Here is a 57,702-nt window from a genome sequence, read left to right as displayed (position 1 = left end):
GCAAACCACAAAATGGCACCCTCTGCCAGGGAAGAAGTGGTGCGTGAATAGCTTCATCAGGACAAAAGGGGAATAAAGATCTACATTGGAAGAGATGAGCAAGACCTCCTATTCACCAAGAGGCAGAATGTGGATCTGTGTGCTGCCAAGGAGATAGCAGACCCAGCCTTCGAGAAGTGTGCCACAGTTCTCACTGCCACCAGAGGCGCCAACTTAGGAAGCAGGTGGGGGGGCGTGATGTCACACACATCACAATGTCAGAAGCAGCTGGGGCCTGTTTCCACGGCAGCCACAGGAGGCAGTGGCCGTGGAAACCTCTCCACGCTCAGCCTCCTCCATCCCGATGGCTTGGAACATTGGGGAGGCCTTCCCCCCAAAAAAAATTATTTGGGGGGGGCAACATAGTCAGGGGCGTCACAAGATGGCACCCCTGACTGCCATCATGGCAGCAGCAGGTTGTGGATTCTTGGAGGATTTATCTGTTGCCCATGTGGATTTGGCCACCTGAAGCGGTCACTTCCTCTTGCCTCATGCGTGGGCCGGCTCTGGTTTTGCTCCTCCACCAAGATCAGAAAATATACTGGGCTCCCTGCAAGCTAGGAGCCTTTGGCATGGGCAGGAGTCCCCTGGCTCCGTTGGGGACTTTTCCCATAAGGTTCCTAGTGAAGCAGGTGGGAGTGACCTCCGTTCTGATCTTGGTGGGGGAGTGAAAAGATGCAAGTCTCCCTCCCCTTCGTGGCCTTCAGAGCCAGAATTGGGCTCTGCCACTCCTGCAACTCGTTAAGGAAAAGCAAGATTCCAACTGAACAGTAGGAAGAGCTTTCTGATCCTTAACCTATTAAAAAGGACTGAACTTACAATGTGGTTGTGCAGAACAATTGAAAAAGACAAGGGGAGGGGGGAACCCACCTGTGTGGGTGAATTTACAGGCAATACAATACTGATTTAAGGTGTCTTCCTTATTGCAATCCTGTCTTTTTGAGGCCCATGGGGCATGATGCCCTTTATTCCCCCCCCAAAAAAAAACACATTGATTGTTGACTGCTGTCAATATATCACCTTTTAATATCATTTGCTGCTTGACAAACATAGCAACCCCGCAGTACTGTAAACAGCCTGAAGTTTGAGGCAGTATACAAGTTAAATAAATAAAAAATTAACAGGGGCCAAGCTAGACAATACTCTGCAAGATGCAAACTCAGTTTCTCAATGCTGCTTTTTCGTACTGACATGCTGCTATGGAGGGCTGTGATTCTGATTATAACAGCCTTTTGCTGTTGCAATTTGATTTCTCCAAACTGAACGTAACATCGCACCATAAAATGCAGGAAGGAAAAGCTTTTGGGCGTCGACCAGGGGAGTGACTGAGAGGGTGCTGAAAGACTGGCCGGCATTTATCTTGGCCTGAAATGTTAGTGTGCTCTGGTTGCTGCCCTTGCCTGGTAAATAAGAGAGACAGCCTAAGGGGGCATCAGTCTCTCCCAAGCACATGGTGTGACACTGCAATATGCAGCATTTCAGCAGTTCTTATATTAATTGCCCATGGAACCCATGGAGAAATTAAGGGAGTCTTTTCTACCCACCCCAAAGCTACCCTTGAAGAAAACCACTGCAGCTATGATCTGCTCTTCTGAAATCTGGTAGGGTCCATGGCTCAGAAGGCACAGGTTTCATCAAATTGTCTCCAAAATTAAATGATAAATGTTTCTTTTTTCTTAAATGAAAAAAAGAGTTGAAGGTGTTCAGTCCCCAAACCCCTGGACATGTTTGCTCATTACTTGTCACGCTTAATCCACTCTGGAGGGACTGCTATGCCTGCCTATTTCAAAACGGGGCGAGGGATTGACAGCTGCATTTTTTATTTCCCATTATAGTGAATGAGGTGAAACAACTTCATTTTTTTACAAAACCGCTTTGGACCAAAACATGAGTCAGATTGGACAGACTTCAAACAGTCTGTCCAAACGGAGGAAGGGGGTGCGGTGGGGGGTCCGCCCTGGGTGTCACCTCTGAGAGGGGTGACAAAATGCCGGGTGGCACTCACCGCAGGGCCTGCAGTGCACCAGAGCCACACGGATCTCCTGAGAGTGACGCGGTGGCTTGGGCGCCTGCAGGCTCCGCGCTGCCCCAAACGGTCCGTCCGTTGCCTCCCCGGCTGAGTGGGAGGAGGCAGGCAGACCCCTCGGAGGCCTTGCGGTGCATCCCATCCCCATAGGCCCCTGGCCCCGCCCCTGGGCACAGGGCATGCACACCACTCCAGGAGCCCCATCGGTTTGCTCCGCCTCTGAGAACAAGCTGGCCTCTCCTCCCTCTGGGTGCTGTTCTAGGGGGGTTTCCTTCTGACACCCCCCAAGCCAACTGCAGGGACGCAGGAGGAGGTGTGGGGAAGCCCTGTTGCAGTAGCAGAAGCCCTTGTGCAGGCTTCTGCTAGCAGGTCCCATTAGCTCAATCCTGCCCCAATAATTTGCACAAGTGCAGCACTTGTGCACTCCTCTAATCTCTCTCGCACAATTGTTCATGGAACAGCAATCACAGCTACTTTGCTTTTGCTGTTTGTTGAGCCCAGCACAACACTAACTTTCCAGAAGGAAAACAAGCTCCATCTACTGAATCAAAGGAAATGCCAACGCCACAAACATTAAAATTTCCAATTCCGGTTTATTTCAAATTAACTGTACAAATATGCAAAGTGTAAAAGGGTTTCAATTTTAAAAACAGCTATCAAGAACCAGTTTCATTACAAACACTTGTTCATGTTTGACACACAGTACATTCAGTGTTACAGGCAATTAGGAATTCCACTTAATTTACTTCAATCCACAATTAGAAAACAAAAAAAAGGAAGAAGATCACACCTTATATATATTTGACATTAAAGTTACGTGTGCAGAGAAGCTGTCTTTAAAAAAATACCAGGGACAAATAGACTGTCATACTTAATACAATTTGTACAGAAAAAGGTTGTCAGGCTGAACAGTGCACAGTGATCAAGGGAGGGAGTGTTCAGCAGAAAATACCTACTCCCAATACACAATAATGCTGGATTAAATTAGGTAACAACAGGCACTGAGGAGAATTACAATACTTCACAGTTAGGTCTGTGTAAGCAGCAGACCAGAGCAGCCAAGTGAGTCAAGTGTGGTTTCCACATGTTTGTTGTCGTTGGGGAAAAGCTGGTGGCCTCACGGCAAAACATCTTGAGAAGCTTACATTGTCTGTCTCCACCAAGGACTGGTCAGCATCAGCAAAGCGAGTTTTGGTTACCACAGCAGCCAGTGTGTTTGAGCATACTTTAAGAACCCCAGTATCTGACCCACATCTGATAATAGCTATTTTATGAACAATATGGATAGGCTTATGGCATGACATTGTTCACACAGTAGTTGCTGCTTGGTAATTTGGTGTAATTTGTGAAATTGGTGACCGTGTGTTAACGGCTGCCATTTAAGCAGTCCCCAACATCCCCAATACCAAATACCCCCCCCCCAACATCCCCAATACCAAATCAGATACATGGTCAGAGAGGTCACCACAGCAGGTATAAGGACAGCCACAGAAGGAAAACACTATCAGGGGTACAGCCCTAAGTTTTAACATATGAAAAGCAGCACAAGCAAATCACTGACAATGGACAGTGGTGTTTCCCACACAGAAAAACAACCCATCACATTTGCTTTGTCAGCACGTATCAATAAAACAGGGATCCAGCCTTTGGGCAGTCTGCGCTATGCAGCAGAAAGCAAGTTGTCGGCTGCAAACTGACCAGCTGGTCTTAGGTAAGAAGGCACCCAAATCACAGTGGAAGCGAACAAGGGCCAATGTAGAATTACAGTTGCAGCCTGGGAACTGCTTACGAGTGGTCAAGTCTTACGCAGCACTTGTGAACGACGCCATCCACACCCAAGTCAAAGAAGTGAGTGGCAGGGCCACTTCCCATGGCAAGGTTGCCATCTCCCAGGGAACGTAGCATGCCACCCACCAGCCCACCAGGTTCCTGGATATAGATTTTACTGGTTTAAGGAGGAACGTGACCACACCAAAGCTCACAGTGGCAACATTACATCAGCCCAGAGTCAAAAAGCCCCAAAAGCTTTACACAACATTGAAAAACATACCAGCTACACTTATGACCAAGAATTATTTTTAAAGAAAAGGATTTTTAAGTGAAACTGGAAGAGGAGTTTTCTATTCGCTCTAGCCCTCTGGGATTCAACTGCATGAAGTTCATATTCGTAAAAACTGCATGGTTTAAATGGACATCACAAAGCAGCAATATGATAAGTCTCCCAGAAAAGCTCTGTAATTTTACTGCTACTGTATTACTGTCGGTATGGCATATTTGATGTCTAAAACACACCTTTTTTTTTACAAGGATCGATCACAACTTTGTTGAAACAATGTCCTTTTGGTGTTACAAACAAGGGATGGAGGCACCAAGAAAATGAGAGAGTGAAGTGGTTTGTCTAGTGAAACACACACTCAGCTCCGGCAGACGAAAAAAAGACAACAGGAGAGCCCCCAGCCACCCACATTCTTTCAAACTTTGCAGATCTCAAAAGAATGCAAAAGTAAATATACCCAGCAAATAAGGAGAGGTTTGTCCTGTCATCCAGGTTTAAGCAGCTAAGGTGTTAGAACAGGCAATAACTTTCAACTGAGCACATACTGGAGAGTTCCTTTCAACAACAAAAAAAGTTATAGCATTCTAAATCAGAGGGTGCAGATTAGAGCTAAAGAAAAACCCAATTCCAAAGCAATTAATGTTGCTTCTATTTGGTTCTTTCATACATTTTTTACATTTCACAATCATTTGTCACCTAAGAGTACAAAAGAAGGTTAAGAATGTCAACATTTCCTGAGCAAATAACCTCCAAACTTTAGGGAACTGGAGAAGGGGGAAAATATAAGGTAACTAGTGCTTGAAATAAACTCCTCTGCAGCAAGCAAGCTACAGACCTCTTTGGCTCTGAATTCACACTCACATGTCAATGTGACATTCCCTTCCAGTTAAGATGGTATCAGGCAACCCCCCCCCCAACCCTAAACAGTTTAATGGAATTCGTTTTTAGGAAGTGGTCACCCAGCTTCAGCAGTTTCCATAAAATGGGTTTGTAGCAATGAAGATACCAGACAGGGCTGTCATTTCCTTCATTAAAAACCATTAGGTATGTTCCAATTTAAAGAGACAGAAAGCACTACCGCTCCTTAAATAAAAAACACACAAGCTAAACTGATTAGCATGACACTCAGCTGAAGAAGTAGAAGCATGAAATCAATCTTATTAAGAAGAAATCTCATTGGTGTACCCCCCTGCTGTTCCCACCCCCTTTGAATGACTTGGCTACCTCATTTAAAGCCCCTGCAGAAATTGAAGAGGTTATCAAACACACATCCACAGCAGAAAGCTCTTTTTCACCTTTGAGAAGGACAAGTGTCACAATGCATAGATGTCATTCATGGCTTGAAGCCCCAAACACGGAGTTCAAACCAAACTATTTAGCTATGGCTCCAAATTCAACTAAGGCCTTGAAGGTGTGATTAGGGCCTTGTTGGCTTGGGATATGAGTCTGTTCTTTCTGCTCACACTCTATTATTCTGCCTCGGCATGGGAAGTTTGGATCCTTTGCTATGTTTCAGCCAGCCAGGAAGTCCTCAGCTTGGAATACCACCTTCCGGCTCTGCTCAATTTAATGTGCCATCTAAGATGTTCAGATTTAGACCAAGAATTTACAGACCGATTCAAAAAGGCTTCTAAAAATTATATGCAATGTGTCACCGGCAATGTTTTTGACACAACTGTGCATGTTGGTAATACAAATCTGCCAGATTAAGAAAAGTGTGTGCTATTTGTACAGAGCATTAACAGAGACCAAAAACCCCCAGAAATGGCAGTGTGGAGCAGTATAGATCAGTAAAACCGTACTGGAAACATGTTTTAATAATTAAAGAAATGCTAAGAAATTAGTAGTTATCTAACAGGTACTGTGAGGAAGAATCAAAGATTAATTGGCCGATTTGTTATTGCTAGATATAGTATTTTTACCAAAGTTTTAGAAAAAAACAGTCTGCTTCCTGATTTGAATGAAAAGTTGAGGAAAGTGTGGCAGGGAGCCTCAAATAATTAATTAACATGTTGTAGGCATTGGTGGAATGGGAAAATACACTGAACTTGAGAGTGTGTATGCGTTTTTGAATAAGCAAGCAAGCATTGGCCTCATTTTCTTAATTATTGGAACACCTGAAGAAGACACATGCCAAGCAGTGTTAGCTCACCATTATGAAGGATCTATCTGGAGTGAACAATTTGTGGTAGTATTATGTTTACAGGACTACTCCTTCTGTTAAGTGTTAGGTTTTATCTGATTATCTATTTGCATATCCTTAGAAAATAAACTAAGATCAGAAGAAACCCTCATCAAACAAGAGCAGATGCCAGCAAACCCCGGAAACTAGGATGGAGTAGTACCGACAGTACCACAATGACCAAGGAAACATGCAGGGATCCCCCAAAATGGAGCTGTGAAATGCCCAGAATGACAACCAAGTTGCCCCCACTCCCCTTCCCCGGGTTTCCCACACACTGGAGAGCCAGGGCTTGCCCTCTCCTACATGCAGAGTGACAGGGCTGGGGCAAAAACCAGTCACCTCCCACCCATTCTCCATGGCTGAGAACAGCAACTCCACTGCAGGGGAAAAGACAGCAGAGTAGCAAATGCATGAAGTCCTTCTGCCTTGCCGAGTGGGTGAGGGCTTGTGGGGTTTTCCACTTGCTTCAGGCAAAGGAGATACTCAGAAACAGTAGGAAAATGGCTGCTTTCGAAAATGAAGTGAGAGGTTGGGGTATGACTGAGGACTTACCAGGATAAAAGCATCAGTGGCCAGCGCAGCCGACTCCCACGGTCAGCTGAGTGATGGGGACTCCTGGAAACGTTCCATGCAGCTTGGTTTCAAATGCCAAGTAACTGTCTGCATCTCGGAAAGTATTCCCTGCTCTGAATCTAAGATTCCCCTCCCCTGTAGGCATGTGCTGGTAAAGAGACTTGAAATTCTTATTCTTCTCCGGGGGAATAGAAAACCCTTTTAAATAGGAAATACGCCCCCCCACACACACACACAATCAAATTGGTCAGACTCCAGTAAACTCCACACTCTTCTCAAACATTCTGCAACTGCATAAATATATATAAGGGAGAGGGAGTAATGAACCAACCCCTGAAAGGTTAGAAAAATAGATTAAGAGAGATCATCTATACACAAGGAAAGAAGAGGGGTGCTTAACCCAGTAGGGCTGGAAGGAGGCTGAAAGGAATGAAAGCCATTATGACAAACCTATTTATGTACCAGACACACACCATTGGTCATTATTCAAACAGCTGCAAAACAGGGTGCTGGTGGGGGGGAAACTAACTTTGTCAGTCATTGGAAAAGTAGAGTTATGTAGTTGCAATTCCCTTCAAAATACATAAATTATCTTAATTCAGAAGCAGAATGTCCTTCCCACATCAGATAGTGCCCAACAGCAATAACTGAAAATCCCATTCAGAGAAGCTCAGTTCTGGCATCCTAACAAACCATGGGAAGGAAGCTTTAACCATTTTAATACAATGCAATGTCTGCATTGACAAATCTCTTCCCTTCCAGAAGCTGGGGCAGTATATGCAACATGGGGATGAATTTATGGTACTGAATGCTGGAGAACTGAAAGCGAAGGCAAGTGGGCTGCTTCAAACCGTGAACTGCCTACCATATGTTTGGAAGTTCAAACCACAGTTTTCAGTTCCGTAAACCATGGCTTTGTATAAGGTTTGAACTGAGCCACAGAGATGACTGCCAAGAGCCAAGCAAGCTTATGAGAGTTTGTGGAAAGCTGTTTGTTGAGGCCTACAGAGGCAGTCTGGGGTGGAACAGAAGTACCACATACACACCAGGAGATCTAAGGCAGGGTGGCAGGCAGAAGCAGAACACGACATGGGCTTACAGGCCTCTGCAGTGTACATGAACCAATGAACATGCCCAACCCAATCCGTGAGCTCTTCAGATCTGTCAAAAGAGACCCTCCTCCACTCTCTTTCCAGATAAGTGTGGACGGTCTGTTGCTTTTCAATCTGAACAAAAATGAAGCAACACCCCCCCCCCAAAAAAAAACCACACACCTGAAAGCATGAAGTCAGAAATTACCTTCTCATCATCTACACATGTTTATGGCCTCTAAGCTAGACTGATGTTTCAGACTGCAAGCGAAGGGCAAACTTATGACACTTGGGGTCTACAAACTCCTCTGAGAGTTTGATAAATGGAATTTTCTTCACATTAACAACAAGGCTGAAGTCCAAGCACTTGAGGACGAACACAATACCATCTCTTAATCCTTTTGTAACAGCTTCCTCACTAATCAGCGTCCAATGTTTGGAGACCCAACGATCTTTGTTGTACTGCAGGGTTGGGCCTGGACTGAGGTAACGTTCCAGAAAAGCCTAGAGAAAAGCAGTTGGGAAAAGAAAGAAGGGAAAATGAGGTCCAGTAACTTTTCAGCTCAAAAAATACAACTGCCAATTTAATTTGATTATACAGGACAATGTCCCTTGTGGTTTCGTCTAGTCCCCTTTCCAGGTCTCTATGTTATCTGCCATAAGCAAAGGAAGACTTTGGAGTTTTAGAGGAACTACAAAAGCAGTATCACTCAGGCCCAATGAAATGAGCTGCTCTGCCAACAGCGCAGGATCGAGGTCATTTTCTCCACACCAGATCCATGTGACCAGCAGCCCTCGCCCTTCCAACTCTTTACTGAAGCGCCCTATCCTTGACTTGCAGAACTCTGTTGAGCAAAAGCAAAGACAGCTGACAAAATACCGGCTGGGAAGCAAAGGGCATTGGCTTACACACCTGGAAGAACAAGTTATGCTTTCAGGTGCTTGCTCGATACCACTTCTATTTTATTCAGTGCAAACACTGGGGTGTGGCCGAGAAACTCTGCCAGAAGCTTGTTGAGAACTCACTGCTGTGAAGAGCAGAGCCAATAAACTGTTCCCATGCACACTAAAACTCCTGGTAACTATCATGGCTAGATCACTTAGCAGCTGGATGGACGGACTCAAGACAGGAAGCTGAAGAATAGCCACTCCACTGTGAATGCAGAGCCCAAGGGCAAAACTGTAAAGAGGACATTAATATCAGGGTTGCTATCTAGAACTTGTGGTTCTGTGTGCCTACAGAGACACCTGGAAATGCACCTGTCCATAATGGCAGCAGAATCTGGAGATTTCTAGGAGTGATAAGGCGTTTGCCCATGTGCAGATGACGCTCTGTAATGAGGCAAGGTGGAAGGCAGAAAACGCTGCCAGCAAGCAAAGGGAAATTTGTGACTGCACTGTTCAGCTGTGCTTCAATCTTCCGTGCCATTTGCTCAATCTCTATAAGCCAGGGTGGCTGATAACCACTCACCTGTGAATATGAATTGTTCCCAGATGAGCGCCTACTCTCCCTCCTATGAAACGAGAAGGGAGCAGCCCCTCCCATGCTGCCCTCAGGGTTGTCTTCCAAAAGCTACCTGTGGAACTGTCTTATCTTCTCATCTGCCTTTTCAGGGGGCAGGCTGAGAGCAGCCCTCGTGTGCTATCTTTAGCACCCAGTAGCATCCTTTCTTAAAATGGGAAGCATGGGGGTGATATTCAGGAGATATTCTGATGGCAGAATGAAGGAACCCTCTCCGGGAAATTGGGAGGGGGCACAAAAAAAGAGGAAGAGATACCGTTCCAAAGGAAGTTTCACAGCACAACCATGTTTTCTTCCCTCCTTTCCCAAAAACCAAAAGCTCCAGCAAACACCAACACTATCTAGCATGTAGCCCTAGAGCCGTGTTTGAAATTAGCCAGACACCAGGCACAGTTTGACTCTTGGCCACTTGCAACCTATCTCCACCATCTGGAGGTGCATGCCTGGGGGTCATTTAATCTTGACTTGTTTTCACACACCAATACCACATCCTGTGGAATTCTATCAGTTACATTCTATCTGCACAATCAGAATGAATTTCGAGAACCCAAATGCTTCTTCTGTGCAGCCTGAGCAGGAGCAGTGAACAACATTACAGTTAATTGTTGTAGCTTGTTTTCCCTTACTCCACTCCACTGCTCTGTTCACAGTTGTGAATAATGTTCTTACATTAAGAACGCTTCATGTCACCATTAAGAAAAAGACATAGGAATATGCCAATATATATATGGACAGTCACTGGATAAAGTTCTCAAAGTTCTTAACCTAGCTCAAGGTAGTCATCTGAACGAGCCAAATGTTTAACTGACAATTAATCACAGTCAGTCCATCATTTGAAAAATAAGATTTTAGAGCCGTATTGCCCCAAAACGCCAACCAGACATTCAGTCTTGGCATCTGCAACCCTGGTTTATGAAGTGATTTGGCCCCTAGCTTATATCTCTGAGCTTCTAACACTGCCTTAGAGATGCTATACAAAGTCTGGGGCTTCCAAGTGAGTAAGCATCTCCTGACTCCTTCCGTGTTCTTCATACAAAGAAAGGAGGAAGGAATCAGGAGGTGCTCTCTCACTTGGCAGGGAAACCTCCTGGAAGCAGTTTGAGAGCTCTCTTGCAGTGAAGAAGGCCCAAGAGCAGAGGAACCCACACTTTTGGACATTGTCTCCCTATGGAGCAGGAAGGCCTTTGCTTCAGGCTCAACACAACCCAGCTGAAACGGGGACTGCCAGCAGGCAAACAAGGACGGGCACAGCTTGGCACTGTGCAAGGCAGCAGAATCCTAATGTTTGCAACCCCCTTTGTGACTCCCTTCTTGTTCTCTAGAAACAAACCCAAGGGGAGTAGGGTACCAAGTGTGGGGATGTGGTCAGCAAAGGGAGAAGGGTGTTCCTAAGGGAGCAGAGCAAGGGATGGCCAATTATCCCGTAACACTGAATTTCCAAGGCTGCTGTGATCCGCTGTTCCCATTCTTCCACACGCACACCCCAACACTGTTGTTTGCCTGCCTCCAAGGGGTTTACAAGGGGGGAATATAGGCAGCCAGTGGCATAAAATGAATAAATGAAGACTTTTGCACACAAAAAAAGTAGAATTCAGCAACCCTGTCCCTACTGGGTGTCTACACACTTTCAAGCACATCCTTGCAACCTGTGGCAATGGTTAGCAACATGTAAAAGAAAGCTGAGATGCTCAGACAGCTGAATTCTGTGCCAATAGTGGCATTCCTGCAGTACCTTTGGTGTCATGTTGTTGGCAATGCAGAAGGCCAGATGTTGCAGGATGCTCTCCATGGTATGGTAGTGCTGCTGCCTTGTAGTGCGGAGGTACTTCTGCAGCACTCTTGCCATGGATGGGAAGATGGCTTGAGCTGCCTCGCGGGGATCCATCACGTCACCTGGGGCTTTCGGCTGCTCCTCTGTCTGAAGGCGCTTAATGTGGGTGAAAGCTTCTTCAACGGCTACCACAAGCCTGCATGCCAAAGGACATGAACAGGGATTAACATTCAGGGTAAACTGAACTGAAGCAATGTGGTCCAGCTTACTTTGCATAATGTTCCCAACATTATAGGGGCTGCCCATCCACAGCAGTACTTTCATCTGATGCTGATCTGTACGGACAGCCAACCTCATCCAAATGATATGAAAAGTATATTTAATTGCAGATAACATTCCAACACGACATGAGCAGGGAGGTCCAAGCAGGGTGGCCAGGACCTCTCTGTTGTTGTCCCAGCCAGGGACAATTGCATGCAAAAGTCACGCATGCCCACTGATTCTGGCTGGCTCAAGTGCACCAAGCTCCGAACAGGTTCATGCTGCAACTTCCCCTTCGCCTGAAGGGTGGAGAAGAGAGCAGACCCCTCGAAATGAGGGAGGGCGTGAGAGACTGCAGAGATGCCGAGTTTTGCTAGGCAAGAGAGGAAAACTGCTAAGCCGCACAGCAATCACGTCCCTGTGGTATTTGAGAAAAAGTGGCCTGTGAACACTTGAGGCCCCACCCTCCAGTCTCCATAATGGAGCTGTTTCCAGAGGAAGAACAGTGAAGGGGGTGAAGCTCTGTGCTGCCCACCAGGCAGCGGCTTGTTCCACCTGCCTTCCCCACCCTCCTGCCCTGGGAGCCTTCAGAATGGAGTTGCTGCCATGGGCATCGGGTGTATGGGTCTTTCAATGAACTGCATGGAGTGGAAGATTGTAAGTCACACAGGTGGGGAAGTGTGTGTATGAAATCAACAGGGCCTTGTTTATTTTTTGGTTGCTATTTTGTTAATGTTGTTTTATAGATTGTGCAGTGAATCCTAAAATATAACTTTTGTTGTAATTGTGCTATTTAGCTTTTTTAAGTTGTTTTGTGAATAGCGTTTGTAATTGGTTAACTGATTTGTCCATTATCGTATATGATTTCTGTATTATTTGTGATGTTGTATTGTTATTTATTGCTTGTAAGCCAGTTTGCGATTCATGTGAATGAAAAATGGCATAGAAATATAATCAATCAATCAATCTAGCTCTGTGCCATCTACTTCACACTGTCTGGTAGCAGCTGCCTGAGTTAACAGAGAAATATCTTTCCCAGGTACCCACTGGGAAGCTGGGAACTGAATCTAGGACACGGACTCTGCCACTCTGGGCCTTTCCCTGTGGTGGTGGCGAGGCTGTGAGAGAGAGAAGAGGTCGAGTGCCAAGCATGGATACACCTGGGTTCTTTTCTCCACCTGCAAGAGTTCTAAGCAAAAACAGAGAATATTGTGGCTCTGTGATGGAAATTCCAGACGGATAATCGGGCAGCCCTGAACCCCCCCCCCCCCGATCTCTTTAGGTCTGTGGTTTCCACAGCTGTTGCCTCCATTGGAGAAGACTGCAGCCAGGGTGGGCCCCTTCCCTTGCACTCCAGGCAGCTTGCTCGAGTGACTATGTTCAGCTCTCTTAATCTGCAGGGCAGGAACCTTTGCTAACCACCCCCTGGTTTTGTGCAGCTGAGCAAACAAACTCCGGACAGTGCCTGGCAAATGCAAGGGAAGATCTGCAAGCAACCAGAGCTGGGTGCAGCAAGGAAACTGGGGGAAGGAAGGACAGCAGAATTCAAAGGAAGACTGTTAATCCTGTCCTCTTGTTCTTTGCAAAGACTTGCGTGCATATATGATGCTAAATAAAGAAGCAGCTCATTTTTTTCTTTTTACACCTCATCATAGTTAGAGGTGAATAATTAATTTCCCACCCCTTTTCATTTTTTTTAAGTGAAGGAAATTACATTAGAACAGAAGTGCGGGGGGGGGGGGATTTGACCCTTCTCAGGGGACAGCAGGGAATGGTCATAGTTCAGTGGCAGAGCATCTCATTTGCATGCAGAAGGTCCCGTATTTGATCCCTGGCATCTCCAGGTGGGGCTGGGAATCCTGCATGAATCCCTGGAGAGCTGTTGCTGCTCAGTGCCAACTGTACAGAGCTAGATGGTCCAACTCTGTATCCAGTAGCTTCCTATGTCCTTATGCATTTTCCTGACTGAACTGCCTCCTTGTTATTTGCTGTTGAGCTCCTTCCCTGTGTGTGGCCACCCTGATCCCTACCTACAGCTGCTTTGGAAATAGTTTAAACAGTACACAATAATCTCCATCTCTCCTAGCTTGGCCTTCAGATCACAAAAAGGTAAACTGCAGTTGACATTTTTTTAAAGGGCGTTCATCCCAGCCACTTTTATTTCAGCAGGAAAGCAGTGGCACAGATGCCCAACCAAGACACTGTGCCAGCAGTTTCCTGCCCCACCCCCTGCTATCTGCAGTACCAGCAGCTTCAAATAGCAGCCCAGGGTGGGCATTCTGGGAAACTGACCCAGGGTTCCTATTTAGATAGAGAGCATGACATTGGATTAGGGACCGGGCCCAACTGCCTTCCCTTCAATACAACAGCAGAAGTGTTATGCATGTGTCAGAGCTGGCTCCGGGTCCCAGCTCACCAAGGACCAACGCTAGCCGATAGTACAGTATCAAAGTCTTTATTGAAGAATAGTCTCCATTTACAAGTCTCAGCGTCCCAGCTCTACGTCTGGACTTTAGACCGGCGAAGCTCTGTCTGGATCTCCACCCCCTGTGCACCAGTTTAATACTCTAATCTTACTCCACCTCTTCCTTCTCTCTCTCTTCCTCTGGGTCTTACTACCCCCCGGGGTCTCATTCCTCCTGGACTCTTCCGACGCAGAGCTTGACCCCTCTGACTCCTCCCCCTCTCTTCGGCGGGCTTTAGGACCTGGCTCCCTACCCGGGCTGCCCACCTTGCCGCCCTCCTGTACATTTGAACTTGGCGCGCGCGCGCGTTTTACTTTCCGGATGACCGTTTCCTCGCTCCCTGACGAGGGTGTGGTCAGTCCTGCCTCACGTTCTCCCTCTGCCTGCGCGCTCCCTGATCCCGATGCCTTGGACTCCTCCCCCCTACTGCACTCTGGGGGGGACGCTGGCCCGGATTTCCAGCTGCTACTCTCTGAGTCCCCTCCTTCCCGAGGTGTCCCCCTGGGCACTCCCCTTGCCCTAACCATGGGGGCCCCTTTCTGTGAATCCTCCGAGTCACTGGAGAGACTCAGAGACCTCGGACTACTGTCGCCGCTGACATTTCCTTCCGACTCCTCCCCCTCGCTCTCCGTTTCTTCCCTCTCCTGTGACTCTGCTCCTGAACCCCTGACAGCATGCTTTAAAAAGAACAAGGAGGTGTGATTAATGTCACATGTAGTTTGGCCATAAGAATCCCATTACTAAATTTCCTGTGAAAGAATGAAGCCAGGAGTAAATCTTGTCAGCCTGACAGGCTGTAAATATAGAAGACTCGGAGATGACCGGAAGCTCCACTCAGAGAGATAAAAAAAACCAAAAAACCAGCAAGGGATCCCTTCAGGAAATCTCTACGTGTAATTCATCCGTTCTTTCCCATTGTTTGGCTGCTGCTCGAATCTGCCCCGCCTAAACACATAATCAAATATTGTTTACTGATGAATTCAAACTCTCCGGGAAGGTTTTTAATATATATACTGTATGCTTATTTGAAGCCAGCAAAATACTGACACACGAACTGAGCCCACCGTTGGGAAGAAGGACTTGTGGCTGTCTAGAGGGGGAGCTAGTTAATGGGTCTGAGAAGGAATGTCAGTTGCTGATAGTCAGTAAATGTTCAGCAGGATTTGGCACTGAAAACAGCACAGTGGTGGAGGACCGGGGCAAGCCCTTCTCCTCCCCCACGCAGAGGGCCTCCGGCATGAACTCTTGACACAAGTGCACAGTCCCAGTTCACACAATTAACTGAGGCCAGAGTTGGAAAAAGACTGTGGGGGGTGGCTTGCTACATACATGTTGTCAGTGTGGCAAAAGGGTGGGTTCTGCTTCATTATCCTCTGCAGGCAATATCTTTGTCAGCCTGGCTGAGCGTATAAACTGAGGCATGGACATAAACTAAAGACGGATCAAGATCTTCTCGCTCTGTTACCTCCCTGGTTGCAATGATGGTCTATTTCCAAAAAGCGAGTGACTCAGCTCCATGATACCAGGCAGCCGTATGAAGCAACGGCTGAGAGAACAGGATCCTCCCAATCCCAATTCTCTTTGGCACGAATGTTGAAGTTTAATGCTTTGGTACCAATTTGAAGCACTAAAGGCTCTGATGATTGGCCTCCTCTGCCAATGCCCTCCTGCTCTAGAATCCCCAACCTTTTCATCTCCCAGCCCCCCTTTTCTGTTTGCACAATGCACATGGTTAAATATATATTCTTGTGATAGAAAATAATTTCACCATCAGGTAGCTTCATTGTATGCATCTCAAGGCAGATCCTGCCTTTTAAAGAACAACCTGAGCTTGGCAATAGCAGGATTTCACTTCTGGAGCCTCTGTGGAGGAGATAGACCCCAAGTTCCTTGTGGCGTTGTAGTATCCTGTGGTACTTGGACTCTGCATTTTGGACTCTGCGTTTTGTGAGTGAATGTCGTGTATGCAGCAAAGACAGCTTGGTTATCACAAACAACTGAAGAACACTTTACGCTCTCTGACCGCTTTGTGTTCAAAGTGCTGTGAACGCATTACTGTGTTGTAAGCCTTATAAAAACCCATACAGTCGACCTCAGAAGTCGAAGGCCTTGCGAGTCAAACGTTTTGCCTCCCAAATGCCGCAAACCCAGAAGTGAGTGTTCCAGTCTGCAACATTCTTTAGAACCCCAAAGTCTGATGTGGCTTCCGGAGCTTCCTGCAGCCAATGGGAGTTGAGCCTTGGTTTCTGAACGTTTTGGAAGTCAAGCGGACTTCCAGAACGGATTCCGTTCGACTTCTGAGGTGCAACTGTAGTAGACTAGGGTAAGGTCTAAGAGGGACAGCCTGAGGCCATCTAGTTAGAGGCAGAGCTGACAGTTAAACATAGCTCCACTCTTTCAGCCAAGAGCTTTCACACAAGCTCTTAGCAAGGTTGAATGTGCTGCTAGAAACACCTGAATAGCTGCAGGAAGGGGCAGTGAGCACGTCAAAAAATGGGAAGGATTTACTGAGAGTAAGACACACAGTACTTGTGATCAGCCAGGCCAAACACAGCCCATTAGCTGTCATTTAAGCCCTTGGGGGCCACTAGACACTTCCTAGTGTTGCTGCTTGTCCTGGATTGCAAAAAGCAGGAAGGTTAACAAGTACATGGCAAACTGCAATAGAAGAAGAGGAGGAGGAGGAGGAGGAGGAGGAGGAAGAAGAAGAAGAAGAAGAAGAGGAGGAGGAGGAGGAGTTTGGATTTGATATCCCATTTTATCACTACCCTAAGAAGTCTCAAAGTGGCTAACATTCTCCTTTCCCTTCCTCCCCCACAACAAACACTCTGTGAGGTGAGTGAGGCTGAGATACTTCAGAGAAGTGTGACTCACCCAAGGTCACCCAGCAGCTGCAGGTGGAGAAGCGGAGATGTGAACCCGGTTCACCAGATTACAAATCTACTGCTCTTAACCACTACACCACACTAGCCTGCGTTTGCTAATGAGGTTGTCAGAAAGCCCCCAGAGAGAAATCTGAATGCTCTGGGAAGATAGCATGATGAGGACAGCCCATCCCACTGCCTCCACTTTAGCTAGGAACTATGTCTAACCCCAACCCTGTTCCATCCCTCCGTTCTTGCTTTGCATCACATTGGCTACATCTTGGAGATGTACCGGAGACGTTGTGAGTCCAGTCCGCAAGGAAAGACATTCCTTTGTGCCTAAGCCTGGGAAACTCGGGTGTGTGTGTTGTCCTTTCCCAATCCAGCCAGCTGTGCTGAGCCACGCACTCCACTCTAGTCTCAGTTGCCTCTCTGAACATGCAATGGCTTTTGCCATTTCATCTTGCATCTTGCATCTCTCATTTATCTTCCCCAGTTAAGGGCGCAGCGCACATCTATTGGGATGGGTGTAAGTGGTTTGAGCATAGCACACCAATCCTGGCCCGACTGCACTAGCTACCAATTAGTTTCCAGGCCCAATTCAAAGTGTTGACTTTGACCTATGAAAGCCTTGAACGGCTCAGGACTGCAGTTCCTCAAGGTCTGCTTCTCCCCATATAAACCCTTCCGGACTCTGCATTCATCATCCGAGGCCCTTCTTTGTGTGTGTCTTCCATGTGAGGTTCGGAGGGTGGCAACATGAGAACGGGCCTTTTCTGTAGTGGCTCCCCATTTGTGGAACGCTCTCCTCAGGAGGGTTCGCCTCCTTCATTATATATTTTTAGCTGCCAGCCAGAAGCGTTCCTATCCAACCAGGCCTTTGGCTGATTAATATCCTACAGCCTTTTAAATGTATCTGTGGGAAGGGGGAAGGCGTTATTGCTTTGTTGTAATTATTTACTTGAGTTTTATCTTGTATTTTCTTCTGTGAACGGCCCTGAGATCTTTTGATGAAGGGTGGTATAAAAATTTAATAAATAAATAGGAACTCTGTATCATCCCCACTCCCATTCCAGACTAAGGTATCATCTCCCGTGGTTGGCCTGCAGATAAAATTCTTGCCTTGCTCGACGTTTCCGGACCCTGCGCTCGTGGTCTGCTTCTTCGTAATAGAGCTCATTGTGACTGGAGTCTCTGCGGTGCGCTGCAGCAGCAATCATGGCCCTGGACTGCCCAGCTGCACTGTTATCTGGCCCTTGAAAGAGAGCAGAAAGACTGAGAATTAAGAAAGAAAAGCCCGTCAGCTTGCCAACAACGGTGATAACCTAACACCACCTTTCATTTTTCCCCCTTATTCCTAAAAGGAAAAATACTTTCCGACCACAAATATTCCCTTGGGGTGCAGAAGTGCAGTAAAGGGATGTTTTTCCCCTGATGTACTGAAATCAGCAGAACAAAATGTAAATCGGGAAAGGGAACTTAAGATGTAACCTCCGTATAACCAACTTTTACAGAAAGATACAGCAGCAACACAGAACCGGAACTGGGTGAATACAGACAGAGGACACATACACCAAAGATGCTACTTACCATCTGCTAAATGCATTTTCAGTTTGGCCACAAGGGCAGCTGGAGCACATGGCAATTCAGCGACAAGAAAGAGGGAGTGTGAAAGGGGAAATGGGAGGGAGGGAGGGGAGAGATTCAAAAGGAAAAAAACAAAGACAGAAAATAAGAACATCAAGTGACATGAGACGGACAAAAAACAAAGCGAAGCAGTGCCAGACAAAATAAAATAAACTTCTCAAAACCGGTGAAAGATTTTTTAGGCAGAAACAGTTACAGTAAAGCAAGATGGCCCCTACCAGACAAGCAGGACATGGGATGCTGCCGTAGGCCCCTGGGGTTTTCTACTTGTCTGCTCCAACCTTCAATGGCTCTCCAAGGACTATTCCAAGCCTTGGAATCCTTTTTCTTTTTAATGCCAGGGCCTGAACCCAAGATACTCTGTATGCAAGGAATGCGCTGTCCAGCTCTCTGGGGAGGGCTATGGTCCCTCCCCAAATGTGTCCAGGTCTCCCATCACATCTATAGTTTGGCTCTCATCCTAAATAGGGGAGGGGGGGGGTTACAAGCTGTTTTTGTCCTGGGAGCTTTCACATCTCCCCATTGGGGGTGGGGGAGGTGATAGGAGGGACAGACCCCTTTTGAGAGCGAGCTCTGGTTGGTATGCACCAATTAGTTTGGAAGCAAAATGGGCCCACCCCAAAATAAGATCATGTTTTCCAGGTACCGAAAAGGCTCCCTGGCCATACAGAAGAAGCAGGGCTTTTTGCGACAGTCCTCAATGGTACAGAGTACTGACACCTCTTCTTTTGCTGCCCGTGGCAGCCATTTTGTGCCGGCACCCACAGAATGTTTATCATTATATGAGCACCATCATCTCATTTTTAACAAAGAAGCAACGTGCAGAAGTACATAAAAAGTAGACATTCTGTAAACTAAAAGAACAGTATGCTTTTCAAAGGTCAAAATGGCCGTGTGAGTTTCCTTGACTAGCAAACTGCTGAGGGCAGAGATGTAAGAAATGAACTCATCTCATTAATCTGGAGAAAGTACTTCTGGGCTCATACTGAATGCCAAAGACAAGAACTGTTGTTTCCTCCTTGCATTTGCTTGGGGGTGGAGAGAGAAGCATGTTGCTTCCTAATCACAGCTACGCAAGAGTCCTGGATTTGCCCAGTTTTTTATGGGAGTGTCTCATTTTCACTCCAGAGAGAAGGGGAAAAGAGGTCAAAGCTGCATTGGCTAACCGTTCGAGGAGCCCACTGACCACGCATCCAAGGTCTGCATGCCAGCGGTGGGTGTGACCAGCACACACTCACCACCCATGTGCACAGGCAGATGTCCACACATTCACTTCCATGCAGCAGGGACAGGGGGTGTACAGGCAGGAAGGCAAGAAGGCAGGCAGAGACATACACACACTCAGCCGAGTGGCGGGGGGACCTCAAACAGGCATGCACCCCATAGACACATCACTGTGCTGGTCTTGATGGAGGGGTCGAAACCACTTTGCTCAACAATGTCCCCTGCTGCTTGGCACGCACACACACACACACTGGGGTGTGTATGAATATTGCCTATAGGCTAGTCAACACCTGGTTAAAAGGATCCCTTTTGCAAGCCTAGAAATGATGGCTATGATTGAGCTGGAAAATAAAAACAAAAAGCAAAATTAAGGCAAGAAAGGGGAATGGAAGATGGGCAAGTCTCCCAAGCTTGCATAGTTCCCTGGTCTTGACACCTAGCACCCAAGAGTGAAGAAGTGAGAGGAGGGAATGCGGAACGGCCCCCCTTTCCCTGTGCACTGGCTGTTTCCACAACTGCTTGTTCGGAAAGGGAGAGGGGGTTTGGGGCCAGTGGCTGGTGGGACAAAAGCAAGGATTTCATCTCTGATTCAGATGTTGAGCTGTGCTGCTCACTGCTCTAAGGCAAGCTCCACATTCTTCAACAAGTCCAAGTGTGGAGAAGTTCACCAGCATCTTTAAGGGAAACGAGCTTGTCTATAGCCACATCTTGGAGCAGAAGTAGCTGATTTGGTGCCCTACAGACATTGTTTGACTCAACTACCATCAACACCAGCCGGCGTGGCAAGTGGCCAAGGGCGATGGGAATTATTAGTCTAACAGCATCTGAAGGGCCATGGCTTCCCCCAATCTGCCTTATGGTATCAAGGAAGTGAGTGTTAATGTTGAGACAGGGCAGGGAGAAACAGAGAGAAATGTGTACCATGAAATTAAGTGCTCAGGTGACTCTGAGCTGTTTAACACTTTTTGGTCAAGGGTCCCCACCTGGAAACATTACATTTGGGCAAGGCGGAGAAATACAAGACCCTCATCATTCATTACTCATGTGATAGGAAAACCAGATGATTACTGGAGACTTCGCACGTCTCTGGGCATGCTGTCCAGTCTCAGCTACAGAGGCCCACACATTGGTGTGATATTTTGCAGGTAGAAGCCTATGTGTGAATAGCTCTTCCCTCCAGATAGTCATGCCAATGTGTGGACATCTATAGGCGGCACCAGGCAGTCTTGGGGGGGGGGGGGCTCAATTATCCTCAAGGAGGGGTAATGATGCTCTGTGTCCATCATCCAAAATCTGTCTCTCAGCATGTGAAAATAAGCTGAAAGCTTCAACCCTGGATCATAACAGAGGCAAGGGAAGGGGTGGGATGGCAGCCTGACTTTCCTGCAGTCCAGGTCAAGCAAAAGGGGGAAAGGACATAGAGCAGCTTCCAAACATTAGCACCAATTAATTTGCCCTCTCTCAACCTACCATCGACATTGTAGACCTTCAGACCCGCCATGTGCTTCTCTGCACGTGCTTTGGAAGCTGTTAACAACAGTGGGTTGTAGACAGAAAAGTCTCTGTGGTAATTTTCCAGAACAACTAAAGCAGCACGCTGGATACTGGAAAGAGAAATGGGAAGAAATATATATATCAAAAATGTAGTTCATGAAAACCACAATATATGAGAACAACTTCCATAGTCTCTCTGTATTTTGGCAAGCACAAACCCAAGGAAAGCCTTCATTTTAACCCTAACTCACATAAAGACTTTCTGTTGTTAGATTACAATGCCCTTCATCCCTAGCCAGCAGGCCCAGTGGTCAGGGATGATGGGAGCAAAATCTGGGGACCCAAGGTTGGCGAAAGCTGCCTAGGTCACCTCAGGTCTCCTCATTATAGTGCCAGGAAAATAAAGCAGCTGTTTTTAACTTGTTTATGCATTGTGTCTGAAGAGCCACTATTGTGCCTTTTAATTTCTCACCACCAAATTGGTTCAGTGAAAGACTCGGCCTTTGTTTATTTCTATATTTCTTTTTTGTATGTGATGTATTAAAATGAAATAAAAATGTTTAGGAAGAAAGAAATAAAGACTCAGCCTTCCAAGAACCATATTCCACCCCCCACCATGTAACTGCAATGCTGTTGAGTGTATGAGCAAGAGTACCCATCTGTAATGCTTCTCATAAGCTTCCTCCAACACTGGTTTTTATCCAGCTTATTGTAATTAGAGGACAGGGCTGTGTTGTTGCCGCTGTTTTAAAACTTTTAAGAAATTCTCTCTGTACGTTAGTGGGAGGGTTTGGGTGGGGCTGCAGTAGCAGGGGAAATTTTCTTTTTAACCCTTCCCCTACACGTAAGTACACTACAATTTCCCTGATCAAAAATTATGTGTTTCCCAGAGGAGCCACATATAGGTATCACGTATGATTTAGATCAGGAAAAGTGTTCAGGAGAAAGGTTAAACCAGGGGTCAGCAAACTTTTTCAGCAGGAGGCCGGTCCACTGTCCCTCAGACCTTGTGGGGGGCCGGACTATATTTTGGAAAAAGAAGAATGAAATCCTATGCCCCACAAATAACCCAGAGGTGCATTTTAAATAAAATCACACATTCTACTCATGTAAAAACACCAGGCAGGCCCCACAAATAACCCAGAGATGCATTTTAAATAAAAGGACACATTCTAGCCATGTAAAAACACGCTGATTCCCGGACCGTCCGCGGGCCGGATTGAGAAAGCGATTGGGCCGGATCCGGCCCCCAGGCCTTACTTTGCCTACCCATGGGTTAAACCTTCCCTCTCCTAGCATCTCAACACCAACCTAATTTGGGGGCAGGGAGGGGATTACTTGCAGCTGTTTTAAGCTATAATTACTGAGAGATCAAGTAATAATCATTTTATTATTATTGGTGATCTTTCACCACCATCTATTTTTGCTCATAGTTCTCCCTTTTCCTTTATTTTAAAACTTCAGAGGCAAATCAAATCATTTGTTTATACAAGTATTGATAACAAAGCTTGGTAACGCCATTTGCAACTTAATAAGTCCTAATATTTTTGTATTGGTTGCTTTTTATTTTTTTTGCATTGATACATATATTATCTATTCTACATTAATTACTATGAGAGCTTTCTCTCTAATAAAACTATAAGGACATAATCTTGCTGCAGTTTGCTTGGCCACAGACAGGTGATACTGGATGATAAAATATTAGAATCCTAGAACAGTAGAATTGGAAGGGACCTACAGTATGGGGAGCTGCTGGTCCATTGGGAGGGCAGCCCAGGTGAGGAGAGGAGAGGGTCTCTGGAGGACGAACATGAAGGCACAGGTGAGGAGTGGAGGGAGCCAGAGGATGGAGATGTGCGAGGCAAGCAAGCAAGTGGATCAGGCAAGAAGTCTGGGTGAGGCAGAGCAATCTGAAGGAGGGAGACGCAGGCAGGTGATGAGGGTGGTAGGTGAGGCAAGGAGGAGGGGTCTGGAGGATGGAGATGCGACTGTGCAGGCTACCCAGGCAAGCAGCCCAGGCAAGGTAAGGAGGAGGGAACCAGAGGACAGAGATGTGGGCAGGTAAGCAGCTCAGGTGAGCAATGGAAATATGGTGGGTTAGCCAGGTGTAAAGGGAAGGGGTTGGCCAGGGGGGCAGAGGGTTAGAACGTAAGAAGAGCCTGCTGGCTCAGCTCAATGGCCCACCTATCTAGTCCAGCATGCTGTTCTCACAGTGACCTACGAGATACCTGTGAGAAATCTGAGCATAAGAACACTCTCCTGTCCTGTGGTTTCCAGCAACTGGTATTCGGAAGAACTATTGCCTCCAGCTGTGCAGGCAAAACATAGCCATCCCAGCTAGTAACCACTGAGAGCCCTCTCCTCCATGGGCTTCTCCAATCCTCTTTTAAAGCCAAATAAGTTGGTGGCCATCATTGTCCCCTACAGGAGCAAATTCCATAGTTCAACTATGCACTATGTGTAAAGAAATGCTTTCTTTGGGCGGGAAGGTATGGCTGGCAAGAGAAGCAAATGGGGTCACAGCCCATAGTATATACACATTTATATGTATTATTCCAGTTTCTTAAACTCCTAACACATGCAATGATTTTAAGTAAAGGTAAAGGTACCCCTGCCCGTACGGGCCAGTCTTGACAGACTCTAGGGTTGTGCGCCCATCTCACTCAAGAGGCCGGGGGCCAGCGCTGTCCGAAAACACTTCCGGGTCACGTGGCCAGCGTGACATCGCTGCTCTGGCGAGCCAGAGCCGCACACGGAAACGCCGTTTACCTTCCCGCTAGTAAGCGGTCCCTATTTATCTACTTGCAACCGGGAGTGCTTTCGAACTGCTAGGTTGGCAGGCGCTGGGACCGAACAACGGGAGCGCACCCCGCCGCGAGGATTCGAACCGCCGACCTTTCTATCGGCAAGCCCTAGGCGCTGAGGCTTTTACCCACAGCGCCACCCGCGTCCCGCAATGATTTTACTTCTTTATTAATTTAACATCTTATAAAACAGACACTGTTACCAAGCTATTCCATTACAAATATTATTGTTTCTCATAATAGTATCATTTAAAATAATTTCTATTTCTCCTTTGATTATCGAAGTAAATGGGTTTCAAGTTTTATCAAAAATATACTGTTGCTCCCTCCCCCCCCCCCGATAAAATGGCTCAATTTGGCCATTAAAGAAATGTCCCATTTCACCCCACTCCACTCATTTATTGTTGGTGTTATTTGTAATCTCTACTTGCATGCATATAACCATCTTGTGGCTGTCAACTAAGGAGAAATACGTGAGTTCTTTGTGTTCCTTTTTTTGCTGAACCATCTACATACAAAAGAAGCATCATTGGCTTCTGGGTCGAATGAGGCTTCTGGTTTTCTAACCCCCTTCCTTTTTTTACTTGCTCCTTTGCCCACTAAAGAGAGGCGGCAGCTGAAATGCAAGGAGGAGCAGACCTTAATTACATGGATGGCACCAACAAGAAAACCAGAAAGGTCACCATCATTTGCAGAATGAGCACATGCCTGAAACAGGCCCCTGGGGCTGCATTGCCTAAACCTTCCTGCCCACATCAAGGAGCAGCACCACCCTTTGTAGCTCAGCTTTGCCGGCTGCATGTTACAAGCCATAAAGGAATGGGACCCGCCCCCCACCCAACGTTAGCGCATGTACACACCCTTCTCTTCCCACACAGGCATTCACTTCTATGAGCAAACACTACCAAGAGGCAGCAAAGAATGGAAACCATCTCAGCAGAGAGAAAAGCTTGCAAAGGCGTTCAGCTAATGAATGAAACAGTGAGAAAGGTGCTCCCAAAGTTATTTGGCTCCTGGCCAGATTAAACGAGTCTAGGTTTTACTGTGGGTTATTAATGCCACAGAAGGGACACATTAGCCCTCTCTTTCCATGCTAATTCCCAGACTAATTTCTGTTGCTAAAAGCAACAGGGATAGCTCAGCTGGTCAGAGCAAGGGGCTGTTAACGCCAAGGTTGCAGGTTTGGTCCCCATATGGGGCAGCTGCATATTCCCAGACTGAATGACCCTCAGGGTCCCTTCCAACTCTACAATTCTACAGGATAAGATCTCTAATGTAACACACAAGCCCTTTCCCCGCTAGCCAGGTCTAAAAGAAGTCAAACTGAGGCAGCCACTTCATATAACCGAGTTTCAGTGCCATTAAAAGCAAGTGTGGCAATGTCCCCTTTAAGAGGTCTGTTATACTTTGGGGCCAGGTGGGGTGAAGGGAGACTGTAGGTGGGAGCTGTGTGAGAGGCACCCAGAACAGAACCATGAGAAGGTAAATTGTGACATGAACCCCCCCCCCAAATAGTTAAATAAACGAAACAACATTATATTGAAGAAATCTGGTATCAGACTTTATAGGTGCATCTAAGAAAACGGTAGCAGGAGTGGGATGTCTCCAGAAAAACCTGTCTGGTTAGGAGAGAAGTCAAGGAAAGTAAGAATGTTGATTTAGGACTACCTACTATACTGAGCCTCTCCAGCAATGAAGCAGAAGGCTGGCAACGTTTTAAACAAGCCTTTGACTTCTATGTGCTGCTGGGTAAAAACAGAAATGGATGATGACAGTCAGAAGACAGCGCCCTTTCTTTCTCAACGTAGTGGACAAAGAAGCAACGTATCTGTGCAATGGCTCACAACGTTCTGCCACTGAAAAAAACTTAACTACAAGTTGGCGCAGGAAAGGTTTGGGGAAAACTGCCTCCCTAAAAGGAATGATACCTTTGAACATTATACACTGAAAATGAGACCGGAGAGAGAGAAACGGTTGAGGCTTTTGTGGCTGTTCTCAGCCTGCTATGGAAACATGCAATTATGGAGAGTTAACTGAAACCTGCCTGAGAGAGCAGCTAGCATGTATTGGGAATCCAAGACAACAGCATCCAGAAAAGGCTGCTGGAAAATCATGATCCCGCATTAGAAAAGGCATTCAGAATTTGCAAAACAGCTGAAGCAACAGTGCAGGGAATGCAAACATTACAAGGCAAGCAGGACCCTAGAGAAGGCCTAGGAATTTGGAAAGCACCACCCCACAAGTCCACACAGAAACCAAAGAAAACTGAGAGCTCCAAGTGGAAGCAAGCAACTGGAGCAAGACACAAGGAAGAAAACAGGAAAAAGCTGTGCACCAAATGTGGCTGAAGTGCCCAGCATACGTTGCAACATATGCAAGCAGCTGCACTATTTTCAAGGGTCTGCAATTAAAGCCATAAGACGCAGTATCACCAACGGAGAGTTCATGCTCTGCATGGTGAAGTCAGCAACTGCACAGGTGAGGGTGGGGAAGATTTCTGCACTGGCAAGCTGCAAGCGGATGAAACATCACAAGACCAGATCATTTCCCTCGACACGGTAACATTTAAGGTAGACATGGGGCCACACAATAAAATTACAAAATGCAAGTCAAGCCCCTCTATTTAGAGTACAAGAAGTTTAATCTAAAAACTTTGAAGATAACCCCCATTCCAGACAAGGGCATGTGTGAACCAGTAATTAAACACAAGGGCAATGCCATGCAAGCGCAGCTTGTAACCGTGCCAACATCACCAGTGCCCATCATAGGGTTAAAAGCATGCTGAGACCTAAACCTGATTAAGACAGCAAACACCACAGAGAAAAAGGTTACACACCTACCATTCCTGTCTCAAGAAATGTGCCCCTAGCCGTAAGAAAAAGGTTGAAAGAGGAGCTAGGCAGACTAACCGCACTGGGCACTGTTGAAAGGCAGAAGAGCCAACTCCCTGGGTGCATCCTTTAGTAATTGTGAGAAAAAGTTGCCTGCTGTTATGCCTGGATCCCAAACAACTGAACAAGTATGTCATTTTCTCATTCCCACAAGGGATGAACGCTGGGGACACGGCAGGTGCCAGGTGTTTCTCCACTTGGGATGCATCTGCAGGGTTTGGGCAGGTGCTCCTAGTTAGGGAAAGGGCAAAGCTGTGCACTTTTAACTCACTCTGTGGAAGCTGCTGTTTCAAGGGGCTTCCATTTGGCTTATGCCTGTGAAACAATTTGCACTGCAAGGTCAATGTGATGCTGACATCGACCCATGCAAAAATCTGTGCAAGGCTGAGGGAAAATGGTAATACAATAAGGGTACCAAAGACTTGCATTCACTTCAAGAAAATTATGTGCTGAGTTCCACTACAGTGGTACCTCTGGTTAAGAACTTAATTCATTCCGGAGGTCCGTTCTTAAGGTGAAACTGTTCTTAACCTGAGGTACCACTTTAGCTAATGGGGCCTCCCGCTGCCACCACATGATTTCTGTTCTCATCCTGAGGTAAAGGTAGAAATCCAAGAGGTAGAAATGGAAATCCAAAAGGGGAACGGACAGTGTTCCACCACTAAGTGGCTTCAATATCATATGAAGCGATCACACGATGGAAGAGAAGGCATCTCCTACTGATTCAATATTATTATTATTATTATTATTATTATTATTATTATTATTATTATTCACTCAGAAACAATGATGGACAACCAACACCACTCTGCACCAAATGAGGGACTCAAATCCATGACAGGGGAAGAAGGCAGAGAAACAACTCCCCAAAACTCAGCAAAACAAAACAGTATAATAATAATAGTAATAGTAATAATACTAATAATACTAATAATAATATTTATTATTTATTTATTATTTATGCCCCGCCCATCTGGCTGGGCTTTCCCAGCCACTCTGGGCGGCTTCCAAAAAAATATTAAAATACTGTAATACATCAAACATTAAAAACTTCCCTAAACAGGGCTGCCTTCAGATGTCTTCTGAAAGTCTGGAAGTTGTTGTTCTCTTTGACATCTAGTGGGAGGGCATTCCACAGGGAGGGCGCCACTACCGAGAAGGCCCTCTGCCTGGTTCCCTGTAACTTGGCTTCTCGCAGGGAGGGAACCGCCAGAAGGCCCTTGGTGCTGGACCTCAGTGTCCGGGTAAAATGATGGGGGTGGAGACACTCCTTCAGATATACTGGACCGAGGCCATTTAGGGCTTTAAAGGTCAGCACCAACACTTTGAATTGTGCTTGGAAACGTACTGGGAGCCAATGTAGGTCTTTCAAGACTGGTGTATGTGGTCTCGGCGGCCGCTCCCAGTCACCAGTCTAGATGCCGGGTTCTGGGTTAGTTGTAGTTTCCGGGTCACCTTCAAAGGTAGCCCCACGTAGATCGCATTGCAGTAGTCCAAGCACCACTCTGGCGAGACAGTCTGTGGGCAGGTAGGGTCTCAGCCTGCGTACCAGATGGAGCTGCTAAACAGCTGCCCTGGACATGGCAAATAGGCACCAGGAACTGGAATACTGTACAGCTAAGGGAGGGCCAACAGAGCCATAAGAAAGCCAGAAGGACTCCCTGAAAGTGATTATGTGTTACTATTACTGCATTACATTTTTTGTTTATCAGTTTTTAGTATTATTATTTAAAAAAGAGGGAGATGTGGTGATATCCCTTTAAGAGGTTTGTGATGCTTCATAGGGAAACCGCCTGAGAGGTTTATGTCAGAGGTTTATGCGCCTCAGCAGCATGCAAGGAAAGCAAAGAGACTGCACAGAGCAGCTATGTGTGAGGCACCTAGAACAGAGCAGGACCACGATAAAGTAAATATGGAAACTACCCTGTGATTGTTAAGGAACACCACATTATACTGGCGCATTGGAGAGAACATCACAGGCAGTGTTATTAAATGTATTGGGGGGGGGCTGGTTCCCCAGCATGGGGATGAAGTGAAAGAAGGGGACACATCTTGGATTTTCCACCTCAGGCATCAAAATATGTGTTGCTGGAAGCAATTTTGTAAGATAGTTGTCCCACTGTGCCAACTACTGCATTTGAAAGAAGAAGCTTTGATAAGGGCAAGGGAATGTGTGCTGTCTGAATGGCTTTCCTCTCCTGGGTAGGATTGCCCTATGGCAGCGCCCCAGGGCACTTACGCAAGGAGAGCCCTTGTGTTATTCATCTTCTCTCCCTCCATAGCTAGATGATGTTGACTTCAGCAGGCGGAGAAAAACCACAGACCATTGGGAAGACTTCCCCAGCCCTGACATGTTAGGATTGCAATCCTATACCGACTTAATTGGGAGTAAGCTATATTGAGTGGGGACGCGGGTGGCGCTGTGGTCTAAACCATAGAGCCTAGGCTTACTAATCAGAAGGTCAGCGGTTCGAATCTCTGCGATGGGGTTCGGTCCCAGCTCCTGCCCACCTAGCAGTTCAAAAGCACATCAAGGTGCAAGTAGATAAACAGGTACCGCTCCGGCGGGAAGGTAAACGGTGTTTCGGTGCACTGCTCTGGTTCGCCAGAAGCGGCTTAGTCATGCTGCCCACATGACCCATAGGTCTGCTGTCTGCAAGCCAATGCTGGCTCCCTCAGCCTATAGAGCGAGGTGAGCGTCGCAATCCCAGAGCTGTCCACGACTGGACCTAATGGTCAGGGGTCCCTTTACCTTTAAGCTATATTGAACCCAATAAGGTTTACTTCTGAATAGACCCATACAGAATTATTCTGCAAAGTTCTTTTTAAAACTCCCTGGCCACCAACGAATTGCCCTTCCACAGTAATTAAGAAGGAAAAACTTATGATACCATGCATAATGGTTGTAGAAAACCAGGCTTGCTGGGCTATAAATCTTTTGATTTTTTTATGGGGTGTTTCAGAAGCAGGCATGCAATTTCACCTTGACGTTGCAACAACTTGCTTCAGTCTTGTCTAGCCTTCTGCTGTGCTAGTAGACTCCAGCATCAGCACTCCCCTTCCTGCAGTGAACTCAGCAAGTGGGTCATGTCAGAGCATGATCTGGCAAGTAAGGCGGCAGCTATAGTAGTATGTGCTGTTCTAAAACTTCATCAGGTGCCAGGAGTGCTGGAAAGTCTTGTGCATACAAATTTATTCCACCTTTTAAAAATATATATACACCTTGCATTTGTTTTATTCACCCCCCCCCCTTTCCATGAAAAGCACAGAGAGAGCATTTTTTGAAAGACAGTTTACTAAGGGCAAATCCACTCACTTTCTCAAAAAGAATGGAAGGAATCCAAAACATATTGCTATTCAAAAGTTTCAGGCACAGAGGAGAGTCACTTCCAGAGCAACTCTATATGTGTGAAAAGACAAGAGTGCATTGAGCAGAAATGAGCTTTATGGATCGGCTATCTGGCTAGAAGGGATGCGGGTGGCGCTGTGGGTTAAAGCCTCAGCGCCTAGGGCTTGCCAATCGCAAGGTCGGTGGTTCGAATCCCCGCGGCGGGGTGCGCTCCCGTTGTTCGGTCCCAGTGCCTGCCAACCTAGCAGTTCGAAAGCACTCCCGGGTGCAAGTAGATAAATAGGGACCGCTTACTAGCGGGAAGGTAAACGGCGTTTCCGTGTGCGGCTCTGGCTCGCCAGAGCAGCGATGTCACGCTGGCCACGTGACCCGGAAGTGTCTTCGGACAGCGCTGGCCCCCGGCCTCTTTGAGTGAGATGGGCGCACAACCCTAGAGTCTGGCAAGACTGGCCCGTACGGGCAGGGGTACCTTTACCTTTTTTATCTGGCTAGAAGTAACAGCCAGGGCTCATCCACACTTCCCATTGCCCCATGCCTAGAAAGCATGGGTCTGAGCAGTTTTGTGTTTGCCCCGCAGCTCCCCCCAGAAAAACACGCTGTCTACCACTGAATGCAATCCATGGAAAACCTAATGGCCATTTGGTCCAACTCAGCGGTAAATTGCAGGTTTCCTTGGGGGGAAGCAGCAGGGCAAACAGAGGGGTAGACGCAGTGCCGGACGTATGTATAAGCTAAACAAGCGTGGGGGGCCCAAAAAAAATTAAAGGGGAAAAACTGGATGTACATTTCCAAAATATAAGATAAAAAACAAATAAAATAAAACCTGCATACAGCAACAATGTTTTGTGTTGTGTAGGCTCCTATGATGTAAGTCATGGGCCCCTCCTGCTAGCTCGCTCCCTAAAATATGACTCGTTTGCTCATTTCTATTCATAGGGTGCCTACATTCTGCATGGACTTTGCATTCTGCATGGACTTTTCAACAATTACTTTGATGAAATACATACAGTCATACCTCAAGTTGAATGTGCTTCAGGTTGAGCACTTTCGGATTGCACTCCGCGGCAACCCAGAAGTAACGGAGCGCGATACTTCTGGGTTTCGCCACTCGTGCATGCACAAACGCTCAAAATGATGTCACATGCATGTGTGGAAGCAGCAAAATGCGCCCCGTGCACGCGCTTTAGATACCTATTAGGTCCATAAATTATCATAGCATATATTCAACACAAAAAACAGTGACAATTTGTTGTTGACAAAGAACAGCTGGACATATAAAGGGCCCCATTACCTTCAGTAGCTCAGGGTCTCATCAAACCTAAATCCGGCCCTGGGTGGACGAGCCCTCACTGTTTGACCGCAGGCGGGAAGAGAGGAGGTTGGCAGGTGCAGTTTCTGCCATTACTCTGCTGAGAGAAGCAGAATCTGCCAGATCTCCCTCTGACACACAGAAAGGACCAGGAAGGAGATGGGGCCATTAATCTTTCAAATAATATTTTCAAGATTAAGCAGTCTTCTTAAGTCTCGCCAGAGTATCCGCTGTGGTGGTCCTCAAGTTACACTGTTCATAAATCAGGCATGACTAGTGATCTGGTCATCAGGAGGGGCTTAGAAAGGAAGAACTAATCCTAAGGCAAAATGCTTTACACTTCTCAGGGTAAGCATGAGGTACGTGAAATGTTCAGGGGGTTGTGAAAGGATCTTGAAGCTCTTATATTTTCAAAAAGAATGCAAAAAAGAGGTGCTGATATTCTTAATCCTTTAGTTTTGAGGATGCATCTTTCTTAACAGACTGATCAAACAACTTCCAGTTAAGCTTTTTATTTATTTAGTTTTGAACATTTTAGCGCACTAGTTAGCGCAGCCCGAATTCCTCAGGAAATTGCTGGGCCACAGAAACCATTTCCAACTCCTGATCTTGAAAGGCTTCCAAAGAGTGCAGCCAGCATGCCAAACCTCTTTTTGCCCTACACTTGCACACAAGGCAGGAGAACAAGCGGCACTAAGTCAGCGGTTATTTCAACTGCTCTTCCCAAACCACCAACTGACAGTGCTGAACTAGAAGTATTTTCTATTGATAATCCTGAGAGGTCAATACAGGGGAGACAAGAAGAAGAAGCACCAAGGAGGAAAACGAACAGATAAAATGCTTAGGTGAAAATCAGGCTCTAGTAGCCAACTTACGTTGCTCTCAGTGGCAGTGCTTATCCACAAACCTAGAAGAGTAGATGCTTTATTCTGAGCCAAACTGGTGTTGATATATAGTAAGAGGCAAGAATACACAAAAGTTCAGATCAGCTTAAGCAATTTTTCAAGAAAAGTTGAAGTTGGGGCTGCAACCCTATGAACCTTTGAGAATAAGATCTTGTTGGAACTGGAGGGAATTAAAAGCCCACTCATATTCACCCAGCAATGCCAGTGAACAGCCAGATCATTCATTACTCCAGGAGCAGCACCTTATAGAGATCCTATAGAGTTTCATTTGCACTCGGCACATGCTGGGCTTTGAACAGTGTGGGCTGCAGGGACACTGAATAGGAGAAACAGAGAAAAAGCATACTGCTGTTGAAAGCACTGTTGCACTCTGGTGCCTCTGGTCTGATCCAGCAAGATTGAGCACCCTTGAAGTCCCAAAGCTAGGTACTTTAAAGCACTATGCAGGGCTGGTAAAGAGCCCTGTGAGGTGCTTTAAAGTGCCTTATGCTTTAGGCCCTACTGCCCCTTAGCTGATTGAGTAGAGCCAAAACCTGCTCTGTCTTGCCAATGCACAAGCCAGTGTGCACTTCAAGTCTCCTGACTGCACACTGGTAATTACGTCTCAGTTTTCCCACACCTGACATCACATATGCTGTAATTCCAAACAGGCCTTAGGGAAAGTACGTATTTGCAATGCATTTTGTAGATTCTCCTAGCACAAGGACGTCCAACTTAGAAGAGATTGCGATCTACAATTAAAAACTGGCAGTGATCTACCCCCTTTTTGAGCTTTTTTTTAGGGGGAACGTCCCTTTTTGGGGGGGGAGCAGGGCAAAGGAATAAATGAATAAAGTCACTCACCTAGAAATCGCTAATGAAACAGTAAGCCTCGCAGCAAGGCCAACTTCTGTTCTGGCTATCTAGAGGATGGGGCGAGGGGCCAGGGCTGGATGGAGAAGCCAGCAATCGACCAAAACCGCCCAGGGATCGACCAGTTGATCACGATCGACCTGTTGGACATCCCTGTCCTAGCAGTATGCACATTCTCTGGGCAGCATGTACAGTGTCCCAGAAACATGCCTTTCCCCTATTTCTTGTGCGATCTTCTGCCTGGCTAGTTCTGGCCTGCTGCCTCCGCTTACATGGCCAACAAGGAACCCTCCTATTGATCAGTCAAGCAGTAGGAAAGGGGGCACCATATAAAGATTCACTTGGTTCTTCAGTCCAGCCCCCTTTTTACCACTCTCAGCGCAAGGGCAATTGCAGGAAGAGGGAAACTGTAAAACTTCCCTATTGCTTAGGGGAAAGCTTACTAGCAGGACATGCATCTCTCCGTCAGACACTATACAGTTGCATATACATCTTTCCCTCTCTTTTTGCCCAAGAGCATCTCTCTCAGACACACACATACACAGCATAATTGACCACCCCACCAAAAAAAGAAAAAAAGAAAAGCCCCTCCACAGGTGGAGGAAGTGCCTGCACTTAAAAGAAAAAATAGCATAAAAAATGCACGAGGGCCACCAACCCGGTGCCTGTGGATGCCCTGGTGGGGATTCCTGTACTAGAGAGATCCAGCAATGTACAACAAATACAAAGTGAAGACCAAACAGCAGCCACCCTAAGAGAACCAACAACAAATGCTTCACATTCTCAGCAATCTCATGTCCCTTCCAAGGAATCAAGAAAGTGGCACCAAGCCAGAGCATTCCACAGGCACCTTGAGAGCAGAATTAGAAACTCAGATATATAAGCTGGGTGCCGAATGCAACCTTATACCTGGGCTGCAGCTGCCACAAAGCAATGTCTATCTGCTTGGGGGTTGACTAGATGGCCCTCCCGATGCAACGATTCTAGGATCTTACGGGTAACTACATTGCCTGACTGCAGCTTCCTCTTACAACAATTCACTTGTCAGTGTGCAAGGCGGAGAAACACACACAGGGGAAATGGTATTAACGATGGACTAAGGTAGAGGTTTGTAAATTGTGGTCTGTGAGTTCCGTTTGGGTGGCCTGTGGAAAGGCTACAGCACAGTGAAATAGATCTGTACTCAGCCCTGCACTTACTTTCCTTGATGTAACGATGGAGGACACCCAGGTGAGTGTTTTTTGCTGGCTTGACAGAGATGTCAGTTGCAACCTGGCGCCCAAAAATCTCCACACAGGTGCAACTGGACCTGTGCGTGGCACCTGGGGAATTTCACACACTGCCTGAAAGCAGGAATTTCAGGAATTACTGACCTGAAGAGGCAACAGAAGCACAGTGGGGCCACGCATTTAGCCCACATAATTGAGAACCTCACAAGATCAAGGTTCTCAATTGTATTGGAAGCCTTCATAGACACAAAAGGCACACCACGCTCATCGTGTGAGGGGCTGAGACACTACAGTGGTACCTTGGGTTAAGTACTTAATTCGTTCCAGAGGTTCGTTCTTAACTTGAAACTGTTCTTAACCTGAAGACCACTTTAGCTAATGGGGCCTTCTGCTGCTGCTGCGCCGCCGGAGCCCAATTTCTGTTCTTATCCTGAAGCAAAGTTCTTAACCTGAAGCACTATTTCTGGGTTAGCGGAGTCTGTAACCTGAAGAGTATGTAACCTGAAGCGTCTGTAACCCGAGGTACCACTGTAATGTGTACCTCTGGGTCAGGGCTTAAGCACACAGCCCAGTTTCCAAGACAGTAATACCTGAAGGGAACTTTAGTCATTCGTGTTTACAGACAAATATACTGTGCGTCTCTCTAACCCATTATTCCTCTGAGGCATCTAGACTATCATGAATGAACAATGGGCAGAGGAGAAAATGATGGACTGAAAGACTAGAAAACAAAGGTACACCCTCTTGAAGGTTGCTAATGTACCAAAGTAATAGTCCAGAATAAGTAGAGGCATAGACAGGTTTGTCGGCAAACGTACAGACAACAGAAAACTGCAGCCAGCCCTGGCTCGCTCATGTGTACTTGGATTATACATGTGCCTGTTACGTGGTTTTAGGTGTATACCTGAAAAACCTTGTGTGAAAATGTTCTGACGCCAAATGCAATTTTACGGCTCATGCAACCTCTTATTACAACACCCTCCATTGCTCATTCAAAGAATGAGATTTTCCCTCTGTCCCTTTTGTTCCCCATTGCCAACTGCAGCTTATGATTTCAAACTCCTGAGCTACAGCAAATCTGATTAAAGCCTTACTATGCCTCTCGACACCTGATGTGCTTCTCTGGAGCAACCCACTTTGGGGGGGGGGCGGGGAGAGAAGAAAACGAGGACACACACAAAAAAGAGCACAGCTTCAGCTCAATTTCACCCCAGCTGGTATGGTAGCCACCCAGAGTTTAGACTGATTCATCCTTTGCCAGTTTTTTGCTTTTCATTTAAACAGGTTCATCTAAATGCTGATGTTACATATTACTGCACAAAGTGTGGCGGCGGAATTTGGGCAATTCCATTTCAGATGGCATGTGTGCGAGCTTCAGGGAAGAGAACTTTCTGAGTGTTTCCTCATGTATAGACTTCCCAGATGTAATAAACTGAACACATCACAGCAAGGGCTACAACTATAGCACTCGTTCTAATGTGCTAGTTTACTACATAAATAAAATATTTTACATGGGATGCTTAACCCCATACATCCTACAATCTGAAATGGTACAGTCCAGGTATGTAATCAGCATAATCTGCAGATCATGTCTTAAAATGGGGGGGGGGGGGGGGAGCCCAGAAGTCCAAAGCTGTTAAGAACTGTTATATGCAAACCCTGGGTGGGTGGGTGGGTAAAACATAGGAACAAAATGCAATAAAGTAGTGCTAAAACATAACACACACAAAATCACGGAGAAGGTTCTAGGTTAACCTTTTCCTCAACATGCCAGGCTTTGGATGTGGAGACAGCATTTTATCCAGGTGAGTATTCAAACATTCAACACCACAGCTGCTGTCCAGTGACATGGGGCTCTTCCTCCAGATGTTTTTGGACTCTAAGCCCCACTATCTCTGACAATTGGCCTTGCAAGCTGGGGCTGAAGGGAGATGGAATCCAACATCTGGAAAGCCAACTGTTCCCTTCCCGATCTAACCAAACTGACAGAACATGGCATTTTTGTTCCTCACCAACTGCTGCGCCTTCCATTCAGAACAGATATGAAGCTTCTAACCCTGCCTGCTTACTAAGCAGCACCATCGGGTTGCGGCTCCATGTTGCTGCCACACCTCCTTTACTACCTTTAGATTGTCCAGCTGCGAAACTGTAAAGGACAGAGAACTTCACCCCTGAATGCCACCTTGTTTGCAGTGCTGGCTGAGAGTGAGAGAGATAGCCGACAACCACACTTTCAAAGTTCTGCTCAGGTAAGAGGCTGCCCAGTGCTTTCAAGGGTCCCCTGCCCCCACCAGAGAAGGAAGAAAGAGCTTGGGCAGTAGGTAGTCCCAAACTGCATGGAAACCAATGAGGGAAGGGCTCTCTTTTTTCGGACACTGGTGCTATATGCATGGGTCACTATGCAGCTGGGGGGTTCATGACGTGGGGGGCAGGGCCAGGAGGTCCAGTCCTACTCCTGCTACATGCATTTAATCCCACACACGGACGCAAATCTGTGGCCAGGGCTAGATCCCACACAGAGGCAAGGTGGGGAGCCTAAAAATGGGGTTCTTACACAACTTAAGCTAAGGCGGAAGCTGTTTTCAACAAACACCAGCAAAACTTGTGAAGGAACTACAGTCGTACCTTGGATCCCGAACGCCTTGCAAGTTGAACATTTTGGCTCCCGAACGCCGCAAACCTGGAAGTGAGTGTTCCGGTTTGCAAACATTCTTAGGAACCCGAACGTCCAATGCAACTTCTGCTGCTTCCGATTGGCTGCAGGAGCTTCCTGCAGCCAATCGGAAGCTGTGTGTTGGTTTCCGAACGTTTTGGAAGTTGAACAGACTTCCGGAACTGATTCCATTCGACTTCCGAGGTATGACCGTACATGTAAATGGGCTGCAGAAATTGAGCTAAAGACCAAAATTAAACAGGGGAGATTCATCCAGCTTGATGAATTCTGTTTCTCTTCTGGCTTCAGTTTAAGTTTTATATCTATTAAATAAAAAAACCTCCACCTTTAAAAAATAAAGCAGGAAGTAGAGATTAAATGCAAATTGCTGCTCTGGCTTCCCAAATCTGCTTTGACCTACCTCAAGTGTCCCAGGCTATAATAGCGTGATTCTCCGTCTGTCGATCGAACCACCTTGACCGTGAACATTGGTTGCAGCTGCCTCAGTTCCAGCACCACAATGGCGAGATAGTGGACAAAAAGAAGAGCGTCCACCAGCGACACAGCAAACTGTACAATCCCCTGGTAATTGATGTCCTTGGATTCCAAAATGCGGACGCCATAAAAGAGCCAGTAAGAAAACACCAGCAGAAATAAGAGGACCAAAATGAGGGTGCGAAAGACAAACACCCTGGGGAGGTCAGCCTTGGGCTGGCGGAAGAAGAGAGCCCAGGTGCCAATCAAGAGGATGAGGAGTTTGAAAGCCACAGAGATGAAGAGTCCCTCACAAGCAGTGCCACATGGCTCTAACTCAGTCCTCCGCAGGATCTGCGGGAGCAGAATGAAGGCAACAGGGGTGAGGAAGACGAGGAGTCCCAGAACAGCAGCCAACGTCAAGAGAAAATAGCGCTTGCACTCTACGCCAACGCTGTCCTCCAAGTCCTTGCTGATCCTGGAAATGTCCTCCTGGGACATGCTATGTTCAGAGGTACCTGTGATGGCAGTTGTGGTCTCACCCCAGTTGTCATCCTAAGCAGAAAAGAAGACAACACGTTCATAAGCAACTCCTATAGTCAGGACACTTTCAGATGGCCCTCGTTTTGCAAGCGAAGAGGGCCAGTTCAGGGCCTCCAATCCCCCAGTCAAGATGCATGGGCCTATGGACCCACACAGCTGACAAGAGACCAGAGCAAGCTATGCCCTCTGCATTTATGGCTTCCCCACACTGAATAGGATGCCCTGGAGAAATAGGCAAAAGCCTTTCCATAGGATGTTTCCCGATTTCCTCAGTTGACTGTCCTCATAGCCACCTGGGATAACAGTAAACCACACAGCTTCCCTCCCATACTCTCACTGTTCGCTTTACTTTTGTGAAGAGCATACTTCACTTTAAAATGGGGGGAAACATCTCAGCCAGTTACTCATCCCTCAGTAGTTATACTTGACATCTAAGTGGTCAAAAAAGATTTGGTCAGTTGACGAGTCACATAGTTAAAAGATATTGTTACGAGGAAGAACAATTACAGTAGTACCTCGGGTTAAGAACTTAATTCGTTCCGGAGGTCCGTTCTTAACCTGAAACTGTTCTTGACCTGAGGTACCACTTTAGCTAATGGGGCTTCCCGCTGCCGTCGCACGATTTCTGTTCTCATCCTGAAGCAAAGTTCTTAACCCAAGGTACTATTTGTGGGTTAGCAGAGTCTGTAACCTGAAGTGTCTGTAACCTGAAGCATCTGTAATCCGAGGTACCACTGTAATAGGCCTAATACACTAATTACCAAAAAAACCTGTGAGATGTCATCATTATACACTATTGTTAAAAATAATTATTCCTGCATTCCTCCTAGGAGAACATACATGTTTGCACATCACAATAAAGCCAATCTTTTGGGTTTAGCATGGTTTACTAAGAAGGGACGCGGGTGGCGCTGTGGGTTAAACCACAGAGCCTAGGACTTGCCGATCAGAAGGTCGGCAGTTCGAATCCCCGCGACAGGGTGAGCTCCCGTTGCTCGCTCCCTGCTCCTGCCAACCTAGCAGTTCGAAGGCACGTCAAAGTGCAAGTAGATAAATAGGTACCGCTCTGGCAGGAAGGTAAATGGCATTTCCGTGCGCTGCTCTGGTTCGCTAGAAGCGGCTTAGTCATGCTGGCCACATGACCCGGAAGCTGTACGCTGGCTCCCTTGGCCAATAAACGAGATGAGTGTCGCAACCCCAGAGTCGGCCACGACTGGACTAATGGTCAGGGGTCCCTTTACCTTTTTACTAAGAGCAAGCAGAGCACACATTGCCTGATAGCTCATACAGTACTTTGCTCCTCCTGTAGTGTGAGCAGGATACACAAACCAGGAAGTCTTGGCCTCCCATTACATCTGAACCATGGATCATGGTTTGCTGCTCCCCAACAAGCCATGATCAACAAGTCAACACCAAACTACGGCTCAAGTTTGTGGCTTAGGGAGCCACAAAATGGGAATCCAAGAGTTCTGTTTGTTTATTCCATTCTCTCCAGGGAAGGGGTCATCAGACTTATTCATAGACAGTCTAGTTTTTTAGGATGTGCAAACGCTGCCATTGTTTCTGTCCCTCATCCATTTTATCCTATCAGCTAGTTCTGAGATAGGGCATAATTAGCTTTGGGCTAATCAACATCCCTACGGATTTTCATGGCTGAGGATTTAAACCTGGATCATCCAACACTCTACTCCCTGGGAAGTTTCCTTTGCCACTGTAGACATAACAAGTAGCCAGTGGCAGAAGCTTTTTATCTTGCAATGTTTACCAAATATAGTGTCAGGTATCATCACCAATGTTGTGCTGTGCCCATGTACTCCTGTTCTAGGTGTCAAGACATTTAATCTGCCAAGTATGGATCTGAAATAGAGCTGCCATTTAGGAAATTAGATTGCCAAAGGTCTTTCGCTTACTCCAGGGCTCTGCAAATTGCAGTAAACGTCCAATGGTACATATAATTGGTAGATCTTTCTCCCCACGTCATCTTAGCCAAAGGCCAATGAAACTACAGTGGTGCCTCGCAAGACGAAAAGAATCCGTTCCGCGAGTCTCTTCGTCTTGCGGGTTTTTTCGTCTTGCGAAGCAAGCCCATTAGCGGCTTAGCGGGCTTAGCGGATCAGCTGATAAGCGGCTTAGCGGATCAGCTGTTAAGTGGCTTAGCGGCTTGGGAAAAAGGAGGGGAAAAGGAAAAAAACCCTGCAGGAACTCGCAAGACATTTTCGTCTTGCGAAGCAAGCCCATAGCAAATTCGTTTTGCGAAGCACCTCCAAAACGGAAAACCCTTTCGTCTAGCAGGTTTTCTGTCTTGCGAGGCATTCGTCTTGCGGGGCACCACTGTACACAGAAAGATGGCAATAAGCCAGCCACTGCTTCCCCTTTGCCCTTCAGCAATTTGCAAAACATTTTTGGATTAGAGAACTTTTGCAAGGTACCATATGCAAGGTGAATCTTGCATACTGGTAAACTTTTCCACAGCCCTTCCAAAACTGAAAAGCACATTTTCTTTAAGGCAAGCCATTGGAAGTCTTATTTTTAAAGATGGCAAAAGACTCGCCCAAGGCAAGTTCAAGGCAGTCTGAGGCAGAGGTGAGGCAATCTCTCAAATGCATGTCCAACTCCGAACTGAATTACCTTGGCTGTCAGGTCCAAGACACATTTGGTTGTTTGACTACTCTCCTAAGGGCCTGGTTGGCTTTTTTGTTTAAAAGTCAGGTTTACCAGGAGTGGCAAAGAAACTGAACATCTGTTAGATTCAAATAACAAGATTCCCATCCAAGTGGGCCTCACCAGAGATTACTGCAACAAGGCAGAAGAGTGTGTGTAAGAGAGAAAGAGAGAGACAGAGAGAGAATGTGAATGAGTTCTGAAGTCTCTAGTGAGCGGTACAGGAGAAATGAGTTGTGCTATTTTTGTTTGCAGTCAGAAAGCATCAGATCCTGTGGAAGCCATTAGCAGTCAGTCCACCCAGACATATCAGTTGAAAAATATTTTTCAAATATGTGCTATTTATAGTGCAGCATCCTGTGTCAAGAATAACTCAGATTACAACCGGACACTGGAGCATTGGTCAAAAGCATTTAGGCACATTTAAATATTCCCAGTCTGCAACCTTTGAAGGTAGGCATGATCAGCTGATAGCTTCTAAAGCTTCCAAGGCAATTCTGTGACAGCCTTTGCCATAAAAATGTCATATCAGCAACAAAATCAAGAGCTAATCTAAGCATATTGCTGCCACACCTGAAATGACATTAGCCTGAAAAACACATTTACAGCAACAGTAATAATAGCAAGGTGCCAAGATATTCACTGCCCACAAAATCCTGCACCTGCAGCCCACATTCTGCTGCTCACCTTCCTCACTCCTTACCTGAGCTTCTTCTGCCCGAGAAGAATCATTCCCCAGCAATGGCTCTGCTGTTGGCGCTTGAATGGTAACAGATTTCTCTGATCGGCTTCCATCTTTACTTCGTGGTGATTTGTGCCTGTCCCGACTTCTTTTTCCATTTAAAAAATAAAAAGGAGAAAATGTTTCACATGCTGATTGTTCTGTCCTTCAATGAACAGTATAAAAGCAGACATACATATTTATACTTATACACAGGGCATTTTTTCAGACAGAACTTGTCAGAACTCAGTTCCAGTACCTCTTGATATTCTAAGAGAATGAGTTCATGGTGAGTTCCGGCACCTCTTTTTCTAGAGAAATAGCACTGCATACACACACACACACACACACACACACACACACAAATGTCAATGAAATAAAACGAATTGGCATGCAAAGGCTTTTCAAGTGTTCCCAAGAAGAGAAAGGGCCACGTTGCATAGCCACCCAATTCCTCAGGAGGTCTAAGAAGATTATGAGGGAAGTGCGGTATAGCATTGCTGTGAAGTATCACCTCAGTAAGGAAGATCTGAGGAGATCTTATTTCATTAACCTTTGGTGACCTCACTGGCAACAGGTCATCCATAATCTGCTGCCTCCAACAAGCACTTCTGGGGACATTGCATGGCAAGCCCTTCAAATATTCTGGAATCTGGTTGACAGCTCTCACTTAGGAGTCTATATACACACACACAAACACACACACACCCCACAAGGGCAGCCGCAGCAGGATGAGAGTCTTGGCAGGCTCAAATTCTCCCATCTGTACAGAACTGGAATCTCGCACCAACCCACACATACGCTAACCATCGCTGGCAGCCAAACTTAAATTTCTCTCTTGTCCAAGGTTCAAAACATATCCAAGACAGAGAACTTCTGGTCAGGCAGTAAGTTGTACTGCACTGGGGCTGTCAATCTGGGGAAAGCCCAGCATTTCAATGGTATAATTTCATTTCTTTTAAAAAAACTTTTATTTAGTTTCTTGAGCTGACAAATTCACGTATGACAAAGTAACTTTTCCCTCCCTCAGAACTGCCTGAGGCCTTTTTTGAAACAAAATAAAAAAATTCCTTCCAGTAGCACCTTAGAGACCAACTACGTTTGTTATTGGTATGAGCTTTCGTGTGCATGCACACTTCTTCAGATACTGAAGCCTTAGTATTAGGCAGAATAGCTAATACCCTACAAGTCCAACATTTCCTTGATTGACTATGGCTTTGGCCAGTAACTTACCGAAAGCAGCTGTTGACTTAATTTATCTTCCTCACTTGGGCATCCCTGTGACTAGCAGTTAACCATGGTGGTTAGAAGAAGCAAGAAAGTGTTCCTCTCTAGCACTGAAGGAACAGATTCCAGAACACTTATTCCGGGTATATAATGATGGCCAATACAAATTCAGATCTTTTGACTGATGGTGTCTGTGTACTGCATTATTTGGTAGCTTACATTTCAAAAGATATGTATTTTCCTTTTAACATATCTTCCGAGCAAGGCTCAGGGTTAGGGCGTTTTCATGGTAGCAGGGGCACTGCATCCCTGATTGCCACCAGGGACAGGCAGGGGCGTGGGGAAGGGTGTGTGGGCATTGTGCCCCCTCAAAAAAATGTGCCGTGGGTGGGGAGGGCTATGGGGCAGGGCATGCCACCGGAGTGACCCCTGCCCTGCCCAGTGCTGCAAAACAGACACACTGACGGCGCCCCGTGAGTCCAGCGCTGTTTTGCAAGAGTCACAAAAATGATGCTGGGCATTCTTCTCAGCTACCCTTCCCAGCTGGAGGGAGCCGCGAAAAGAAGAAGAAGAAGAGTTTGGATTTGATATCCCGCCTTTCACTCCCTTTAAGGAGTCTCAAAGCGACTAACATTCTCCTTTCCCTTCCTCCCCCACAACAAACACTCTGTGAGGTGAGTGGGGCTGAGAGACTTCAAAGAAGTGTGACTGGCCCAAGGTCACCCAGCGGCTGCATGTGGAGGAGCGGAGACGCGAACGCGGTTCCCCAGATTACGAGACTACCGCTCTTAACCACTACACCACACAATAGCTCATGGTGCCCTCCCTGCAAGCAGCGCCACTCGCAAAAGCAGTGCTGGGTTCGCAGGGGCCAGGCTGCACACCTGTTGCTTCAAGGACACAACAGCTCGAGACACGGCAAGGCGCCATGATGTGCCCTCCCCCCAAAAATAAACAGGGCCTAGGGTGATGGCCCCCTCAGCCCCCCCCCCACGCTATGCCACTGCTTGGTAGAGCATTGTTTCAAGGGATGGGGAACAAAGTAAGAGAGTTAGGACAGCACTCAAAGAGAGAAACGTAAGTGACATAGAGGGAAGGTACAAGTTAAGGGAACAGCTACTGGGAAGTGATTCTGCACAAAAGGTCAAGAGAGAGGAGGGTCAGAGAGAGTTGGCAGAAAAGAAAATTATTTGTTTCAGAATACTCCTGCTCGATCCTTAATGATAATCAACACCACTTGAAACAAGTATCTTGTTACCCACCTGTAAAGAATTACGTCTCCTGTAGTAAAACAGATAAAGACTCAGGCAAGTCAAGGAGCACAGAAACCCCTTCCCCTGAGAGACGATGTCTAAATTCAAGGGGGCCTATGGACTTCTGAAACTATATAGTTAACTGTCTTTTTTTTTTCTTTTGTCAAAGTTGAAAAAGGAAAAATGGATCAATGGACCTGGAACCAAGTAAGAGAGTAGGGAGAGAAACTTAGTGAAATGGAGAGAAGGGCGCAGATTACGAGAAAAGCCATTGGGAAGTGATTCTGCACAAAAACTATAGAGAGAGACCAGGTGGATCAGAGAGAGTGAGGAGTTGAAAAAAAGCTTGTTTAGAGATGGAAAGAAGATAAAGCTCCTAGCAGAGAAGAATGGCAGATCAAGTTGATGGATTACGCCAAAATGACCGGAAGAATCAGAAATCAGGAAGACCAAAAATATAATAAGGGAAAATTTGTAACTTATCTTAAAAACCATTCTAAACAGTTAAAATCATTAGTAGGATTGGAATACCACTTGTAGTTTAATGGTGAATTTTAGACATAATGGAGAGGTAAAAGAAGTTGGATTATCATAAAATATGCAGGAGGAAATGATTAACAATAGGACCCACAAAGGGGAGGAGGGAAGTGCAAGAGATTCTTTGGAATCTTGTTTTTATGTGGCAAGTTGGACATGTGACTGAAAAATTTGTTTAAATAGTTGTTTTATAATACATAGTCATTTTGATATGCATTGATAACGGACACCACTTGAAAGAATGACACCTCTGGGATTTCCCACCTCCACAAATTGTTAGATGTAGTGTGGACTGGACAAGCTTAATTAAACCTGGCACAAGTCCCAGTTTGGCCTGCAAGGCACACCATGTCCAATTGCCGCACTCCTAACGTTCTATGTGACGTCAGCCGTGGGGAAGGAACAGAGGCGTCTACGAAGGGGCTATCAGGAATGTTCCTTACAGGGACCCCCACTGGGGCTGGAAGCCTGTCTCCAAAGGGGCATGTTCTAAGCACAGATCAGCCGATGGGCAGCTGAAGCCAGTTTTACAGGAATCCGATTGAATTCAAACCACTTGCTGAAAACAGAGCGGTTTCCTCCTCTGCAAACTTCAAACGGACTTTAAAAGGAATCACTCAAACCAACAAGCACCAGTTACAGCAAGCCCCTTTGGAAATACGTTTTATAGAAAATCTGGGGCAGGGAATTACGCGACATCTGTGGTTCCCAATTAGCTAATTACTGAGGACCCCCGATTTTTCAAAAGCCAAGCCACGGACACTCCCCCCCAAACGTTTTGAAAATTTTGATAACTCTATGGTAGTTACCTCGGCAGTACCGGAAGTACCGGAATGGGTTACTTCTGGGTTTGGTGGTCGCACATGCACAAAAGGGCTAAATCACACTTTGTGCAAATTGCAACCCGCGCATGCGCAGACGCGCCGCTGAGGTTGCGGACGCTGCGGGTTGCGAATGTGCATCCCGCCTGGATCACATTCGCAACCCGAGCATCCACTGTATATATGTCCAGCGATGTAGCAGAATATCACGATGTTTAGCTGCTGATATAGCACGATGTTGAAAACCAGATGTTGCTCATCCCTAATCTGTTCCTTATTAGGAAAGCCGCTCCGCCTCAGTGCCAGGGGAAGGAAGTGCCACGGCGCCTTGAATGAGGGCGATCAGCCGCCCTGTTCTCCGTCAGCGTGAGGGAAGGCAGCTCAGATCAGCAGCGTGCTGAGATCATTGTGTGACATCGGCAGTGCCTTGAAATCAGCTGCCCTGCTCTCCCTTGCGTGAGAAGTGATATATTGCTGCATATTGCCAGGTCAAAATTGTTATCGCAGTGCGATTTCAAAACCGATTTTGGCCAATACAGTGGTGCCCCGCAAGACGAATGCCTCGCAAGACGGAAAACCCGCTAGACGAAAGGGTTTTCCGTTTTGGAGGTGCTTCGCAGGACGAATTTCTCTATGGGCTTGCTTCGCAAGACGAAAATGTCTTGCGATTCCTGGGGGTTTTTTCCGCTCCTCACCCCCTTTTTCTAAGGCACTAAACTGCTAATAGCCTTTTAGCAGCTAATCCGCTAATCCCTTAAGCCTTTAATAGCCGCTAATAGCCGCTAAACCGCTAATAGCGCTAATCCGCTAATGGGGTTGCTTCGCAAGACGAAAAAACCGCTAGACAAAGAGACTCGCGGAATGGATTCTTTTCGTCTTGCGAGGCACCACTGTATATTGAAAAATCGAACAGTGCCAAAACATACATAAACAGTGCTAAAACAAACATAAAAATTTGATATTACCATGCAAAAAATGACAAAAAATCAGTTGGGGGAGGCAAGGGATGGGGCCGCAGACCCCCCTGGGTGCATTCCACAGACCCCCATGGTCCCCGGACCCCTAACTGGGAACTACTGGGCTACTTCAAACTTCTGCAGCAAACAGGAAGATTTATAGGCCTTATGGAAGAACGGATGCCTTTTTGGACTATTTAAAGAAAGATTACAGCATGATGAACTCGTGAGCAGGATTTGAGCTATGAGCAGCAGAAGTAATTAGATTATAATATTGTGGTTATGATCTGATTATAGAATACAGGATGCAGCAGAAGGGGAGAAACAACAACTTCTTGGGAAATGGGGTAGGAAGTCGACAAAAATAAGGGAAAATACAAAATTGTTTAAAATGGTGAAATGGAATAAAATATAATTTTAAAAAGGGAATATTTATAAGACAACTCCAGACACCCTTGGAGGAGGAAACTTTTCTAGCTCTGTAAGTGACCAAGGCTGTCTCATTGCCAAAAGTAGGCCTGAATCTCACTTGTGAGATTCCAGCCTACTTTTGGCAATGAGACAGCCTTGGTCACTTGCATAATGACCTATGTTGGGAAAAGGAGAGGGGTAATAAGCCTTGATCTCTTGGTGCCTTTGAATCCCCCTCACCATGGTATTTGTCTGAGGAGACTGAGTTGGGAGCAGGGGGCAATGTTTTGCAGTGGTTCTGCTGCTACAGCAAATGCAGGGCCACAACCTTAAGGGGATACCTAATTCCACTAACAGTCCATCCCTCTTCCTAGGGAACTCTGGGAATTGTGTAGCTGGGGCCTTAGGTATTGCAGAAAGTGGCAATATGATGGAAGATGGCAAAGGGAATGAGGTATCCTGACTATGTGGGTCAAAAGCATTATAATGCAAAGGCCACATCCTAACCCCTATATCATGGGTGGGGAACCTGTGGCCCTTCAGATTTTGCTGGACTATAATTCTCATTACCCGGACCACTGGCCATGCTGGCTGGTACTGATGGATGCTGGACTCCCAAGAACATCTGAAGGGCCACAGCTATCCCCATTCCAGTCCTGTGTGGAACCAGAGACACAATAAGCAAAGAAAGCATTCAGGGCTCTCCCATAGACCGTGCTCTCTTTTTGTGGATTTGTGCTGGAGCATTCACCAAGACAAACAAGTTTCATTACACAACTGAAGGAAGAAGGCAGATTCTAGACCAGATCTGCGATAAAAGTATTCATACCCTTGTCTCTGGGCCTTTTTGGAGTGACCTGAATAGTGGGAATATCCAGAGTAGGTTGACTCGGTATCCATGGTGGAAGAGAAGCCGGGGAACAGAAGACCAAGGCACCCAAGCAGGCCACTAAGTCCGAAGAAAGCGTTTTGGTGGTTGACTCCGATTTTCGATAATCCGCCCAAAATTTTGAGAGAACGGTAATTTCAGTCTTCAGTTCTAGGGAAGCATCCTCAACATAAACCTAGGGAAGTAAATAATAATAATGAGATGGACTATTAAACACAAACAAATACTAGGTTCTCCTGCAGTGGTGCTTTCCCTGCTTTTGGGGATTAATATTCAAACACTCTGAACCTGGGGTGCCTTTAATAGTTGTGTGTTGAAAATAGGGCTGCCATACGTCTGGATTTTCCCAGACAGAGCCAGGAAACGGGCTTGAAAATGCCGTCCAGGTAGAATTTCTCAGAATTTTTTCTCACGATGAGAGGACAATTGTTACATCTGCTGAAGTTTCCATGCAATTTGGCCCTTAACTATCTGAACATATGAGTAAAGAGGATGAAGTCACACCTAGATCTGCTGTACTCTGATCAGTATAGCACTATAACATGCTGTTGTTCAATTTGAGGTTTCTCTTGTGCATTTTCTTAATCTTGGATTGGTGATTTTTACCTTGCACACTGGAAGGGCAGCATCTGAATTTAGGAAGTAATCATTGCGATTTTCGAAAGCTTTTGGTTTTGTTTAATGTGCTCAAAAGATGACTGAAGGGGGAGGGAGACGACTGAAGGAAGGTTGTGTTTTACAATGGCCCATACAAAAAATAAGACCAAAAAATGAAATGACCATGTAGCGGGCAAAGAAACTGCATACAAGGTGGATAAACTTTTTTTAAAAAAAATATCACTGAGACAGTATAAAGTCAGGATACATTTAGAGTGAGGGTCACAACCAAGAGAAGGGTCTGTTATCAGAATGCTGCAGCCAGGACTCTGGAGACACTAATCAAAACACAACCCTGCTGTATCATTCAGGACCTGCTAAGGCAATGCAGCAAAGCCTTTCTTATTGATCACCTGGTAGAACTAAAAGTAAAATGTCAAACTAATTTAAGGTTCACTGTGGTCTATGCATGTCAACCTAAACCATCTCTGAACCAGCATTCTGTGTGAACCAGACCACAATGGTTTGGATAATCATCTCTGCTCAGTAAGCTGAGATACGAACCAACAAGACTTCTGCCCATGCAAATAGCTCTTTTGGTCCTCCCTTTGTGTCATGAACAATCAAAACAAGAAGTCTATAATTAGCCATAATTACCATTTTGTCTGAAGCATGATTTGGATCAAGCCAGGCTATTATCCGAGACTCGCTATTCTGGGAGTAAGCTCTACTCAACTCAGTGAGACTTACTTTTGAGTGAACACGTCTGCACCATGCTCTAACCAACTGAGCTAAGTTGCTTATCATATATAATTGCACTGTAAACCATGGTTTAAATTTGGTTCTATATCTTGCCTTGTTTCATGGCTGGTAACCGCAGTCCCCCGGTTCAGATTAAATGGGGAACTATAGTTCTTTAGACGCTTCCTGACTTGACAGCTCACATCGCAAAGGGAGGGGCAAAGGAGCTACATGTAAGAAGCAAAAGGCTCATTATTAAGCCAATATATGATTCAGTGTAGGCAATGACAGAAAGCGCTGAAATCACCTTGGTCTGCATTGGAGAGGGAAGCTGGAAGCTTAACTAAAAATCTAAAAATATAAAGTTTAGGAGTTAAATTGGTTGGGAAGCATTACAAATATTTATTAGAACAACAAATAATCTTGTGACATTTGGTGTCAATGAATATAGTGAAAACTATGTGAGGCAAAGTGGTCTGGCGGTTAAAGAGCTTGCCAGCATCTCTGAAGGCCATGGGTTCAAGTGCTGCTTATTCTCACACTGGGTGGTCACCTGCAATTCACTCAGCAAAGAAGCAGTACGTGAACTAATGTATCTAGTATCTTGATTCCTGCATTGCAGAGGGTTAGACTGGATGACCCTTTGCCTACCTTCCAAATCTACAATTCTATGATTCTATTTCTGAGTAAAGGACTGCATTGTTACTATAAGGTTTCATGGACATCAGATGCATTAATGTTGCTTAAGATTCTAACATTGTTAATATTAGTGCTTTCATAAAGAACTTCTGAAAAAAAGTGTTTGCGCTGCTTATTCCAGTCTCTATTCTATACGCAAAAGCACCCTAACCAAACCCGAGTGTGTTTTGCCACCAATTATTAACATCCATCTGCAACTTGTGTGTGTAATGCTGGACTATCCTGCAGCTGCTGCCCTCTGCTGAAAAGCAGAACTGCTTTGCACCCTCAAGAATTAAACACTGAGCACTAGAGCTGAATCGCTCTTCTCCATGAACGCTTATGGCACAATAAATTTTCACTTGGTCTTTGAAGTCACACTAGACATTTTCCCCCTGATTGCTTTAACAGACTAACATATCAACCTCTCTGGAGCTGTTTCTGTTATAAGCTTTTGAATGAAATGGAACTAGGTATCTCTTCTACCACCATTTCTGTAGTCAACGAGACAAGCTTCCTCTTGATGATGCCCAATTTAGTTTATTATCTAAGTGGTCCAGACAGCAGCTGCGATGGCACCCACCTTGAGGAATGATCTCCCTTCCGAGTTCCATCAGGCACCAGCTATTTCAGCAGATTTACAGCAAGAGGCAAAACATCAACTCACCTAGGCATTTGTAAGGTTTTTCCACCTTCCTTCCCAAACCCTGGATGCTATAGCTGTATATTTTGTGAACCAGCATGACATTACTTTTAACTAAGGGTACTGTGTAAATAAGTTATGCAAATAAAGTGTAATAATATTCTTCTTAGGCAGACGTAACTCACAACAATACATTACTAAAGGCACCCAACAGCACAAGCTCAGAGGTTTTTGAAGGATATTCCCTTCATAAAATTGAACATAACTGATTTCTTCCTTAAGGCTTTACAGTCTTTTCCAGCTAAACAGTCTCAACTGAGACTATTAAATTGGCACACAGGGCTACCTTATAGATGCAGTATTTTCGAACTTGCACCAAACAGCTTGTTTTTACTTAACACCAGAGTTTTACGGGGCAACACACTTTCCATTCATCAAGGGAATATTTTCTCTACTGCAGGAAAGACCTGTTGAATCACTGGTTGCATGCAACCTAATTCTATGCATAATATCTAAGCAGATTCTGAGACACACTGGTGTATAACCCAGAACCCACAGTGTAGCTAAGTATTTGTGCAGTGGATTGATTTCTTACATTGTCTTTTCATGCTGATATTTTTGCATTTCCTACATGGAACTCACTCATACAATCAAACAACGGCTTTAGAAAGTACCTAGCATTACTGCAAGAAATCTTGCAATCCCAAATCATAACCAGCACTAGACGTCTGCCCAAGTTTCCAAGCAACCTCCAGGATAGGGTGTTGCTCAAGGCTTTTGCCTGGAATTAGCCTATTTTGGTTAATGACTCCCTAAAACACCATTCACTTTGCAGTAACTGTGCCTGTAAAGGAAGGAATGTGGGAGGAACCAGCCTTCAACAATTCCCCTCGCCAGGCTCACTATGGCAACTTGCGGTGGCACCTCCTGGTAAGCACGACAAGCAGCCAGCATTCCTCCCAACTCTGGAGCTGCAGAGCTGGGTGGAGATCATCTCGGCAACTACACAGTTGTCCCTGCTGAAAGTGGGGAGGAATCTTTCCGTCCAAAGCTCCAAGGGTAGGAAGTGGTTGCCAGCAACCTGGCTAAGGTGGCGCAAAGGGTCAACCTGGAGACCTCCCATGCCAGCAGCATCCAGTTAGCCACGCTCCCTGTCCTTCCCAGCTTCCAAAGTTGTGAAGACGGCTGGAAGTTGTTTGGCAGCTGCATGGCAAAGGCAGCTGAATAGCCTTGGCCAAGCCGACCAAACTGTTGCCTGCCCACCCCTGCCACCTTTCCAGCTTGATAGCAGAAACAGCAGATGGATGCTGCTCCCTGAAAGTGCTCTCACTTTCCAGGAGAGGCTCCCAACTGTCCCAGGAAGGGTGGACAAGGGTGGGTGGGTGTTGCACACTGCAGCTTGAAGGCAGCAGTGACACTCAGCCCTGCATGCTTCCTGCTGGCCTTGCAAAAGGCCCCTGGGGCTGGGGGTCCGTTGCCACGAGGTGCCCAAGCAACAGTGCCCCAACCAGAAGGCACTGGCTGCCCTTCTCCCTACAGATCCCTGCAGATCAGGGCACATCTCCACTCATTAAACAGGGTGCCTCAGCTAATGCTGCCTGCACCCCCGGAGTTGGCACCAGTCTGTAGCATGAGGTAAAAGCAAGCCATGCCCAGATGCAATGGCAAGGATGCGTCCAAGCTAGCAGAAAAAGTAGCCCAATGGGTTACTCTGCAAAGCGGATGACAACTTGATCTAGCCCAGAGCTCAAGCAACACAAATTCAGAAGCTGCGCTTCCCGGCCGCTGTCGCCCCCCCCCCCCCCCCGGTTTGGAACAGCCCCCCCCCCCAGCCCCGGGCTCACGGGAAGCGGCAGCCAGGCCTGCTCCTCCAGCGAAAGGGAGAGGCTGGCGCACAGACCGGCACTTTCCCTCCCGGCTGCCAGAAAGTGCAGTCGGGCCGAGGGCGGCGGGGGGAGCTGGGCTGCCGCGCTCCCTTCTCACCCCGCTGCGCAACGGGACAGGCAGAGGCAAGAGGGTCTCCCCCAAGCCCCGCACCCGCGGCTCCCGGGCGCGCAGAGGAGGATCGCGCCGGGCTGGCGGACGGGTCCCTGCCCGGGCGAAGGAGCGGGAGAAGCCGCGCCCTGGAGCGGGAGGAGAAGGAAGAAGGCGACTGACCTCTCGCCCGCCCGCCGCCGCGCCATCCTGCAGCTCCCGGTGGACGGAGCGCGCAACGCGCCAGCCTCCCCGCTCGCCCGCCCGCCGCCGCCGCCTCCTGCTCCGGCTCAGCTCCAGGCTCCGACTCGGCGGCTGCAGCGGCGCTTTCCGCTTCCTGTGCCCAGGACGGCGGCGGCAGCGCCCCGCCCGCCCGCCGCCGAGACCAGCCCTGCCTGCCTCGGCCTGCTCGGAGCGAAGGCGAGCCTGGCCTGGACGGAAGGAGCGCTCGCCGCGCAGGACTGCCAGGGCCGCTTCCCGGCGGAGAGACAGGGGAGGCGGCGGGGGGGAGTTGCCGGCCTCTCTGCGGGAGGTTGGGAGAAAGAGGTGTAGCCCGATCGTGTGCATGCTTATGAACGGCGAGCCAGCCCCGCGCTGCTGTGCGCACGCTCTCCCAAAGTCGGGGCTAGCAGGATCAAGAAGAAGGCTGCGCTTGAACAGTGCTCCTTTGCAAGCCTCGGCGGCGCGCCTGGGCGCGGGCTGCCCTGCCAAAGTCACGGGTCCGGGGCTTCCTGGCGCCGCCATGGAGAAGGGGGGTTCTGAGGGATGCCCCCTCCGGATTTTGTGGAGCATTCCCTCCAGATCCGGAATCCCCTGCTCTGGAGCTTGTGGCGAGTAGGCATCACTAAGCTCCTGCAAACTATCTTGAAGCTTGTTACCAAAAAAAGTTGCAAATACAAATCAATACGCTGCTGTTAAGCAACCAGCAATGCAGCCCAGTTTTATTTAGGGTTCTTACTTATTCTCTCTGGCCTCAGAGAGAGATTCAGATAAGCAACTTGCTTCTTCAATATGCTGGCAGCCTCAGAGAGCGATCCAGGGATGAGTTCAGTTTACATAATATTGAAAAAAAGACTCCACCCTTTTTTCACAGCTTTGTGCATGCGCCTTTTGCGCCTTTTGCACTTGCTACAGTTCTCTGCAAGTTTAAACTATTAAGTTTCATACACGAGACACACAAACATAGCTTTTTATGCACATTAAACGTAACTTTTACAAGAATTACAGCTGCAAACTGCCCAGTACACAGTTACAGACCACATCACTTCCCTGCCAGGGTGGACCAAAGGCAATGATAAGAAATAAACGTCCTCTAGATTTTCCGATGGTGTTTCCAAAAACCTTCACTCCCCTCAACTCAAAGGTCCAACCCCATTGGGCAAGAATCTCAGATCCATGGCCTCCTAGTATTTCATAGAACAAAGAGATACAGGAAAGGCAGGGCTCCAAAAAGCACTGGGTGGACAGGGGGGTGTGGACGTGGATGTGATCCATGACATGGCAGTGGTTATCAGGGAATTCTATATAAAAACTATTACTGTATTGGTCTGAATATAAGCCTCACTTTTTTTCCAAATTTCGACCGTGAAAAGTATTGCGACCCTACAAAAATTGGGTTTTATGATACCGCTGCTGAGACAGACATACGGTAAAACAGAATGGGTGTGAGTGCCTGCAGAATTTTGAAGGAAGCGGCTTATATTTGGGTATTCTCTCTCCCCTTCCCCCCCCCCCCCGAATTTTAAAGGTGCAGCTTATATTTGGGTGTGGCTTATATTTGGGCCAATATGTTAAGATTCATGTTTCTGTGCCAGGAAGCAGAGGGCTGAAATATTTTTCAGCCTGTATTTTCTAACATCAAACAGGAAAACTATATTCTCTCTAATGTATATCTTAAGTCTGTTTTTGATTCAAAAGAGATTAACTCTAGGGACAGCTTTTAAAAAACAAATACAAAAAAACACCAAAAACAGATATTACATGTAATCCCAAGGTAAATCTTACCAACTCCATTCTAATAAAGGCAAGGGTAAGACAAGGATGTGTTCTTTATCTGAAGAACACCATATGTCTCTCCCCAAACCATATGTCTGAGATTATCCGGTAGCAGAAATCCCTTTGTTTACTATATGACAACGACACTATTACTTTCACTACTACAACATGCCTGAATGGTTAACAATCAACTGTGATACAACTTCATAAAGTTAGATAAGAAATAAAAATAGACCCTGGATGGATGGGCATGCAATATAACTAGCCAAGTAATAACGTTACATATCTGGAAGTTGTTCAGTTGCCTTGGTCCTTGTCAGATTCAAAATGCAACATCAGATACACTGAATATTCAAGCTGCCCTACAGAGGTTCTAGTATATAAAAAGTAAGCATATACTTTTCATTTTGAATGTGTACAATGCCCGTTGTATTCATAATGCCTTGAGAATCACCTGAGCCATGGAGACAGGAGACACCAAAGGCGGGCATTTCGAGAAAAGCCTCTAAAATTTGTTGTTTGGGGATGTGAAGTGCTCTCCCAATAGAACCCTGACCGTGTGCATGACTTGCTGAAACATCTGCTCACAGTCTCTCTAATGTTGAGTAAGTGTTGAGCATGTCCTGGTCGCATTCTGCTGTTATTTACTGCCCAAAGAAAACTCACCTCTTTCTCCAGTGCGTGCACCCTCTGTCGGGGCTAGAACAAGACATTTTGGTACCTGAGATGAGCCACAGATTGGCACCCCACTTTGCCACCGGTTTAGTGAGATGGAGGCGATGGTGTGGGCAAAATTGTGCTTTATCTGGAAAAAGTGCAAAGTCTGACTTCTAAATACAACTCCAATACACTCCACTTTGTAGCCCTCATGCAATGAAGCACACAAAAATCAAACTGTGGTGTTTTGTGCCCTCTGGAACTTTCACGAGGTTACCTGTTTTTAGCATTCCAGTTCTGATACCAAGGATCGTTGTGTGAGCTCTGTGTTGCCCCCTACATAGTAACACACTCAGATATTGGCTTACATGGTCACCTTGAGCCAATTACAACCTCTCAGCCAAACCTACCTTACAGGTTTGTTGTGAGGGAAAAACGTGTGAGGAAAGGGATTAGGTACAACCCATTTATCTCCAACAGATAAATGGAATGAAATAAAGTTTAAAATAGATATGGTTGGGAGAAACATTATTGCCTTACAATATACAGTTCGAAACAAGCTTTCCTCCCTTAGTATGCAAAAAGGCCACCTCTGTATTGCATGGGGACTTGCAGTGTGCACACATCAACATGTGTTCATGTTGACAGAGAGAAGATGCATTCAATATCCAGTCTGGATATGAATTTTACAGATAACCTGGGATGGCAGCTAAGTCTTCAAACCTATGCACACTCACCTGTGAGTAAGCCCAACTGAACATAGTAAGACACTTCTGAGTAAGCATGTATAGGTTTATGTCTTGAATCCTAAAGACTAGCTGACGTGAAGCAACTAAACAGAGCAACCACAGAAAGGAAAAAATTAAAAATTAACACCAAGCAACCAGAAACATTTTTTTAATGAAATCAAAATGTCTGTGCTCCACCATGACAGAAAAAAAGGCATACATTTACTGTATTGAGCTTTCACGTGCATTATCTCAGAAATCCTTACAGCAATCCTGCATAGGTCAGTGCAGTATTTATTATTCCCACAAAGATTGGTGGAACAGAGGAGGAAAATGATTCAGGGGTGTTACCAAAGAAGAGAACCAACTGAGCTTTTTATTTCTCTTCCAGTGTTGCCAATTGTAATTATGCCTCAGCAATTCAAAATATGGCAACACGCAACAGACAAGTTTATACATGAGGGGAAGAGGGCACGGCTGGGAGCTGGAACTGTATATGGGAGTGTTTGTGGGGGCAGATTCTGAATCCCACATCTCTGAACCTAGTAGAATGCTTTTTCAATTTAAAAACTTGATGGCGCTAATCCACCAGCTGAAGGGGAAACCATGTGTGAAAACAGAACTTTCAGAACCAGTCTATAGAGCAGGCCTTACTAAGTGTGCTTGCTAAGACACAAACCCCTTCCTATGTGCTACAGTGACCATATGGAAATCAAAAGGTTTTAAAGCTAGTCCTGCTGGTCTCTCCTCTCACACCCCACCCCACCGATTCCACCTGTCTTTTCAGGAGGCAGGGGGCACGGCCGGATTGGAGCAGTTGGGAACAGAACAGCTGAAATATTTTAATGTAAATGGTATTCCCACATGAAGGGAACTTTTCCTTGTCAATCTACCAAATCTCAAATGATTGTGATATCACCTTAATCAGCTGTTAGGATTCCTTTTAAAACCTGATATCTCTTCCCAGGCATGCAAGAATCTGACAATTTTAGAAGACATTTTTGTTAACTTTTCAATTGTTTAAGGAGATAGTGTCTTCAATGTATAGAGCCCTAATAGCCCCTGAATATGGCAATCTTTTAAGTGCAATGGACCTAGAAATGCCCTGAGCAATGGACCTAGAAATTCAAATAACTAATGAAAAATAGGCCGCCTTGTGGTCTGACAGTGAAATCAGTTTCTGTCATAATCTGGGAGTCTGCATTAAAGTTATTGCACAGGTGGCATTATGCACCAGTAAGGCTATCCTAGATAGCTAAAGAAGTTGGCCCCAACTGTTGAGGGAAATGTGCTGATAATATCCATGTGTGGTGGCACTGTGATAACATTAAAACTTTCTGGAGCAATGTATTTTAAAAAAATAACTTAGTATGTAACATGGTGGTTAAATTGTCTCCTGCAGTGATGCTGCTAGGAATTAAGACTCTTGATCACTCAAGGTTAGGCCAATAAAGAGCTTCCAGCATTTCTGTTAACACCTGCACGGATGCAGATTGCCCAGATCCTGGAAGAAAGGGGAGGATCTGAACTCTGAATACATGGCAAATGTTTATCGAATATATGAATTGTTTAGATCAGTGCTTCTCAACCTTGGGCCTCCAGCTGTTTTTGGACTACAATGCCCATCATCCTTAGCTAGTAGGACTAGTGGTCAGGGATGATGGAGGTCCAAGGTCGAGAGACAATGGCTTAGATCACAGAAGGAAACCACCAAAGGAGACCTTTAGAAATAATTCAATGAAACTTTATTATAATCAGTAATATTATAATCACCAGTTAAATGATGTATTTAAAACTGACAAAAGGAATGTCAAGGTTTGAAAAGGAACTGGTAGAAAATAATGTAAAAACGCTGTCTAAAATGTATAAGATGTTACTAGAATAGGATACTAAGGATGAAGAGGTTAAATTGGTTATGATACAATGCACAAGAGATTTTGGTTATAATATACAACTGCATGGGAGAAGTTGTGGAGGAAAGATTTA

At 46.2% G+C, this 57,702-nt stretch overlaps 1 protein-coding gene across 6 annotated transcripts; it reads right to left on the bottom strand.

Annotated features, from left to right (window-relative positions):
* Window positions 1–8,179: 8,179 nt before the first annotated feature.
* Window positions 8,180–53,361, bottom strand: VANGL1 (VANGL planar cell polarity protein 1). 6 transcript variants are annotated; one of them, XM_083420152.1, is made up of 9 exons: window positions 52,520–52,774; window positions 47,644–47,878; window positions 41,592–41,718; window positions 37,632–38,239; window positions 21,195–21,328; window positions 18,444–18,482; window positions 17,976–18,108; window positions 11,225–11,459; window positions 8,180–8,474 (listed from the first exon to the last, which is right to left on the bottom strand). In XM_083420152.1, the coding sequence occupies exons 2-9, from the start codon at window positions 47,712–47,714 to the stop codon at window positions 8,214–8,216; spliced, it is 1,608 nt and encodes a 535-aa protein (XP_083276278.1). In that variant the 5' UTR covers window positions 47,715–47,878; window positions 52,520–52,774; the 3' UTR covers window positions 8,180–8,213. The 6 variants fall into 6 exon arrangements, with proteins under 6 accessions (XP_083276278.1, XP_083276279.1, XP_083276282.1 ...); XM_083420153.1 differs by lacking the exon at window positions 52,520–52,774 and adding an exon at window positions 49,349–50,442; XM_083420156.1 differs by lacking the exons at window positions 18,444–18,482; window positions 52,520–52,774 and adding an exon at window positions 53,295–53,361.
* Window positions 53,362–57,702: the final 4,341 nt, after the last annotated feature.

Source organism: Podarcis tiliguerta (genome assembly GCF_965153285.1).
Source record: "Podarcis tiliguerta genome assembly, chromosome: 17".
Classification (NCBI taxonomy): Eukaryota; Metazoa; Chordata; class Lepidosauria; order Squamata; family Lacertidae; genus Podarcis; species Podarcis tiliguerta.
Note: the sequence above shows the minus strand (reverse complement) of the source record. Positions and strands in the feature narration are given on the sequence as shown.

Coding starts and splice junctions, on each gene's coding strand:
- VANGL1 (XM_083420152.1), bottom strand. CDS start 47,714: ATGGATACCGAGTCAACCTACTCTGGATATTCCCACTATTCAGGTCAC. Junction 11,460..17,975: donor GTCCGGAAACGTCGAGCAAG/GCAAGAATTTTA, acceptor TTTGGCATGCAG/GCTTGTGGTAGCCGTTGAAG. Junction 8,475..11,224: donor CCAACAACATGACACCAAAG/GTACTGCAGGAA, acceptor GCTTTTCTCTAG/GCTTTTCTGGAACGTTACCT.